Here is a 68,488-nt window from a genome sequence, read left to right as displayed (position 1 = left end):
GGTGAGCAGCTTCATCACAGACTTTTTTTTTTTTTTTTTTTTTTTTTGAGGTGGAACCTCACTCTGTTGCCAGGCTGGAGTGCTGTGGCACGATCTTGGCTCACTGCAGCCTCCACCTCCCGGGTTCAAGCAATTCTGCCTCAGCCACCCATGTAGTTGGGACCACAGGTGCATGCCACCACACCCAGCTAATTTTTGTATTTTTAGTAGAGATGGGGTTTCACCATGTTGGCCAGGATGGTCTCGATCTCCTGACCTCATGATCCGCCCACCTCGGCCTCCCAAAGTACTGGGATTACAGGTGTCAGCCACTGCGCCCGGCCCATCACAGCCTCTTTATGCAACTTTAAGAGAATGAAGGGCCTTGTTCCAGGCAGGGAGTTAGGGAAGTCCTGCCCCCGATGAGGAAAGGACCCAGGGTATGGAGTCTGACTCCCATCGCCAGACTAGGGGCTTAGGGGAGGAAGCGTTTTGGGAGAGTGAGCTCTTGTGGCCAAGAGGCCATAGTCCTGGGCTCTGGGAGTGTCTCTTGGAGGATCGGTGCCACCTCCTTCCCCAGAGTGCCCAAGACAGGAGCTGGACATTGTGTTCCTGATTGATGGCTCGGGCAGCATATCCTCCGACAACTTTGCCACGATGATGAACTTCGTGAGAGCTGTGATAAACCAGTTCCAGAGACCCAGCACCCAGGTGTGCCTTTGGGGCAGGGAGGCTGCTGGGGGCAGGTGCTTGGATCCTGGTGAAATGGCCTCAGCCCCGGCCCTGTGTGCTTCTTCCAGTTTTCCCTGATGCAGTTCTCCAGTAAATTCTCCATACACTTCACTTTCGAGAAATTCAGGCGCACCTCAAACCCCCTCGACCTGTTGGCTTCTGTTCACCAGCTGACAGGGTTCACACACACGGCCACTGCCATCCAAAAAGTCGTGTGAGTCCTGACTTCTTCCAGGCACAGTCCCAAAGCACCCAGGTCTTCCCTTGGGCCTCATCTGTCTCCACGAGAAGGGGACAGGCAGGGACTGAAATCCAGCCCATGATACCCTTGCCAAGCTTGGGCCTCTGGGTGGGACTAGGACCTCCCAAAGGAAAAGGCATCTTCTCATTTTCACAAGGGCACCAGGGGCTAGTGTGGTTTTGTTCACAGGCCTCTAAGATCTCTTCTTTCCTGATAGGCGCGAATTGTTCCAGGCCTCACGTGGGGCCCGTGGGGATGCCACCAAAATTCTCATTGTCATCACTGATGGGAGGAAAGAAGGCGACAGCCTGGATTATAAGGATGTCATCCCCATGGCTGATGCAGCAGGCATCATCCGCTATGCAATTGGGGTAGGGCATGGGATGGCTTCCCCCTTCTCCCAACGGCTTCCTCTCAGGGCAACTTCCCTTTCTATTTATTTTCTTTTCTCTTTGAGACAGGGTCTTGCTCTGTCACTCAGGCAGTGGTGCAATCCTAGCTCACTGCAGCCTCAAATTCCTGGGTTTCAGTGATCCTTCCACCCCAGCCTCCCCAGTAGCTGGGACCACTGGCGTGTGCCATCAAACCTGGCTATTTTTTTATTTTTTTGGTTGAGATGGGGTCTTGCTATGTTGCCCAGGCTGGTCTCAAATTCCTGGCCTCAAGCAATTCTACCACCTTGGCTTCCCAAAGCTCAGGGATTACAGGCATGAACCACTGCCAACAACATGCCTTTCAAGGATAGAAACATCAGCTCTCTCGGCTCTTACTGCCTTCAGGATGAAAACTCTGCCCCAGACTGGAGACCATGATCCTTTCTCCTAAACTCCCTGATGTTGTCCGGGCCTCATGTTTCTCCTGTGTCCACGGGTGTGATCGTGTTGATCTTGTGGGGTTATTGGAGGATGTTGCACCCAGTGCACACAGGAACATTCGATTTATTATTTTTACTGAGTTGATCTTTTTTGGAGACAGGTTGGATCAGCTTTTCAAAACAGAAACTCTTGGAAAGAATTAAATGACATTGCATCGAAGCCCTCCCAGGAACACATATTTAAAGTGGAGGACTTTGATGCTCTGAAAGATATTCAAAACCAGCTGAAGGAGAAGATCTTTGCCATTGAAGGTGAGTCTGAAGGGAGCTCTTAGCTTGGGGACTCCTCAGTCGTAACACCTTTCCACTTAGAACCCAAGGCTCCGCGAAACAGGTAGACAGCAGCCCAGTTCTCCTGCTTTCCCGGGACCCCGATAGCCACATTCGTCAGCTTGTCCCCATTGATGTCCCCCAGCACTGTCAGAGCCACCCCAAAGTGGCCCCAGGGATGGCCCTGCCCCCCACAGAAAATGATCTCACACCACCACCGGCTCCACTGCAGGCCCAGCCCAGGAGACCCTTCACCCACACTGGGACCTACCCAACCCATGTCCCACCAGCCACTCACTCCCCTGGGCAAGGGGCACGCGGACTCCTGGCCCCCTCGGGTCTGCTCGTAGACCCGTGGGGGGCCCTGATGAGGACCAGATCGGTGCTGCCATCGCTGTCCACATCCATGGAGCAGAGGGGGGGCCCTGAAGTTGGAGCTGATCTGGAGGGCAGAGCCTGTTCCCTGTCATAGGCATCAGCCCTCCCTGGGCCTCCAGTCTTAGTTTCTCCTAAAGCTGAAGTGTTCTTGGACCTGGCAAAGCCCGTCTCCCTCCCTGGCACTCGAGTGTCACACCTTCCCCCAGGTACGGAGACCACAAGCAGCAGCTCCTTCGAATTGGAGATGGCACAGGAGGGCTTCAGCGCTGTGTTCACGCCTGTGAGTGGAGCCCCTTAGGCCGATGATGTGCAGTGAGGGGAGGCGGGAGCAGGGAAGGCCAGGGTGGGTGTCAGGTGGGTAAGGGGCGCGGGCGGCAGGTGTGTCTCTTGTACACGCTGTCTTCCTGCTCCGGCCTCTGCCCAGCCCTGGAATCCTTTCCTCCCAGGATGGCCCCATTCTGGGGGCTGTGGGGAGCTTCACCTGGTCTGGAGGTGCCTTCCTGTACCCCCCAAATATGAACCCTACCTTCATCAACATGTCTCAGGAGAATGTGGACATGAGGGACTCTTACCTGGGTGAGAAACAATCAGGGGTTGGGGACAGGTGGGAGATGCGCTGCCTGGGGTGGGTCCAGGGTTCTGGGGAGGGGAGATGGGGGCTGTGCTGCCTGCGGTGGGAGGCCTGAGGAGGGGAGAAGGGGGCTGCGCTGCCTGAGGTGGGGGTCCAGGGTTCTGGGTGGGGGGAATGGGGTCCTTTGTGCTGAGACCTGGGCCCCTCAGGTTACTCCACCGAGCTGGCTCTCTGGAAAGGGGTGCAGAACCTGGTCCTGGGGGCCCCCCGCTACCAGCACACCGGGAAGGCTGCCATCTTCACCCAGGTGTCCGGGCAATGGAGGCTGAAGGCTGAAGTCACGGGGACGCAGGTTGGGCGTGACAGGAGCCAGAGGGGAAGATGAGGGTGGGGGCAGTGGCCGGGGCCGGGGAGAGGATAGAGGGGCTTTGGGGGGCTTGGGGGAGGTCCTGGTACCTGAGGAGAGGTGGGACCTGCCCACAGGGCTGCCTCTGGCGGGGACAGGCAGCATGACCCAGGCTCTGCCCTCCAGATTGGTTCCTACTTCGGGGCCTCCCTCTGCTCCGTGGATGTGGATGGCGATGGCAGCACTGACCTGATCCTCATTGGGGCCCCCCATTACTACGAGCAGACCCGAGGGGGCCAGGTGTCCGTGTGTCCCTTGCCCAGGGGGGTGAGTGGCTGATGGGACCTGGGCTGGGTGGGGTCCGGTGTGGGTGGAGGGGTTGCCCGGGTTGGGCCTGGCACTGCTTTCATTCTGCAGTGGAGAAGGTGGTGGTGTGATGCTGTTCTCCACGGGGAGCAGGGCCACCCCTGGGGTCGCTTTGGGGCGGCTCTGACAGTGCTGGGGGATGTGAATGGGGACAAGCTGACGGACGTGGTCATCGGGGCCCCAGGAGAGGAAGAGAACCAGGGTGCTGTCTACCTGTTTCACGGAGCCTTGGGACCTAGCATCGGCCCCTCCCACAGCCAGGTGAGGCCGTGTCCCGCTTCTGTCATTACAGCAGCCTCCTCCTTGCCTCTCCCACTCTGTCATACAGGAAAACTGTCCCTTTTTACCTTTTCCTACCTCCCTTGCCCAGCTCTGAGCACCTTGTAGCAGTGGTACAGTCTCAGCTCACTGCAACCTCCGCCTCCCAGGTTCAAGTGATTCTCTGCCTCAGCCTCCGGAGTAGCTGGAATTATAGGCATGCACCACCATGTCCGGTGAATTTTTTGTATTTTAGTAGAGATAGGCTTTTGTCATGTTGGCTAGGCTGGTCTTGAACTCCTGACCTCAGGTGATCCACCTGTCTCAGCCTCCCAAAGTGCTGGGATTATAGGCGTGAGCCACCACGCCCAGCCCCTTGCCAGTTTTACAAGGTACACAGGTCAGGCACAGAAAACCCATTTTACAGATGGAATGTGGGACACTGGGAAGACAAGAGCCTTGGTTTGCCAGAGGTTCAGAGTGGGTCCGGGATGGTGAAGGGTGCTCCGGCCTCTTGACCTCTAACCCGGCGTGCAGTCTCCGGGCTCCTTGCTGCTCACCACTTAGGTCCAGTCATTTCAACCTACCCTTCCACTCGCTCCTCGCCTCCCTGGATGCTACATGATTTTATTCCCTTCCTGCCATCAAGGTCCCACCATATACCCATCCCTGCAGCCGCTCTCCACCCAAGGGAGCAGGGTTCCCTGAGAACAAGGGCTGCTTTCCTTGGCAAAAGTCAAGAAAGCCCTGTTAAAAAATAGGCAAAGGGGCCGCTCCAGGTGGCTCACATCTGTAATTCCAACACTTTGGGAGGCTGAGGCAGGAGGATCACTTGAGGCCAGGAGTTTCAGGCCAGCCTGGGCAACATAGGGAGATCTCATCTCCAGAAAAAATTTTAAAAATTAGGCAGGCATCGTGGTGCTGTAGTAACTGTAGTCCCAATTACTCGGGAGGCTGAGGTGGGATGATCACCTGAGCCCAGGAGGTTGAGGCTGCAGTGAGCTATGATTGTGTCACTTCACTTCAGCCCAGGTGAAAGAGCAAAACCCTGTGTCAAAAACAAAACAAAACAAAACAAAACAAAAAAAGATTTGAATAGGAATAGATATTTCTCCAAAGAAGAGGTACAAGGGGCCAATGAGTGCACAAAATGATTCTCAACGTCATTGGTCATCAGAAATCAAAACTATAATGAAATGCCACTTCTCACCTACTAGAATGACTAGAAACAAAGACAGATAATGACAGGTGTTGGTGAGGATTGGGAGAACCGGGCATCCTCCGGCACTGCTAGGGATGATGTAAATCCACGCAGCTGCTTTGGAAATCAGTCTGGCAGATCCTCAAAACATTAAACATAGGCTGGGCACAGTGGCTCACACCTGTAATCCCAGCACTTTGGGAGGCCGAGGCAGGTGGATCGCCTGAGGCCAGGAGTTCAAGACCAGCCTGGCCAACACAGTGAAACCCCATCTCTATTAAAAATACAAAAAAAAAAAAAAAATTACCTGGGCATGGTGGTGGGTGCCTGTAATCCCAGCTACTCGGGAGGCTGAGGCAGGAGACTTGATTGAAGCTGGGAGGTGGAGGTTGTGGTGAGCCGAGATTGCGGCACTGCACTCCAGCCTAGGCAACAAGAACAAAACTCCGTCTCAAACAAACAAACAAAAAGTTAAACACAGAATTGCCATGTGATCTGGCAATTCCACCTATAAAACATGCTAAGTGAGGGAAGCCAGACACAGAAGGCCACATGTATTCAGGCCAAATGTCCAGAACAGGCAAATCTGTAGAAACAGAAAGTAGATGAGCAGTTTCACAGGGCTGGGTGTGGGGGGAAGTCAGGGGCATGAGGGTGACTGCGAATGGGTATGGAGTCTCTTTTTGGGGTAGTGGAAATGTTCTAAAATTGATTGTGGTAGTGGTTTCACAACTCTGTAAACATACCAAAAACCACTAAGTCATGTACTTTAAAGGGGTGAGTTTTGTGCTATGTGGTCTATAGCTCAAAAAAGTTACCAAAAAGAAAAAAGTGGCAGGGAAGGTCCCTGCAGTTCTGTCACACACCAGCTGTGTGATCTTTGACAGGAGATCACACACTGTCTCTGTGCTCAGTTTTCTCGTTGGTAAAATGGTGATACTAATAGAACTAACCTTACTGAGCTGCTGCTGTGAGGATTAAATGAGTTAGTATGCATGAAGTGCTTATCACAGTGCCTGGCACACAGTAGGTGTCATGTTGTTATAATCTGTTTTAATTATCATTAAGATAGTTTAACAACTGGCCAGGCGCAGTGGCTCCCGCCTGTAATCCCAGCACTTTGGGAGGTCGAGGCAGGCAGATCACTTAAGGTCAGGAGTTCCAGACCAGCCTGGCCAATGTGAGGAAACCCCGTCCCTACCAAAAATACAAAAATTAGCTGTGTGTGGTGGCGCATGCCTGTAATCCCAGCTACTCGGGAGGCTGAGGCAAGAAAATGGCTCGAACCCAGGAGTTGGAGGTTGCAGTAAGCTGAGATTACACCACTGCACTTCAGCCTGGGTGCCAGAGCGAGACTCCATCTCAAAATAAATAAACAAAAAACACATAGTTTAACAACTGAAGGGGAATCTAAAGAAGAGGGTGAAAGGCGGTTGAGAATCACAAGGGCCCACATGTTGTCATGAAACCACGAACAGTTCGTACCAACTCCCATGACCCATCACACACAGGCATACCTTGTTTTATGCGCTTTGCAGATACTGCATTCTTTACACGTTGAAGGTGTGCAGCGACCCTGCACTGAGCAAGTCTATCAGTGCTGTTTTCCAAGCTGCACGCACTCACTTTGTGTCTCTGTGTTATGTTTGGTAATTCTCACGATGTTTCAAACTTTTTGAAATTATCATGTCGGTGATGGTGAGCTGTGATCAGTGATCTTCGATGTTACTATTGTCCTTGTTTTGGGGCACCATGAACCATGTCCATATACGAAGGCAAACTTCATAAATGTGTGTGTTCTGACTGCTCCACCACCGATAGCTCCCCTGTCTCTCTCTCCCTCTCTCTGGCCTCCCTATTCCCATTCCCTGCAATGCAACAATATTGAAATTAAGCCAAATAATAACTCGACAATGGTCTTTAAGTGTTCAAGTGAAAGGAAGAGTCACATGTCTCTCACTATTTATTTACTGAGGCAGGGTCTCGCTCTGTCACCCAGGCTGGAGTACACTGGTGTGATCTCGGCTCACTGAAACTTCCCCCTCTGGGGTTCAAGTGATTCTCCTGCCTCAGCCTCTTGAGTAGCTGGCATTACAGGTGCGTGCCACCCTGCCTGGCTAATTTTTGTATTTTTAGTAGAGATGGGGTTTCGCCATGTTGGCCTGGCTAGTCTCAAACTCCTGACTTTAAGTGATCTGCCTGCCTTGCCCTCCCAAAGCACTGGGATTACAGACGTGAGCCACCATGTCTGGCCACATATTTCACACGTTAGATCAAAACCTAGAAATGATTAAGCTTGGTGAAGAAGCCATGTCAAAAGCCAGGACGGACCGAAGGCCTTTTGCACCAAACAGCCAAATTCTGAATGCAAAACAAAAGTTATTGAAGGAAATTAAGAGTGCTACTCCAGTGAACATAGGAATGATAAGAAAGTGAAACAGCCTAACTGCTATTACGAAGGAAGTTTTGAGTGCTCTGGATAGAAGATCAAACCAGCCACAACATTCCCTTAAGCCAAAGCCAAATCCAGAGCAAGGTCCGAATGCTCTTCGGTTCTATGAAGGCTGAGAGAGGTGAGGAAGCTACAGAAGAAAAGCTGGAAGTCAGCAGAGGTGGAAGTCAGCAGGGTTCATGAGGTTTAAGGAAAGAAGCAATCTCCACCACATAAAAGTACGAGGTGAAGCAGCAAGTACAGATGGAGAAGGCGCAACAAGTTCTCCAGAAGATCTCTGATGAAGGTGGCTACACTCAACAACAGGTTTTCAATGTAGATGAGACGGCCTTCGATGGAAGAAGATGCCATCTAGAACTTTCAGAGAAGTCAATGCCTGGCTTCAAAGCTTCAAAGGACAGGCTGACTCTCTTGTTAGAGGCTAATGCCGCTGGTAGGACTTCAAGTTGTAGTCAGTGCTCATTTACCATTTGGAAAATTCCAGGGCCCCAAAGAATGATGCTAAATCCACCCTTCTGTGCTCTAGAAATGGAGCAAAGCCAGGGAGACAGCACATCTGTTTACAGCATGGTTGAGTAAGTGTTTTAAACCCATTCTGGAGACCTGCTGCTCAGAAAAACAGATTTCTTTCCAAAGTTTGCTACTTATTGACAATACACCTGGTCACCCAAGAGCTCTGATGATGTTCACGGAGATTAGTGTTGCTTCCATGCCTGCAAACCCAACATCCATTCTGCAGTCCGTGGACCAAGGAGTAATTTCGACTTTCAAGTCTCATTATTTCAGAAATACATTTCATAAGGCTATAGCTGCCATACATAGTGATTCTTCTGACGGATCTGGGCAAAGTCAATTGAAAACCTTCTGGAAAAAATTCACCACTTTAGATGCCATTAAGAACATTCATGATTCACAAGAGGGGGTCAAAATATCAACATTAACAAGAGTTTGGGAGAAGCTGATTCCGATTCTCATGGATGACTTTGAGTGGTTCTAGACTTCAGGGGAGGAAGTGACTGCAGATGTGGTGGAAATAGAGAACCAGAATTAGAAGGTGGAACCTAAATTGCTGCAGTTTCATGATGAAACTTGCACAGATGAGGACCTGCTTCTTACGGATGAGGAAATAAAGTGTTGTTTTTTTTTTTTTTCACATGGAATCTATTCCTGGTGAAGATGCTATGAAAATTGTTGAAATGACAACACAAGATTAAGAATATTACATAAACAGGCCGGGTACAGTGGCTCACCTCTGTAATCCGAGCACTTTGGGAGGCAGAGGTGGGCAGATCACCTGAGGTCGGGTATTTGAGACCAGCCTGGCCAACATAGGGAAACCTCATCTCTACTAAAAAAAAATTAGCCGGGTGTGGTGGCGGTTGTCTGTAATCCCAGCTACTCAGGAGGCTGAGGCAGGAGAATCACTTGAACCTGGGAGGCGAAGGTTGCAGTGAGCCGAGATCACGCCACTGCACTCCAGCAACAGAGTGAAAGTGTGTCTCAAAAAAAAAAAAAAAAAAAAAAAAAAATATTATATAAACGTAGTCGATAAATGAGCACAGAATTTGAGAGGATTGACTCCAACTTTCAAAGAAGCTCTACTGTGGGTAAAATGTTATCAACCAGCAACCCATGCTCCAGAGAAATTTCATGAAAGGAAGAGTCCATCCGGGCAGCAAACTTCCTCACTCTCTTATTTTAGGAAATTGCCATAACCTCCCCAACCTCCAGGAGTTGCCACTGTGATCAGTCAACCGTGTCACCGTGTCACCATCAGCAAGACCCTCCATAGGCAAAAAGATTATGCCTTGCTAAAGGCTTAAATGATCGTTAGCATTTTTTACCAATCTAATTTTTTTATTTTTATTTTTGAACTTTTATTTTAGATTTAGACGGGGTACACCTACCCTTTCTAGACTCCCTCAGTAACTGGTAAATTTCTCTTTTTATTTTGTTATTATTCTTTTTTCTTTTCTTTTTCAAGTTTTTATTTTTTAGAGACAGAGTCTCATCGTGTCCCTCAGGCTGGAGTGCAGTGGCGCAATCATAGCTGACTGCAGCCTCGAACTCCTGGGCTCAAGAGATCCTCCTGCCAAAGCCTCCTGAGTAGCTGGGACCACAGGCACAAGCCAGTGTGCCGGGCTCATTATTATTACTTTTTTTTTTTTCGAGACAGAGTCTTGCTCTGTCACCAAGGCTGGAGTGCAGTGGCGCCATCTCCACTCACTGCAACCTCCTTCTCCCGGGTTCAAGTGATTCTCCTGCCTCAGCCTCCTGAGCAGCTTGGATTGCAGGTGTGTGCCATCATGTCCGGCTAATTTTTGTATATTTAGTAGAAACGGGGTATCATCATGCTGGCCAGGCTGGTCTGGAACTCCTGACCTCAGGTGATCCACCCGCCTCGGCCTCCCAGTGTTGGGATTACAGGCGTGAGCCACCGCGTCCACCCATTATTATTACTTTTAATGCCTGCCAGTTCCATTGGTGCACAGAGATTTAAAAGGCAGATTCTTCCAGGAAGCGGGTATAACATGAGCACTGGGAATGAAGGTGATAGGTTCTACAGGGGAGGCAGTGCCCGGGAGGGTGGATCTGCGTGTGGGTGCGACCACTCCCTACTCCACCCCAGCTTTTTCTGTCCTTTGAAGAGACAGAGTGACAGCAAGAAACAAAAAGGGGACTTGGGCCTGGGGTCAGAGCGTCTGGTGTTAGGTCTGGAGTCGGCCTCTTAAAGGCTACATGGAGTTGGCACGGTCCCCAACCTCTCTCCTGCATCTTTGCAACCAGGGAGGTGAGGCTGGATGAGCTCCAAGGTCCCTTTCAGCCTTAATACTCATTGTGATACATTATTGACTGCTGGCCGTATTCTGGGTGCTGTTCTAAGAACAGAATTCCTCTCCTGCGCACGGCTAAACTCTAAGCTAAGAGTATCATTATGTGAAAGCTGAGGAAACAGAGGCACATAAAGATTGAGTCCTTGCCCACGGCCTCATGGCTCATACGTGGAAGAGTCAGAATTGGAACTAGAGACTGATTGAATGAATGACACTTGGGTCACCAGGACACCCTTCCGATCTCCACTCCTACATCTGTTTCTTAGCAATCATCTCCCAACTCCTACCTCCTCTTTTCAGGTTCTTCTTGGTGACATCTGTTCACAACTCACCCCTTCTCTCCCTTTCCCACAGTCCTACCTCCATATTCCCCTTGTTACTTATTTCCAACTTCTTCCCCCACCTTCCAGCTTGATTCACCCTTTTCTCTTCCGGCCAGCGGATCGCGGGCTCCCAGCTCTCCCCCAGGCTGCAGTATTTTGGGCAGGCACTGAGCGGGGGTCAAGACCTCACCCAGGATGGACTGGTGGACCTAGCTGTGGGGGCCCGAGGCCAGGCGCTCCTGCTCAGGTGAGAGCAGCCTTTCTCGGACGCTCCCCAGGTGGTCCTAGGTCCAGATGGGGGTGCCCACCCCCACCCCACCCCACATGGTGCTCCCAGGAGCCAAGGGCCTGTCCTCAGCTCGGTGCTCTGCCCGCAGGACAAGACCTGTGCTCGGGGTGCGGGTGAGCATGCAGTTCAAACCTGCGGAGATCCCCAGGTCTGCATTTGAGTGTCAGGAGCAGATGGTCTCTGACCAGATCCTGGGACAGTCCAACATCTGCCTTTACATTGACAAACGTTCCAAGAACCTGCTTGGCAGCCGTGAGTCCCCTCCCCTCCAACCCAGGACACCCTGACCTCTGGGGTCCCCCAGCCCCAGACGCCTTTCTCCCACCCTGCCCGTTGTCCACCCAAGGAGTTCCTGTCTCTCTCAACGCCGTTTCTGTGACCGCCTACAGGTGACCTCCAAAGCTCTCTGACCGTGGACCTGGCTCTCGACCCTGGCCGCCTGAGTCCCCGTGCCACCTTCCAGGAAACAAAGAACCGGAGTCTGAGCCGAGTCCAAGTCCTCGGGCTGGAGACATACTGTGAAACCTTCACCCTGCTGCTCCCGGTGCGTCTGGGCACGAACATGGGTGGCGGCCGCGCTGGGGCTGGCAGAAGGCAGGGCAGGGAGAGAACAGGCTGCGTTCCAGCCTCCCTGTGGCTCAGCCCAGCGCAGGACCAGGCACGAAGGAGGTGCTTACTTACTGCATAGCCAGTGAGTGAGTGAGCGAGCGAACAAGTGATGAGATCGGCTGCAACTGCCAGGGGCCACACGGTTGGATTTCAGGAAAGAGAATCGGGCAGCCTGAGAGAGCTCTGCGGCTTCCGGCTGGGCTTTTTTTCCGGCACTCACTGGACACGCATTTATCGAGCTGCTCCTGGGAGATAGGCCCTGCCCTGGGGGCCAGGGGCATAGCGGTGGCCAAAACAGTCACTGCTGATCAGGAGGTCTGTGGGGAGGAGAAAAAAAAAACAAAGACAAAGCAAGGGAGAGAACAGAGAGGGTGTCAGGGAGGCCTCCTGAAGGCGGTGATGCTGAGCAGGCCCTGAAGGAAGTGGAAGCCGCGTGGGAGCTGGGCAGGGGCAGGGGCAGGATGAGAACTGCGGGTGGGGCCGAGCGCAGCTCTGCACAGCGCTCCCCTCACCCTCCGCTCTTCCCCACGCCCATCCCCCAGACCTGCGTGGAGGACTCTGTGACCCCCATCACCTTGCGTCTGAACTTCACGCTGGTGGGTGAGCCCCTCCCTGCCTTCAAAAACCTGCGGCCTATGCTGGCCGCCGATGCTCAGAGATACTTCATGGCCTCCGTGAGTCCTGGCGCTGGGGTCTCCCAGAGAGGGCGCACAGCGTGGGGCCTGGATCTCGGAGAAAACCGCCCCCCGTTGCCTTCCCACGCAGCTCCCCTTTGAGAAGAACTGTGGAGCCGACCATATCTGCCAGGACAATCTCGGCATCTCCTTCAGCTTCCCAGGGTGAGCGCCCCCACCTTAGACCTGCCCTACTGCCCCAGCCTCCTTCCTAGAATCTGGGACTCCTGTCTCTGGCTATCCCTAACATTGTCTCATCCTATACTCAAAACCCAGGTGTCCTGGCTGGGCACAGTGGTTCACGCCTATAATGCCAGCACTTTGGGAGGCCAAGGCGGGAAGATCTTTTGAGGCCAGGAGTTAGGGATCAGCCTGGGCAACAGAGTGAGATCCCATTTCTACAAAAACAAAACAAAACAACAGCAACAACAAAAGATCAGCTGAGTAGAGCATGTCTATAGTCCCAGTTACTTAGGAGGCTGAAGCTTAAGGATTGTTTGAGCTCTGGAGTTGGAGGTTACAGTGAGCCATGATCACACCACTGCACTCTAGCCTGGGTGAAAGATCAGGACTGTGTCTCTTAAAAAAAAAAAGAGAAGAAGAAGAACCCAGGTGTCCTGTCCCCTGTCTATCTCCCACATCCCCACCCACCCCATTTTATCCCCAGACCATTTCTAGCCTCAGTCACAGAATTATCTTCTCCTTCCCCACCCCTGATACCCAGCCTGAAGACGCTGCTGGTGGGGAGTAACCTGGAGCTGAACGCAGAAGTGATGGTGTGGAATGACGGGGAAGACTCCTACGGAACCACCATCACCTTCTCCCACCCGGCAGGACTGTCCTACCGCCACGTGGCAAAGGGCCAGGTGCTCCCTCTGGGGAAGGAGGAGGAGGTTGGGCTGGGCACTAGTGTAGATTCCTGTGCGGTTCAGAGCCTGGGCTGGGCTTGGAGGTGGTAGTGCCATCTGGGGCACGCCTCCACTCGTGCGGTGTTCAACTTTGGGCATCGCAGTTTAAGGACACTGACTATCAGGAATGATTTCCTGAGAGGCCACTAATGTGGAGACAGAGGGGACCCTGCCCAAATGTCTTTCTATTCCTTGTTATATCAATACTCCTCTTTTGAAGGAAAACATATCTCAGCCTTCAAATATTTTAAAACACTGTTCTGTAGAAGCAAGGGGTTGAATTTATTGGTCGCTGTACATTAAGGCTTGGCAACCTTTTTCTATAAAGGGTTAGATAGTAAATATTTCAACTTTGTGGTCCACGTGGTCTGTGTCACAGCTGCTAACCTCTGCTGTTGTGGAATGAAAGCAGCCATTGACATGAATGAGTTTATGAATGAAAATACCTGCGATGCAGTAAAACTTTATGTATAAAAATAAGTAGTGGCTGTTGTTTGCCAATCTCTGTTTTAGAATGGAGAACTAGGACCACAGGGAGTCAAAGAGAACCAGATTTTTTAAACAAAAATATTATGGCCAGGAGTGGTGGCTCATGCCTGTAATCCCAGGACTTTGGGAGGCTGAGGCAGGCAGATCACCTGAGGTCAGGAGTTTGACCAGCCTGGCCAACATGGTGAAACTCCATCTCCACGAAAAATACAAAACTTAGCAGGGCATGGTGGTGGGCGCCTGTAATCCCGGCTACTGGGGAGGCCGAGGCGGGAGAATTGCTTGAACCCGGGAGGTGGAGGTTGCAGTGAGCCAAGATTCTGCCACTGCACTCCAGCCTGGGCGACAAAGCAAGACTCTGTCTCAAAAAAAAAAAAAAAAAGAAAAATGTTATTATGAATAATTTAAAACATTTACAAAAGTAGAAAGTAGTTCAACAAACCTCCCCAAAACTTGTCACCTAGATTCAACAATTAGCAACATTTTGCCACATTTGTTTCATCAATTGTTCCCCTTTGCTAAGGTATTTTCTTTCTTTCCTTCCTTCCTTCCTTCCTTCCTTCCTTCCTTCCTTCCTTCCTTCCTTCCTTCCTTCCTTCCTTCCTTCCTTCCTTCTTTCTTTTTGAGACAGGGTCTTGCTCTGTCACACAGGCTGGAGTGCAGTGGCACAATTTCAGCTCACTGTAGCCTCGACGTCCTGGACTCAAGCAATCCTCCCATCTCAGCCTCCTGAGTAGCTACAACCACATGCACACACACCATACCTGGCTAATTTTTAAATTTTTTGTAGAGTTGGGATCTTACCATGCTGTCCAAGCTGGTGTGTTTAACTCCTGGGTTCAAGCAATCCTCCCATCTCAGCCTCCCAAAGTGTTGGAGTTACAGACATGAGCCACTGTGCCTGACAGGCTAAAGTATTTTAAAACAAATCTCAGACATGGGGGTCATTGTACTCCTCCTTATTCACTCTGCTATGGTTTGAATGCATCACCCAAAGTTCACGTGTTAGACACTTAATTCCCAATGCAACAGTGTTGAAAGGTGAAACCTTTAAAAGGTGATTAGGTTATGAGGGCTTTGCCCTCATGAATGGATGAGTACTATTATCTCCAGAGTAGATTAGTCATTTCAGGAGTGGGTTTCTTTCTTTCTTGTTTTCTTTCTTTCTTTCTTTCTTTCTTTCTTTCTTTCTTTCTTTCTTTCTTTCTTTCTTTCTTTCTTTCTTTCTCTTTCTTTCTTTCTTTTTCTTTCTTTCTTCTTTCTTTTTTTGATGGGGTCTTGCTCTGTTGTCCAGGCTGGGGTGCAATGGCACGATCTTGGCTCACTGCAGCCTCTGCCTCCCGAGTTCAAGCAATTCTTGTGTCTCAGCCTCCCGAGTAGCTGGGATTACAGGTGCCCACCCCCACACCCAGCTAAGTTTTGCATTTTTACTAGGGATGGGGTTTCACCATGTTGGGCAGTCTGGTCTTGAACTCCTGACCTCAAGTGATCCACCTGCCTTGGCCTCCCAAAGTACTAGGATTACAGGCGTGAGCCATGGAGCCTGGCTCAGGAGTGGGTTTCTAATTAAAGGATAAGTTTGGCCCCCTTTCCCTCTCACTCTCACATGTACTCTCTTGCTCTTCTGCCTTCTGCTGTGAGACGATGCAACACAAAGACCCTCACCAGATACTGGTGCCATGTTCTTGGACTTCCCAGCCTCCAGAACCACAAAGCTTCTATTGATACACTAACTAGTTTGTGGTAATCTGTTACAGCAGCAGGGAACAGACAAAGACACACTCTATAGTTCTGAACAATGAGGGCATCTTATATGACCTCAACACCATTATCACACCCAGTGAAATAAGTGATTCCTTGGTATTAAGATCATAGTCAAAATTCTATAATTGTCTCAAAAATATCTTTTTACTTCTGGTCTATTTGAACCAAAATTCAACCTAGGTCCACATATGATGTTTGGTTGTTATTTCTGCTGTCTCTCTTAGTCTAATATTCCTAATGGAAGTGCATTTTGATTAATGTATAAAAGAACGCACCAGGAAGGGCCATCTCTTGCAGGTGAGGGGTGATCCCTGTCAATGAAAGTGCTCCTAGACATATCAACCAAATGTAATGTGTGGACCTTTGTTGAATATTGCTTTTAACAAATGAGCTGTAAAATAACATTTTTGGAGACAATCTAAGAAAATAGAACATAACCAATATTGGTATATTAAGGAGTAATTGTTAATTTTGTTGGCATTTTGTGATTTGTTGGATCTTGTGGTTATGTTTAAAATACCCTTATCTGTTGGTGGTATACACTGAAGTATTTCCAGATGAAACAATATGATGTTCGGAATGTGCTTTAAAGTGTTCAGAAAGAGAACATACTAGAAACAAGAGTAGAAAAATGTTGGTTACTTAAAATCAGTGATGCCTGTATGGGAATTGATTTTCCAGTCTCTCTATTTTTGAATGTGTTTCAAAATTTCCATAATAAGAGGCCTTTAAAATAACAATAAAAAGGTGAACATTTTAATACAGTTGAGATTTCTACTTTGGAAGAAAGTTTGACCAGATAGCTATGGGGGAGCTTTTAAAAACATAACCTTGGCTGGACATGGTGGCTCATACCTGTAATCCTAGTGTTTTGGGGGCCAAGGTGGGAGAATGGCTTGAGGCCAGGAGTTCAAGACCAGCCTGGGCAACATAGTGAGATCCCATCTATAAAAAAAATGTTAAAAAAATTACCCAGGCATGGTGGTGTGTGCCTGTACTCAGCTACTCAGGAGGCTGAGGCGAGAGGATGGCTTGAGTTCAGGAGTTTGAGGCTGCAGTGAGCTGTGATTGCATCACTGCTCTCTAGCCTAGGTGACACAGTGAGACCTGGTCTCAAAAAACAAACAAACAAACAAAAACATAAGCTTAAGGCGGGCTCCAGGAAGCTTCATCACTACTTCATGGCGTGTCTTTGGAATGTTGTTATATTAGGTTGGTGCAAAAGTAATTGTGGTTTTTGCCATTGCTTTCAGTTTCAACTAATATTCGCCTACTTTTTCTCATGCCTAGAAACAGGGGCAGCTGCGTTCCCTGCGCCTGACATGTGACAGTGCCCCAGCTGGGAGCCAGGGCACCTGGACTACCAGCTGCAGAATCAACCACCTCATCTTCCGTGGTGGCGCCCAGGTCAGCCTGGCTTCTGTCCCCTTGCCGCTCCCCTGCCCCACCCTGTCTTTACTGCTCTGTGACCTCTCAGTTCCTTTTCCTCAGATCACCTTCTTGGCTACCTTTGACGTCTCCCCCAAGGCTGTCCTGGGAGACCGGCTGCTTCTGACAGCCAATGTGAGCAGGTGAGCCTGGCCAGGCCAGGGGCAGTGCCCCTCATCTCCAGCCTCACACCCCATTCTCCTCCTCTGGGGCCTTTGGCAACTGGGTCTCTCCTCTTTCTCCAGTGAGAATAACACCCCCAGGACGAACAAGACCACCTTCCAGCTGGCGCTCCCGCTGAAGTATGCCGTCTACACTGTGGCTAGCAGGTCAGCAGGTACCCCACTGCAGGAAAAAGGGTTCTTCTCTCTGACCCGGATGGGGGTGATTCTTGCCCCCTGCAGCAGCTGAACATGAGATGTGGTAGGTTTTGTGTGGTGGATAATACTGCCAGCAGCACTTACCAGTCAACACATTTGTTTTGTTTTGTTTTTTGTTTCCTTTTATCTTTGATTCAATTTTTATTATTATTGTTGTTTTTTGAGACAGAGTTTTCTCTTGTTGCCCAGGCTGGAGTGCAATGGCATGATCTTGGCTCACTGCAAACTCTGCCTCCCGGGTTCAAGTGATTCTTCTGCCTCAGCCTCCTGAGTAGCTGGGATTACAGGTGCGCGCCACCACACCCAGTTAATTTTTGAAGTTTTAGTAGAGACGGGGTTTCACCATGTTGGCCAGGATGGTCTCCAACACCTGACCTCAGGTGATCCACCTGCCTCGGTCTCCCAAAGTGATGGGATTACAGGCATGAGCCACCATACCCAGCCTATTTTCTAAATTTTTATTTCAACTTTGATGTTAGATTGGGGGGCACCTGTACAGATTTGTTACATGGGAATATTGCATGATGCTGAGGTTTGGGGTACAAATCCCACCACTCTGGTAGTGAACATGGAACCCGATAGGTAGTTTTTCAGCCCATGCCCCTCCCTGCACCCTCCAGTCCACAGTGTCTATTGTTTCCATCTTTGTGTCCATGTTTGCTCAGTGCTTACCTCCCACATGTAAGTGAGAACATGCGGTATTTACGTTTCTGTTCCTGCGCTAATTTGCTTAGGATTATGGACTCCAGCTCCATCCATGTTACTGCAGGGGACATGATTTCATTCTCTTCGTGGCTGCATAGTATTCCATGGGTGTATATGCCCCATGTATATGTACATTTTCCTTATCCCACAGATGGGCATCTAGGCTGATTCCATGTCTTCGCTATTGTGAATAGCACAGCAGTGAACATATGAGTGCATGTCTCTTTTTGGTAGAATGATTTATTTTGGGAAAGGGGGATATATCCACTAATGAGATTGCTCGGTCAAATGGTAGCTCTGTGTTTAAGTTTGTTGAGAAATGTCCAAACTACTTTCCACAGTAGCTGAACTAATTTACTTTCCCACCAACAGTGTGTAAGGGTTCCTTTTTCTCTGCAGCCTCATCAGCATCTGCTGTTTTTGACTTTTTAATAATATTCACTCTGGTGTGAGATGGTTTCTCATTTTGGCTGATTTGCATTTCTCTGATGATTAGTGATGCTGAGCATCTTTTCATACATTTTTTGGCCATGTATAATGTTCTGTTTTTTTACTTTTTTGTTAATGTTTTATTACTGAAACACCATATATATTCTTTTGAGAAGTGTCTATTGGTATCCTTTGCCCATTTTTTTTTTTTTTTTTTTTTTGAGATGGAGTCTTGCTCTGTTACCCAGGCTGGAGTGCAGTGGCGTGATCTTGGGTCACTGCAACCTCTGCCTCCCAAGTTTAAGTTCAAGTGATTCTTCTGCCTCAGCCTCTGGAGTAGCTGGGATTACAGGCACGCACCACCACGCTCAGCTAATTTTTGTATTTTTAGTGGAGACAGGGTTTCATCATGTTGGCCAGGTTGGTTTCAAACTCCTGACCTCAAGTGATCCATCCACTCTGGCCTCCCAAGGTGCTGGGATTATGGGCATGAGCTATCATGTCTGGCTGTCAACAAGAGTTTATTGTGGGCTAGTTATGATAATAATTGTAATGTTATTATCATTATATCCCAGTTTTAATAGAGGTTACTGAAGCCTTTCTCAAAAGCACCAAGATTCTCTTGGCTTCCTCAGGAGATACGAGACATGTCCCTACCTTTGATATTCTTCTAAGCCTCACTGGGGAGCAAAGTTATCCTGGTCCAAGCCCGAATTCCATCTAGGGCTACTGTGGTTCTGTATTGCAGGGGCGCAGGGGATGTGCGTTTCCAAGATGGGGCTAGGACCCCTTGTAAGGAGAGGCCTCAGTTAACACGGAAGCATCCACAGCATCGAGGGGCCCTTGGCATCTGGACAGGACATTTCTTCTTGTCCTGGGAATATACTTGTATCCTGCAGGGCTTTTAGAAGCCCCTCTTCCTCTTCCCAGTACCCTTGGGGAAGGATAGGGACAGATGACCTGCCTGCCACAGAGGTTGTATGTCAGGGAGAAGCTGGATAAAAATATAGGGCTGGCTGGGTGTGATGGCTCACACCTGTAATCCCAGCACTTTGGGAGGCTGAGGCGGGTGGATCATCTGAGGTCAGGAGTTTGAGACCAGCCTGGCTATGGCCAACATGGAGAAACCCCATCTCTGCTAAAATACAAAATTGGCCGGGAGTGGTGGCAGGCACTTGTAATCCCAGCTACTTGGGAGGCTGAGGCATGAGAATCGCTTGAACCCGGGAGGTGGAAGTTGCAGTGAGCCGAGATTGCACCATTGCACTCCAGCCCGGGCGACAAGAGTGAAACTCCATCTCAAAAAAAAAAAAAAAAAAAAAGGCCTTGAAGTGCTGCCAGAGAGGATGAGATAAGGTGTTTGAAACTAAAAGGTCAAGTGTTTCAGCAGACACCTTCCTTCAGCCAATGCCTTCCTCGAATTTGCTGTGTGCCAGGCATGGTGCTGCAGTTATTTTCCACACATTCATTCGACATTCATCGATGATTTACTGAGCCCCCATTACCTGTGATCAAAACCAGACATGAACCCTCGCCCTTGTGGGGTGTGCCTTGCTGGATGTTCTCCTGTGCCTGGTGTTTCCCACTCTCACCTGCACCTGCACACGTGGAGGCTCCCAGTCAGGTGCATGCTCTGAGCTGGTGTGCTGGGGTGTGCCCCAGGCTCTCATACCCCTTAGCGGGGGACCCACAGGCAGGCCCCACCTCCTCTAGGCATGTGTGGTCCACAGCTCGGCCACACACAGCAGATGTGACTCTGTGGGTTGGGGCACAGGGAGTGCCAGGTTGGGGCATTTTGCGGGGAGGCCGAGGTGAGAGGATCGCTTGAGGCTGGGAGTTCAGGATCAGCCTGAGCAACATAGTGAGACCCCATCTCTACAAAAAATTGGCAGAGGAGGAATGAGGCTTCAGAGTAGGCGTAGTGGGCTGGCGTTTGGACTATACAGGTGCCGGAAGAGTGAGGCAGTAAGGCAGTGGTGAGACCGGCCACCCGTTGGGGGTCCCAGCTGCCCACTGGGTCTCCAGGCTTGTGCCCAAAACAGGCTCAGGAGGTGTTAAACTGAGACTTCATAAAGAGTCTGCTGTGGGCCCTCCCTCACCTCCAAGCCCCAGGCCTGGAAAAACCAAGGAAATGGGAGAAAAGGGCCCCCAGGAAGGCATGTGGGGGGCTGGGAAGGGGCAATGCTCAGTAGCATTTTGTCAACAGTGTCAGCCTGGGTCACCCCAACCCTGTGCTGTGTCCCACAGAGCCCTGGGATCCTACATCCCCACAAAGGGCTGGAAGGAAAGCAGAGGGGCAGGCCCTGGCCCCTGCTCTCCTGCGGTCAGTGGCAGAGCTCTCTGCTCCGTTCATTGCACCGACTACCCAGCCCCACTGGCAGCCTCTTCTGCAGGCAGCTATGAGCTCTTTGCACTCATTTTTTTTTTAAGAGCCAGGGTCTTGCTCTGTTGCCCAGTCTGGAGTGCAGTGATGTGATCACAGCTCACAGCAGCCTTGAACTGCTCTTGGGCTCAAGCGAGCCTCCCACCTCAGCCTCCCAAGTAGCTGAAACTAAAGATGTGTGCCACCATGCCTGGCTAATTTTAAAAATTGTTTTGTAGAGACAGGGTCTCACTATGTTGCCCAGGTTGATCCTGAACCCTGGCCTCAAGTGATCCTCCCACCTCGACTTCCCAAAGTACTGGGATTGCAGGTGTGAGCCACTGCACTCAGCCAATTAGCACTTGTGTGAAGTGCAATGGCACCATCTCTGCTCACTGCAACCTCTGCCTCCTGGCTGCAAGCAATTCTTGTGCCTCAGTCTCCCAAGTAGCTGGGATTACAGGCACCCGCCACCGCACCTGGCTAATTTTCGTATTTTTAGTAGAGATGGGGTTTCTCCATGTTGGCCAGGCTGATCTTGAACTTCTGACCTCAGGTGATCCGCCTGTCTCAGCCTGTCAAAGTGCTGGGATTATAGGCGTGAGCCACCGTGCCTGGCCTCTAAACTCTCTCCCTCAGTCTCTCTTTTTTTTTTTTTTTTGAGAAAGAGTCTTGCTGTGTCATGCAGTGGCATGATCTCAGCTCACTGCAACCTCTGTCTCCCGGGCTCAAACAATTCTCTTGCCTCAGCCTCCCGAGTAGCTGGGAATATAGGCGCACACCACCACGCTCGGCTAATTTTTGTATTTTTAATAGAGACAGGGTTTCGCCATGTTGGCCAGGGTGATCTTGAACTCCTGATCTCAGGTGATCCCCCCATTTCAGCATCTCAAAGTGCTGGGATTACAGGCATGAGCCACCGCGCTTGGCCTCTAAACTCTCTTTTAACCGAACTCAGCCACAGCCCTCATTCCAGGACACGCCAAGGCCCCACCGACCACCTGTCCTCTCATGGTCTAGCCAACGCCTTCTGCAGATGCCCTGTGGTAGTTCACATCCACCTATGCCTCTTCTCTCTCCAGCCACGAACAATCCACCAAGTACCTCAACTTCTCAGACTCTGAGGAGAAGGAGAGCCGTGTGGCCATGCACAGATACCAGGCAGGTGGTGGAGACGCAGGAGCCTGGGCTGGGGTGGGAGGCTGGGAGCCGGAGACTGGGGAGGGATGTGGGCTTTGGCGTGGGCTCTGCCCTCAGCGCCCTCTGTGCAGGTTAATAACCTGGGACAGAGGGACCTGCCTGTCAGCATCAACTTCTGGGTGCCTGTGGAGCTGAACCAGGAGGCTGTGTGGATGGAGGTGGAGGTCTCCCACCCCCAGGTACCCAAGGACTGCATGTGGCTCCTCCACGAATGCCCTTTCTACCTGGATTCCTTGTGCCCCATGTAAGACTCTGATGTCCAAGCTGAGACACTTGTTCTCTGCATTTTCCCCAGAACCCATCCCTTCGGTGCTCCTCAGAGAAAATTGCACCCCCAGCGTCTGACTTCCTGGCACACATTCAGAAGAATCCCGTGCTGGTGAGGAGGGCTCTGGGCCGGCCCTCACTGTAGGCCACACATCAGAGGAATTTGACCCAGGCGTTCATATTCCACATCCATCCTGCTGAAGTACCCTCTTGCATTCGGATGTGGCCACTGCCCTCAAATCACACTGTGTAATGCTGCCTCCCACCTTCACACTCATCTTTCTCAGCCCCATGCTATATATCTGCCCCCAGGACTGCTCCATTGCTGGCTGCCTGCGGTTCCGCTGTGACATCCCCTCCTTCAGCGTCCAGGAGGAGCTGGATTTCACCCTGAAGGGCAACCTCAGTTTTGGCTGGGTCCGCCAGGTGTGTGGGCGCAACGACAGAGCCCATGCCCCAGACTCAGGCGGGACCTGGCATGTCTGTGCCCATCTGCAAGCCAGGGCATCCCTGGAGCTCTGAGCCTCCCCCAGAGCCAGTTCCACAGGTTTCCCCCAACCCCTTTGCAGACATCGCAGAAGAAGGTGTCGGTTGTGAGTGTGGCTGAAATTACGTTCGACACATCCGTGTACTCCCAGCTTCCAGGACAGGAGGCATTTATGAGAGCTCAGGTAGAGACCGTGTCGGGGGCAGTGACCAGGCTGGACAGAGGGCCCCTAGGGCTACATCCGCGGTGCTCGGTGGAGGTTTGCAAGCCTTGGGGGAGGAGGGTGAAGGTCTCTGGGCAAGACAGCTGTCCCTCAGGGCACGGGTGCTGCTGCATCTCACCTCTTGGAGCAGGGCCTGGGGAAGGAGGAGAGGGAGTTAAAAGTTGGGGAGCCTGGGAGGAGTCTGGGATAGCAGGAGGACGGGAGTGCTCTGACGGGGTCACCTCCACTTCAGACGACAACGGTGCTGGAGAAGTACGAGATCCACAACCCCACCCCCCTCATCGTAGGCAGCTCCATTGGGGGTCTGCTGCTGCTGGCGCTCATCACAGCAGCACTGTACAAAGTGAGTGTTTTATGCCACTCCTGACACCACCAGCATCTGGTCCCGCTCTTTTTGCAGAGTGAGAAGGAGCCCAGTGAAGGCACTTTCTTACTGGGTCACTTCATATGAGAAACTGCCTCCCACCTGCAATGTCACCTGTCCCCAATGGCCCCCCACTTTGTGATTCCCAGGTTTCCTCTAATCTTTCTCCCTTTCTTTCCCGCTCTTCTCCATCATTCTACGTGTTTCCCTTGACAGCAGACTATCATATAAAAGCACAGACCTGGGTTTGAATGTCGACATCACCACAGGTTCTTTTTGTCTTTGACCATAGGCCAGTGTCTGCTCCACTCTGGGCCTTGATTTCTCAATGTGAAAGTGATTCTACCCAGCTCATAGAATTTGGGCTAAATCTAGGCGGGGTGTGGTGGTTCATGGCTGTAATCACAGCAGTTTGGGAGACTGAGGCAGGTGGATCACTTGAGGTCAGGCGTTAGAGACCAGCCTGGCCTATCCGGTGAAACCCCGTCTCTACTAAAAATACAAAATTTAGTTGGGCATGGTGGCAGGTGGCTGTAATCCCAGGTACTGAGGAGGCTGAGGCAGGAGAATTGCTTGAACCCAGGAGGTGGAGGTTGCAGTGAACCGAGATCACGCCACCGCACTCCAGCCTGGGCAACGGAGTGAGACTCCACCTCAAAAAGAAAAGAATTTTGGCTAAATCTAGATGACACGATGCATGTAAAGTTCCTAGTGCAGTGCTTTGAACCTAGCAAGGATTCCAGAAATAGTGACCCCTCTCCCTCAGTCATCTCTCTTCCTGTCTTCCACTGAATGGACTTCCTGAGTTTCTTCTCCGTCCTCCCCCCAGGTTGGCTTCTTCAAGCGTCAGTACAAGCAAATGATGGAGGAGGCAAATGGACAAATTGCTCCAGAAAACGGGACATAGACCCCCAGCCCGCCCAGTGAGAAATCATCTCCTCTTTGCCTTGGACTTCCTCTCCCCTGCGAGGTTTCCCCACTTGCTTACTCTCACCTGTCAGGCCTGAGGGGGAAGAACCATCCCACCTCAGAGAGAGGCTGGGATCAGCCTGCTTCCTGTGTTTGGGAGAAAGCATCTTGCTTGGGAATGGGCCTTTGTCTTGTCAAGGTTCCAACTGGAAACCCTTTGGACAGGGTCCCTGCTGTGTTCCCCAAAGGGTTTGACTTGCAATTTCTACCTAGAAATACATGGACAATACCCCAGGCCTGGCACGAATGATCTTTCTTTTCTTTTCTTTTCTTTTCTTTCTTTCTTTTTTTTTTTTTTTTTTGAGACAGAGTCTCTTTCTGTCGCCCAGGCTGGAGTGCAATGGCGTGATCTCAGCTCACTGCAACCTCCGCCTCCCGGGTTCAAGTAATTCTGTTGTCTCAGCCTCCTGAGTAGCTGGGACTACAGGCGCCCGCCACCTCGCCCGGCCTCATCTTTCTAAAATACAGTTCGGAACCCACTGCTCATCCCCACCTGTCTTCAGCGGCTCCCCATTACCCTCAGGACAGTGTCTGAACTCTCCAGCTTCATGGGAGAAGTCCCCTTCCATCCCAGAGGGTGGGCTTCAGGGCACACAGCATGAGAGGCTCTGCGTCCCCTATCACCCTCGTTTCCAGTGAATTAGTGTCATGTCAGCATCAGCTCATGGCTTCATTGTGGAGCTCTCAGTTCCGATTTCCCAGGCTGAATTGGGAGTGAGATGCCTGCACGCTGGGTTCTGCAGAGCTGGCCTCCCACGTGGGGCAGCATGGCTGGCTGGGAGTGAGGAGCGCCCTCTAGGGAGGGGCATGGCCCCGGTGCAGCTGCAGCTCACCCAGCCCCAGGGGCAGAAGAGACCCAACCACTTCTATTTTTTGAGGTTACGAATATAGTAACTGAAGATATGCCACGACATGATTTTTTTTTAAGTGTACTTTAAATGTTTGTGTTAATAAATTAAAACATACACAAAAAGACGCATCTACCACTCTTGGGATATATGTCAAAGGTCTAAAAAAAAGCCTTCTGTGGATGTGAGTCCTGAAGGATGACCTATGGGGTCTCTTTATTACCATGGTGGACCCTGACCAGCGGGCCAGGACAAGAAGTTAACCAGAGTAGGGTTGTGAATATCCCTCTTGGGAGTAACCTGACCTCTTAATCTGCTCATTCCACTCTCAGGGCTGGTGCTGGTGGAGCTGTCGGGTGGAGGGGCATAGAATAGAGAAGGGACAACCCCCCAGTGGCTACTCTTCCACCTGGAAAGGTCTCTGGAGTGACCAATACTCACAAGCGTTTCCTACAAGTCCTAGGATATGTTGAAGGGCACGCTGTGAGTGGTTGAAGAGCACTTTGGGGTCCCACGTTGAGAGCTGCTGCCCACAGTAAGGTCATTCTGGCTATTATGTCACCATCCTGGCATAAAGTTCATCATGGTTCTTGGCACTGAGCTGGGGGCACACAGGACAAGCTATTCCTGTCCTCGGAGTGATGCCACTTGCAGCTGTCACCAGCAAGGGACCCGGGCTGTGTGGATATTTCAATTAGAAAAACAGAAGGGAGGCGGTTGAGTGATTTGAAGGGAAGGTGGAAAGTGGCCCTTTACCTCCAGCCAAAAATCTCTCTCCTGTACATCAGCAGAGGGTCCAAAATCCCTGTGGATTTTGTAGCTTTTGAGTCCCCAGGACGACTATTATGCAGTTTCCCCAGATAGGGAGTCAGATGATGAGACTTTGTAAGAATTCAGCCCTAGTGGCTGGGCATAGTGGTTCATACCTGTAATCCCAGCACTTTGGGAGGCCGAGGCAGGAGGATTGTGCTCAGTAATTTGAGACCACCCTGGGCAACATATTGAAATCTTGTCTCTACAAAAAAATTTAAAAATTACCCAGGCATGGTGGCATGTGCCTGTAGTCCCAGCTACTTTGTAGGTTGAAGCAGGAGGATCACTTGAGCCTGGGAGGTTGAGGATACAGTGAGCTGTGATTGGACCACCGCACTCCAGCCCGGGCAACAGAGCAAGATCGTGTCTCAAAAAAAAAAAAAAAAAAAAAAATGACCCTAGAGTGGTGTTTCTCAAAATGTGTTCCACGAACCACTGGTGGTCAGTGACGGTCTTCTAAGTGATAGGTTTTAGATAAAAAGAGCAAGAAACTCATACATTTCAAACATTTGAAACTGGTGATTTGCACAGAAATAGTGTTGCAACCTTAATAATTGTGTGGCACATGGACTCCAGGGACTCCAGTGGGCTCTTGTCTAAGTTCAGGCAACAAGTTGTTGTTTTCTATTTTATTTTATTATTATTATTTTTTGAGACAGTCTCACTCTGTTGCCCAGGCTGGAGTGCAGTGGTACGATCTCGGCTCACTGCAACTTCTGTCTCCCGGGTTCAAGTGATCCCCCTGCCTCAGCCTCCCAAGTAGCTGGGAGTACAGGGGTGCACCACCATGCCCATTTTTATTTATTTATTTATTCTTGAGACAAAGTCTCGCTCTGTCACCCAGGCTGGAGTATAGTGGCATGATCTTGGCTCACTGCAACCTCTGCCTCCCAGGTTCAAGTTCAAGCGATTCTCCTGCCTCAGCCTCTGGAATAGCTGGGATTACAGGCATGCACCACCACGCCCAGCTGATTTTTGTATTTTCAATAGAGATGAGTTTCACCATGTTGGCCAGGCTGGTCTCGAACTCCTGATCTCATGATCCGCCTGCCTCGGCCTCTGAAAGTTCTGGGATTAGAGGTGGGAGCCACTGCACTTGGCCGACGAGATGTTATTTTCTGATATTCTTCCTTTGTATGTTATTGTGTACATTTATTACGTTTGCATTTTCAGGGTTGGCTATTGTGTTGCATTAGCATAAAGACACTCCCAGTGGTGCCATGACAGTTTACAAATGCCATTGTAACACACCATAGCAACGGTCAGCAAGTTACCTCGTATGGTTCTGGAAACTCCCCACTCTTTTTCCAGAAAGTTCTGAATAGCCCACCCCTTAATTTGCATGTAATTAAAAGTCAGTATAAGTACAGTTAGCCAGCAGCCCACTGGCTGCTACTGTGGGCTCACTGCCTGTGGGTCATCCTGCTCTGCAAGGAACAGCCACCTTGCTGCCACTGCTGCTTCAATAAACATGCTTTCTTCCACCACAGGCTCACTCTTCAGTCCTTTCCTGAGTAAAGCTAGGAACCCTCTCTGGCTAAGCCCCAATTTTGGAGCTTGCCTGCACTGCATCAGTAGGATGGGCTAACTACTTATGGTGCACTCAGGCTAAAGAGGCTGATGCTTGCAGGGCGGTATTCACAGAGCACACGGCAGTTCACAGGATGCTTCTCACCCTTGACTCACTGCTTAAGAAAGGAGAGAAAATGGTGAACAGGATCAAATCATGGCCATTGCCTATTCATCTTTTCAGTGTTGTATGGAGAAATAGGCAAGTAGGAGATTGCTTTTCACATTAGTGTCAAAGAGAAAGATCGTTAACTTGGAACTTAAAATTTAATTGTGATAAAATATACATAACATAAAATTTACCATCTTAACCATTTTTAAGTGTAGCCAATCTCAAGAGCTCTTTCTGTCTTGTAAAACTGAAACCCTATACCCATTAAACAACTCCCAATTCTGCTCTCTCCCTAACTCCTGGCAACCACAATTCTTTCTATCTCTGTGAATCTGACTGCTTTGGCATGTCATAGAAATAGACTCATACGTGTTTGTCTTTTTGCGATGGGCATATATAGCTTAGCATAATGTCCTTAAGGTTCACCCACGTGGTAGCATGTGTCAGAATTCCCCTTCTTTTGAAGGCTGAATAATATTCCATTGTGTGTATACCACATTTTGTTTATCCATTTGCCCATCAATGGGCATTTGGGTTGCTTTTTTTGGCTCTTGTGAATGATGCACTGTGAACATGGGTGCACAAATATCTCTTCAAGACCATGCTTTCAATTCTCTTGGGTATACAGCCAGAAGTGGAATTGATAAATCACATGGTAATTTTTTTTTGAGACAGAATCTTGCTCTGTTGCCAGGCTGGAGTGCAGTGGCACCATCAGAGCTCACTGCAGCCTTGATTTTCTGGGCTCAAGTGATCCTCTTGCTTCAGCCTTCCGAGCTTCTGGGACTAAAGGTGTGTGCCACCATGCCTGGCTAATTTTTAAAAGATTTTGCCAAGCATGGTGGCTCATGCTTGTAATCCTAGCACTTTGGGAGGTTGAGGCAGGTGGATCACCTGAGGTCAGGAGTTTGAGACCAGCCTTGCCAACATGGTGAAATCCCGTCTGTACTAAAAATACAAAAATTAACTGGGCATGGTGGCATGTGCCTGTAGTTCCAGCTACAGGCAGAAGAATTGCTGGAACCCGGGTGGCAGAGGCTGCAGTGAGCCAAGATTGCACCACTGCACTCCAGCCTGAGTGACAGAGTGAGACTCTGTCTCAAAAAAAAAAAAAAAAAATTGTAGGCCGGGCGCAGTGGCTCAAGCCTGTAATCCCAGCACTTTGGGAGGCCGAGACGGGCGGATCACGAGGTCAGGAGATCGAGACCATCCTGGCTAACCCGATGAAACCCCGTCTCTACTAAAAAATATGAAAAATTAGCCGGGCGAGGTGGCGGGCACCTGTAGTCCCAGCTACTGGGGAGGCTGAGGCAGGAGAATGGCGTGAATCCGGGAGGCGGAGCTTGCAGTGAGCTGAGATCCGGCCACTGCACTCCAGCCGGGGCGTCAGAGCGAGACTCCGTCTCAAAAAAAAAAAAAAAAAAAAATTGTAGAGATAGTGTCTCGCTGTGTTGCCCAGGCTGGTCTTGAACTCCTGCCCTAAAGTGATCCTCCTGCTTCTGCCTCCCCAAGTGCTGGGATTACAGGCATGAGCCACCATGCCCGGCCTAGCTAAATTGTCTTTAATGTTGCATGTCTGCAAAACGCACATCTATAAAGCCAGAAAAAAGTTGAGCATCCAACTTTTTATGACTTAACTCATGACCTGGCAATTTTTGCAGCAAGGAACATGGGCTGGTGGTTTTAGGACAACTGAGTGAAAAGAAAGAAATACATGAACTAGATTGGATGCCTAGTGCCTGCTGGTCGTGAGTGTTTTCTGCTGGCCCCTGTTCATCTGTGCCTGTTAGCCCACCCATGGGTGAGTGGGGCAAAGTGGCCAAACTGATTCTCAAGAGAGGCATACATACAGAATCCAAGTTAGTCATGATTTCGTTTCTAGCCTGAGTGAATGTGTACATTTTATAAACTTGATCAGCCCAGAGGGAAAAAGCTGTCTCCGCACAACATGGTTTATACAAACCTGTCAGGAATTCAGCATGATGAAGAAATGCACAAAACAAGTGTGAACAGATAAGTAAAAGGATCTACTGAAAATCTGCAGGATAGTATATAGTGTGACATGACCAAGAATTTGAAGTCAACGTCTGTATTTGTGCCCTCTGGACAAGGGTTTTATACCTGATGATATAAAAATTAATTCTGGGTCGGGCGTGGTGGCTCATGCCTGTAATCCCAGCACTTTGGGAGGCTGAGGAGGGTGAATCACCTGACATCAGGAGTTGCAGACCAACCTATATCAACTAATAATACAAAAAAAATTAGCCGGACGTGGGTGGCATGCACCTGTAATCCCAGCTACTCAGGAGGCTGAGGCAAGAGAACTGCTTGAACCTGGAGGTTGCAGTGAGCTGAGATTGCACCACTGCACTCCAGCCTGGGTGACAGAGTGAGACGCCATCTCAAAAAAAAAATAATAATAATAATAATTTCGAGGCTAGATGTAGTGGCTGCAGGTGTGGTGGTTCATACCTGTAATTCCAGTACTTTGGGAGGCCGGAGGATTGCTTGAACCCAGGAATTCGAGATCAGCCTGAGCAACATAGTGAGACTCCATCTGTAGAAAACAAACAAACAAACAAACAACAACAAAAAAAAACAGAGGTGGGAGGATCACTTGAGGCCAGGAGTTCGAGGCCGCAGTGAGCTATGGTCATGTCACTGCCCTCTAGCTTGGGCAACAGTGCGAGACTCTGAGACAACAAAAATTAATTCTACTTTAACTGTCAGTTTCATGATATCTTTCCATCAAGAAAAACCTTTTCTATCTGATGAACTATTGGCTAGGTTTTCTTTTTCTCTGCTTTAGACTAATTCATTTAATTACTTTCATTTGTAAACTCTACCCTTCTTATCAACTTTGTATTTTAGATGTGTCTATTGGCAGCCTGGCTTCCCTCAGCGATCATTGTGATGATGAAAGTAGATGAAGAGGTAAAATTCAATGCAAATATTCCAGGGTATCTAATCCATACCCCAAACGGAAAAGGGGAGAATTGGAAGCAGGCAACTTGAATACATTACTATGGATGTATTTTTCTCATGCAGGGGGGAAAAAGTGATTTGGAGAGAGAGAAATATGAATGCATGTGAAGAATAAAGCCAAATTTCCCGGGAGGAGGGGAAGACCAGGAGAAACACAACCAAAATCCTGGCTGTGGCCTCTAAGGCATGGGGACATGGAGTTGTGCTCTCCAGCAGACACAGTTCATTCTGGAGAAAGGCTGCAAAAATATTCTCCTTCACACTGATTTGAAAACAATTACATACATTTGTTGTTTTCTTATTTATCTAAGTGTAACTTTTAAAAACGTACTGAGAGAAGACGGGCACGGTGTCTCACTCCTGTAATCCAGTACTTTGGGAGGTCAAGGCAGGTGGATCACGTATGGTCAGGAGTTCGAGACCAGCCTGGCCAATATGGCAAAACCCCGTCTCTATTAAAAATACAAAAATTAGCTGGGCGTGGTGGTGTGTGCCTGTAATCCCAGCTACTCCACAGGCTGAGACAGGAGAATCGCTTGAACCCGGGAGGCGGAGGTTGCAGTGAAACGAGATTGCGCTACTGCTCTCCAGCCTGGGTGATAGAGCAGGATTCCATCTCAAAATAAAAATTAATTAATTAATTAAAAATTTACTGAGAGCTGGTGGTCCTTTTAAGGGTGGAGCTGCCATCAAGTCCCCGGAGGATGCACTGAATTTGGGGGCATCACCTTTAGCTGCTGTGGACCCCGAGCCTTGGCAGCTCCCGCTCCAGGCCTGGGAGGAAGATGATTTCCTGGCAGCGTGCGGTGATTGTGAGCATTTGACTATCTTACTGCAGTTTTCCCTTATCACTGCTCTCCAAAAATGAGTGGAAAACAAAAAATTTTGCTGAGACAAGCGATAATATGAGTTAGGCAAAGTTGGAGAATTTTACAGTTGCTGATATCAGCAAATTGTGAGTTTCAAACACTGCTTACAGAAGGAAGCCCAAAATTAAAGGGGATATAGAAACGTGTAAAAGATGAGATGCAGTGAAGATAGAGAAAATGAATAGATCTTTAAATTTTTGAATTATGAAGAATCATCAACAAATTATTTTGTGGTTCCAAATACAGGGAGAAGTTCACAGATCCACAGAACTGATGACGGGGTACTGCTGGCTACAAACCCCTCAGCACAAGAGGGAGAAAGTTGCTGCTCCACTTTGCCTTGGCAGTCTTTGTAAGGCAGTAGATAAGTCAGTCTCGAAGTTAGCAATCGCATCCCTCGGCCTGGTTTCCCGCAAGGGCATCATTAATGCATCACAATTAATTTATTCTGTCCATTAAATGTCAGCTCTCAAGTAAATTGATGTAAAATTTTTTTACAGAAAACTATTTTGTATTATTTGCACTTGATGTTTAGTTACATTTTAAATATTTTGTTTGTCTCAATTTTTTTTTTTTTTTTTTTTTTTGAGACGGAGTCTCGCTCTGTCGCCCAGACTGGAGTGCAGTGGCCGGATCTCAGCTCACTGCAAGCTTCGCCTCCCGGGTTTACGCTATTCTCCTGCCTCAGCCTCCCGAGTAGCTGGGACTACAGGCGCCAGCCACCTCGCCCGGCTAGTTTTTTGTATTTTTTAGTAGAGACGGGGTTTCACCGTGTTAGCCAGGATGGTCTCGATCTCCTGACCTCGTGATCCGCCCGTCTTGGCCTCCCAAAGTGCTAGGATTACAGGCTTGAGCCACCGCGCCCGGCTTGTTTTGTTTTCGAGACAGAGTCTTGCTCTGTCACCCAGGCTGGAGTGCAATGGTGCAATCTCGTCTCACTGCAACCTCCACCTCCTGGGTTCAAGCGATTCTCCTGCCTCAGCCTCCCGAGTAGCTGGGATTACAGGTGCGCACCACCGCGCCCAGCTAATTTTTGTATTTTTAGTAGAGACAGGATTTCACCATATTGGCCAGAGCTGGTCTCAAACTCCTGACCTCAGATGATCCATCCACTTCGGCCTCCCAAAGTGCTGGGATTACAGGTGTGAGCCACCGTGCCTGGCCTATTCCTAGCCTTTTATATATAGAACTTTTTTTCACATTTTAAAGGAACATTTATGTTTAATCATGGAATATTTCAAACATACAGAAAATCACAGAAAATAAATAACAACCACTCATTTATCTTCTCCCCAACCCCATGTATAAATGTTAAAATACTATGTCAAATGCTAAATTTAACACATGCTAAAGGCTCCTGGCTGGATGTGGTGGCTCACACCTGTAATCCCAGTACTTTGGGAGGAGGAGTGAGGAGGACCGCTTGAGTCCAAGAGCTCAAGATCAGCATGGGCAACATAGTGAGATCTCATCTCTACAAAAAACAAAAAAAGCTAGCTGGGCATGGTGGTGTGCATCTGTAATCCCATGACTGGGAGGCTGAGGTGGGAGAATTGCTTGAGTCTGGGAATTTGAGGCTGCAGTGAGCCCTGATCATGCCACCGCATTCCAGCGTGGGCGACACAGCAAAACTTGTCACAAAAAAAAAAAAGTTTCCTCTCTGCCCCACCGTAGGCGACTACTCTTCTGGTCTCCATCTTCGTAGATGAATTTTGCCCATTCTCTAACTCGTATATGAAAGGAACCAGACATTAGGCATTCTGTTGTCTGGTTTCTTTCACTTAAGATAAAATTGAGTTAACCTGTGTTGTTGTACAGAACTGTAGTTTGTTTTTGTTATTTATTTATTTGTTGTAAAGACAGGGTCTGGCTGTGTTGCCCAGGCTGGTCTCGAACTGTTGGACTCAAGCAATCCACCTGCCTTGGCCTCACCAAAGCTCCGGGACCGCAGGCATGAGCGGCGGCATCTGGTCTGTAGTTTGATCTTGTTTTTTGCTGAGTAGTAGCCCATGGCATGACCTTGTTATTTTGGGTGTCCATTCTCTGGATGGGTTCTGCTTTGTGAAACCACACCCTGGCCTAGCTCCCCTTCTCCCTGCCTCTCTCCAGGCTCACATCCACACGCCGAGGCCTCCACCGCCGTTCTGCTTCCTGCCCTTCCACTCCTGTGGGACGTCAGAGAGCTATGGGGCTCCCTGGATACCAACTGGCTCCTGAGGCCTGGAGGCGGGTGGTCTTCTGGGAGAAGGAAGTCCCTTGCAGGTGGTGGAGGGGGACAGGATGAGGGTTTTTCCCCAGGGTGTCGTTGGCCCCTGCCCCCACTTCTGTTCCTTAACTAACCAGGGCCCTCCTACCCACTGTGCCCCTCCTCCTGCCACGTGGAGGCCCTGAATCATTATTTCAACTAACCCCTGGGAGGGTGAGCACCTTCTGTGCTGTGTCCCCAACCTTTCACTTCCCCTCGACGTGCTGCTCAGGGATGACCTTCGGCACCGTGCTTCTTCTGAGTGGTGAGTGGGGCCAGGGGGCTGGGGAGAAGCTTGGAGGGATTCTGAGGGGACTCCATCTGGGAGGGCAGGCTGGGGGCTGGTGGAAGGCGCCCACCACTCTCATGAGGAGCTGAGGCAGGGGAGTGCTTCGTGTGCGAGTGGCCCAGAGTCCGGAGAGTGTGACCTGAACGAAGAGGGGCTCAGGGGCTGTGCTCACGTGGCGACTAAGCTACCTCTTCAGCCGACTATGTTGTCCCAGGCTTCCCCGCTCCCGCTGATGGGGTCCCTGGTGTGGGCGAGAGAGGTCTCCCCAGCCTTCCCCGGGAATGGAAGGCCACAGAAGCCACCAGGGAGAGGGAAAGGTTGGACATCCTCTCCCTGGGCCTGTTTCCCCCAAGTCCTGACTGCATGTAGGGAAGAGTCCCCCTGCTGAAAACTGCATCAGAGCCATATTCACGTGCCATCAAAAATCAGGCTTGGCCAGGTGCGCTGGCTCATGCCTATAATCCCAGCACTTTGGGAGGCACTTTGGGAGGGAGATGGGCAGATCCCCTGAGGTCAGGAGTTTGTGACCAGCCTGGCCAACATGGTGAAACCCCGTCTTTACCAAAAATACGAAAATTAGCGGGGCATGGCGGCATGCACTTGTAATCCCAGCTACTTGGGAAGCTGAGGCAGGAGAATAGCTTGAACCCAGGATGGAGGTTGCAGTGAGCCGAGATTGTGCCACTGCACTCCAGCCTGGGCAACAGAGCGAGACTCCATCTCAAAAAAAAAAAAAAAAAAAAGAGGCTGGGAGGTCCGAGGGATTGGGGCTTCTTTAACTCTCACTCCCTCCCACCCCCACCAAATATTCCTCAGTCCTGGCTTCTTTTCATGGATTCAACCTGGATGTGGAGGAGCCCACCATCTTCCAGGAGGATGCAGGCGGCTTTGGGCAGAGCGTGGTGCAGTTTGGTGGATCTCGGTAGGCCGCACTCACCCTCCTTCCCCAACCTCCACTGCATCATGTCCTGTGGATGGGTACACACGGGTTACCCCAGGGAGGCGTCCTGGAGGAAGGGCAGCAGGGGTAAGACATCTTTCCTTGGCTCCTTGGAGGCCCTGATACCAGCATGTATTATTCTCAATCCCAAGAAGGGCCACAAAACTCTAGACAAGACCCCACCTTATCTCAGGAGGGAGGCCTTGAACCTGCCTTCCAGGCAGGGCCCACTTCTTGGGGGCCAGTGCAGTCACACAGGGCCCACACTCATTAAGTTTGGAGTTTAATGTTCTGCCCTTAACCTCTTGAAATTCCTGATGATTTTTATTTTTATTTTTACTCCAGTTCTGTTGCCCAAGCTGGAGTGCAGTGGTGCAATCACAGCTTACTGCAGCCTCAAACTCCCGGGCAAAGGGATCCTCTCACCTCAGCCTCCTGAATAGCTGTGACCACAGGTGCATGCCATCATGCCTGTTTTTTGTTTTGTTTTGTTTTGTTTTGCTTTTTATAGAGACAGAGTCTTGCTATGTTGTCCAGACAGGCTGAACTCCTGGGCTCAAGCAGTCCTCCTGCCTTGGCCTCCCAAAGTGCTGGGATTACAGGTGTGAGCCACTCTGCCTTGCCAATTCTTGATTTTATCTGTGCATTTGTGTTTTGTAAGTAAAGAATGATGGCAGGGCTGGGCACCATGACTCACGCCTATAATCCCAACATTTTGGGAGGCCGAGGCAGGCACATCATCTGAGGTCAGGAGTTTGAGACCAATTTGGCCAACACAGCAAAACCCCGTCTCCACTAAAAATGCAAAAAAAAAAAAAAAAAAAAAAAAAAAATTAGCTGGGCATGGTGGCAGGCACCTGTAATCCCAGATACTTAGGAGGCTGAGACAGGAGAATCGCTTGAACCTGGGAGGTGGAGGTTGCAGTGAGCCGAGATCGCGCCACTTTACTCCAGTCTGGGTGACAGAGTGAGACTCCGTCAAAATAAAAAAAAGAATTATGGGAGAAGGGAGACGCACTGGGGGTTTGGAGCCTTAGCTCAGCAGCAGCCCCACCTCCCACCACCTCCTAGGGAAGGGGTATCAGCTGCTGGCTCCCCCACCCACATGGGAGCAATGACCACTGTCACCTTCCACCCCTGGCATGAGCTGAGTAAAGTCAGTTAGGTGCGCTCACCTGGGAGTACCCTGAGGGAGTGGGACACTGCCTAGCAAATCAAAAAACCCCAGGAGAGGTTGAGGGAGAGAGCAGAAGAAAGGTAAGAGCCCCTCAAGCCCAAGAGACCCCACATGTTTCTTTCGAATTGGGACCCACAAATGATGAGCCAACCCCCGCTTCGAGGAGCTCACATTCTCCTGCCCCAGAGAGTTCCAGTCACAGTGTGACACAGGCGTCACCAAGGTCTGGGGGGCGCAGACAGGGAGACAGCAGACCCAGGGGGGCTCCATGGAGGAAGTGGTGCTGGCAGTGAGCCCCAGTGGACAGGAAGGCTCAGTTGGTCACAAGGAGCTGTGAGAGGTCACCGGGCTCTAGCCGCACATCCCTCTCCCTTCCTCATGTGACCGGCAGTCTGGGGGGATGGAAGCAAGTGCCAGGCACCAGGGTTTTGTTTTTATTTATTGCGAAATGTGGCCAACTGAAGTGCACGAATCCGAAAGACCCAATTTGATGAGGGATACACATGTTTGTGCCTGGGTGAGCCCCACCTAGGTCAGCTGCTCCTGTGTAAAATCCCACAGGCACAGGGCTGCCATGGACCCCTTCTCATTACCCAACAAACCCAGAGAACCAGTGGTCAGACTTCTGTCACCATCAGTTTTTAGGCCACATTTTAAAAAAAGAATACATTGGCTGAGTGTGGTGGCTCATGCCTATAATCCTAGCACTTTGGGAGGCTGAAGTGGGTGGATCACCTAAGGTCAAGAGTTCAACACCAGCCTGACCAATATGGTGAAACCCCGTCTCTACTGAAAAATACAAAAATTAGCCTGGTGTGATGCCTGTAATCCCAGTTAGCTGGGTGACTGAAACAGGAGATTCGCTTGAACCTGGAAGGTGGAGGTTGCAATGAGCCGAGATCACGCCATTGTACTCCAGCCTGGGCGACAGAGTGAAACTCCGTCTCAAAAAACATGTGGGTTGATGGGCTACACTAAAGGTTTGCTCATCGTTTGTATCAGCAGGTTCCAAACTGCTGCCTCTCTAGCCAATGCTCAGATTTTCATCACAAAGCCTTAGGCATCCCCTGAATCATGACGCACAGGGATTGTAGCTTTCTGTAAAGGAGCGGCACCTAGAAGGAGCCCTCACATGGCCATTTAATGAAACTTTGCTTGGCGCATTAACATACACCAGTATTTGTCTGTTTTTCTCACCGGGGTGAGGAGATTGTGGGTAGTGAGAAAACATTTCCGAAATTAAAAAACTTTCCCACTCAAGGATTTTTGCAAATAAACCATGGACTCTACATAACTCTAGATATAGTTATGGATCCTAGTACACTGCTTTACCAATTGAAATTGCTTATATAATATTTAAATTGGTCCAGTGAATTACAGAATCAACTATTTGTTTTGAAAGCACATGTCTTCAGGAAATCGTTCCAATTAACTTGAGATGATCTTATTTCTTGGGTGATTCAAAATAATGGCAACTCAGAAACGCAATGTACTTACCCATGATTGGGAAATGCCATTTTGGTCTTTAAATAGTTTTCTTTTTGGTGAATGTTAAAAAAAATTTCTAAACATAAATACACACATACGTACGTATGCACACTCAAAACCAAATAAACCCCAGCGTGACCCCTGGGCATCTGTGGGTTATACTCGGGCCCTGATTTCTGAATATTCTGCCAAATGGCAAATGCCAGGAGATTTCCCTCACGAAGTCTCACTTCCCCATGGAGGGACACTTCCTCGCCCCCAGTGCCTGCTGCTCCCACCACTCCTGTGGCTACAGTGACATGGCCACGGTTGTGTCTCCAGACTCGTGGTGGCAGCACCCCTGGAGGTGGTGGCGGCCAACCAGACGGGACGGCTGTATGACTGCACAGCTGCCACCGGCGTGTGCCAGCCCATCCCGCTGCACAGTGAGTGACCACCTGGGAATCGGGCCCCTCAACCCTCCTGGGGTGCCCCCGCTTAGCTTCCAGTCCAGACCCTCCCCGCAAATAAGTGTGTGCTGTGAGTGAGACCCCACGTGTCTGCCCTCGCAGTCCACCCCGAGGCTGTGAACATGTCCTTGGGCCTGACCCTAGCAGCCTCCACCAATCGCTCCTGGCTTCTGGTGAGTGAGTGCTTTGGGCCACGGTGGCGGGGAGGGGGGTTGTAGGGGAGGAGGCTGGGGCTGGGGGTGAAGGAGGAGGGGGTGCTAGGGGCTCCTGGCTCACAGGTTCCTGCCTCCAGGCCTGTGGCCCGACCCTGCACAGAGTCTGTGGGGAGAACTCGTACTCAAAGGGTTCCTGCCTCCTGCTGGGCTCGCACTGGGAGATCATCCAGACAGTCCCCAACGCCCTGCCAGGTAGGTTCCCGGCAGGTCACGGTTCCCTGTGGAGCACATGCTGGCACTGAGGGTGAGCAGGCATGAGGCCTGTGTTTGGGCTCATGTGCCCTCCCTGGAGGGCCAAATGTGGCTAGGACAGAAGCCAGGAGGGGAGGGCGGCTCAGGCAGGAGCCCTGCTGCTCCAGGGTAGAAGTTCTTTGTAGGGTTTTTCTTTACAATTTTTTTCTTTATAAGACAGGGTCCCCGCCGGGCACGGTGGCTTAGGCCTGTAATCCCAGCACTTTATGAGGCTGAGGTGGGAGGATCACCTGAGGTCAGCAGTTCGAGACCAACCTGGCCAATGTGGTGAAACCCCTCTACTAAAAATACAAAAAAAAAAAAAAAAAGTCGGATGTGGTGTGCACCTGTAATCCCAGCCATTCGGGAGACTGAGGCAGGAGAATCACTTGAACCCAGGAGGCAGAGGTTGCAGTGAGCCGAGATTGTGCCATTGCACTCCAGCCTGGGTGACAAGAGCAAAACTCCATCTCAAAAAAACAAAAAACAGAGTCTCTGTCAGGCTGCATGCACCACCACACCCTGTTAATTTTTTTGAGACAGAGTCTTGCTGTGTCACCCAGGCTGGAGTGCAGTGGTGCAATCATAGCTCACTGCAGCCTCGAACTCCTGGGCTCAAGTGATCCTCCTCCCTTAGCCTACCGAGTAGTTGGGACTGCAGGTACATATGCATCACACCTGGCTAATTTTAAAACATTGTGTTTTTGTAGAGATGGGAGTCTTGCTATGTTGCCCAGGCTGATCTTGAACTCCTGGGCTCAAATAATCCTCTGCCACAGACTCTCAAAGTGTTGGGATGACAGGCATGAGTCCTCATGCCCGGTTTGAGGAGTGAAAGTTCTAATGGGGGCAGAGAGAAAGTTCTGATTCAGACCAGAGAGGCCATGACCACAGGCATGCTGGGCCTTTAGACAAAGGTAGAGCAGCAGCAGAAACATTCCCAGAGCACATGGTGAGGGTGGAGTGTATGGAGGGGACTGAGGGAAGGCGGAAGGGACATCCAGGGCTTTTGGGGGGGATCGTGCCCAGCCTGAGATGTCTGTGAAGCCAGGTTAGGGAGGTGGCACTTAAAAACAAGGGGTAAATGTCTTCTCACAGCCGTCTCTGGAACTCATGAGGTGGGGTGCCTGATGCAAATGGGACTGGAGCATAAACCTGGTGCAGGCAAGGAGGGTGTGGGTCCAAGTGGAAGGGACCAGGGTCCACTGAACATCACCTGTGTGCCAGGCAGTGCTGAGTACCTGGTAGGAATCACCTTATTGCATCTTCACAACATGCTGGGTGGTGGGCAGGCCCGTTCCCATTTTACAGATGAGAAAACCAAGGTTCAGATAGCTAAGTTCCCATCAATAGAAAGAGGCAGAGCCCAGAGCTTGAGCCATCCTTGCCTGATTGGTGGGGTCATTTTTCAAAAGGATATGTCCAGGCTTCTGCTAGTGGAAGCCCAGGGGATACAATAAAAAGACCAAGAAAACAGAAGAGACATTGTGAGAGGATTTGCCACAGACCTGGCTTGAGAGAGGATGAGAGGGTGGTTTCTTGATGCAGCTGAAAAAACAAGCACCAGTGTAAGACATTGGCTGCCCAGATGTGGGCAAAAAAGGGGAGCTCCTGGGGAATCCGCAACCTGCCCCATGGATATCAAGATTTGCTGGTGATTGAAGAAGCAGGAAGGGAGGTGACCTTCTGTTTCTCCCCAGCACCCTTGAAGCACCAAGTGGTTGAGCAGGTGGGGTGGGGGAGAGGAAAGAGGAAAAGGCATTTTTTTCTGCAGTGGTGGGCGCGGGGCAGAAACCACAGCCCTGCGGTGTGGGCCTCACACCTTAGTGCTCTGATGGCCTGATCTCCCACCGCCCTGTGGGCAGCACAGGATGTGGCTGCTGGTGGAGATACCAACTGGGCCCTGAACACAGGCCACACCCCCCATGAGCCTGGGGACAGCATGAAAATTCTTGTTTGTTTATGTGCATATGATGTGTCCTCACGATTGCAGAGCGAACTCTACAGACTCTGAGGTCACTTGGGAATGTTCCTTTTTTTTTTTTTTTTTTTTTTTTGCAACAAAGTCTTACTCTGTCCCCTAGGCTGGAGTGCAATGGCACAATCTCGGCTCACTGCAGCCTCTGCCTCCCGGGTTCAAGTGATTCTCCTGCCTCAGCCTCCCAAATAGGTAGGATTACAGGCACCCGCCACCATGCCTGGCTAATTTTTTTGTATTTTTAGTAGAGATGGGGTTTCACCATGTTGGCCAGGCTGGTTTCGAACTCCTGGCCTCAAGTAATCCACCCACCTCAGCGTCCCAAAGTGCTAGGATTACAGGGTGAGCCACCACGCCCAACTGGGAATGTTCTTGGGTGCCACTTCCATGGGAGCGTGAAGGGTGGATGCAATGCAATCATAACAGAGGCCCAAGGCCAGCACAGGAGTGCTTGTCTGTCATCCCAGCGCTTTGGGAGGCCGAGGTGGGTGGATCATTAGAGCCCAGGAGTTTGAGATCAGCCTGGGCAACATGATGAAACTCCGTCTCTACAAAAATATACAAAAATTAGCCAGGCAAGGCGGTGCACGCCTGTAGTACCAGCTACTCAGGAGGCTGAGGTGGGAGAATTGCCTGAGCCTGGGGAGGTCGAGGCTGCACTGACCTGTGATCACACCACTATACTCCAGCCTGGGTGACAGTGAGACTCTGCCTCAAAAAAACAAAAAATGAGAAAACCAGAGGCCTCAGCCAATGCCTGGGGGGCTCAGAGTGCAGCTGGCCCTTCAGACAGTGAACCAGTCATTGGTAAAGGCTACCTCCAGGTGCAGGAGGTGTCCCCGTGGGCAAGAGCTCCCCTCTGCCTAGCATGATTCCTGGGAAGGGACTCAGCTCAGAGCCAACTCCACATAGCTGGAAATGAGGACCTCTGATGTGACCGGGGATTAGGGCTGGGTCTGGGGTGGATCCCTGCCCCACCCCCACAGCAGCCCTACAGGCATATCCTACAGGCCTCGAAGGTGCCTGGCACATGGTGAGAATTGTGCCAGTGGTTGACCCTGGCGGAGGGCCAGGACTTGTCTCCAGCATCCATGTGTGTGTTGCTTTATCCTTGCAGTAATCCCACATGGCAGCCACTGCTATTACCTTCATTTTACAGAAAGGGACACTGAAGTCCAGAGAAGTTAAGTAATGTGCCTGAATTCACCAATTAGCACATGGCTGAGCTAGGGTTTAGCCCAGGCACACTGGCTCCAGAACACGCACCCTGAACCACTTTGCTAGACATTCACCCGTGATGCTTGTGGCACCCCTAGCATCTGTATTTGATGAATATTTGTTGATTAAATGAATGAGGAGCCCACCTGGGCCCTGGGTTCTCATCTCCCTCTTTCCAGGCCATGTGGGAGGGAGGGAGCAGGGGGCTGGGGTGGCAGATTGGGGTCTCCTCCAAGGAGGGGTTGGAAACCAGGTGGGGATGCCAAGAACAGCTCCCAGGTTCTGTTGAGCAGGAGCTGCAGGACAGGGCTGGGCCCCCACAGTGCGTCTCCAATTCCTCCCCATTCCCCCACAGAGTGTCCACATCAAGAGATGGACATCGTCTTCCTGATCGATGGCTCTGGAAGCATTAACCAAAATGACTTTAACCAGATGAAGGGCTTTGTCCAAGCTGTCATGGACCAGTTTGCGGGCACTGACACCCTGGTGAAGACTGGGCACCTGGGGCTGGGGGTTGGGGGACGGGGGAGGCTGGCCTGGGAGAGGCATCCTGGGAGGGGGTGGGGCCAGGCCAGTGGAGCCGTATGCCATGGGGCTGGAGTGGAGGATGAAGCTATGGTCCCAGCGCAGGCCCAACTTGAGCCCTGACCTAGGAGGCGACACCCCTTGGCATTTAATATATATCCAAAAGCTACAGGAAATACAATGTTTCTGCTGTTTAAAAACATTGAAAGTGTTTAAAAAATAATTTTGCTATGAAATTTGACTGACTATAACTCAGTCAACTGATTGATGATTTATTGTATTTTCTATGTAACTAATGATATATTTTTATTATTTTATTTTCCAATAACTAGTGTCTGTGTATGTGCAAAACCCCCCAATTTGTTGTTTTTTAAACAGGGTCTTGCTCTGTCATCCAGGCTGCAGTGTGGGGGCGCAATCATCGCTCACTGCAAGCTTGATCTCCTAGGCTCAAGTGATCCTCTTGCCTCAGCCTCCCGAGTAGTTGGGACTACAGGTCCATGCCACCATGCCTGGCTAATTTGTTAAAATTTTTATTAGTAGAGATGGGGTCTTGCTATATTGCCCAACCTGGTCTCCAACTCCTGGCTCAAATAGTCCTCCCACCTTGGTCTCTCAAAGTGCTGGGATTACAGGCATGAGTCACTACGCCCAGCCACAAATACTTGAGAATCAAGGAAATACACAAATTGATTTAATGTGTGATAAATTTTTTTATAAGCTAAGGGTAGCAAATATTGTGGTTGGCAAGGTTATTTTTAGTAAACTGTGAAGGGAACATCATTTGGTTTAGATTTTCCAGTTTATATTTTGTATTTTTGGGCCAATGAATTTTCTTCTCTGGGTTTCAGTATATTATTTGTAGGGCCTCAAAACACATGGGAAATGGTTTGTAAATCCAAAATAATTCAAAAATAAAGTTTATTAAAACTAAAAACAATATGGCTTGGTGTGGTGGCTCACACCTGTAATCCCAGCACTTTGGGAGGCTGAGGTGGGAGGATTGCTTGAGGCCAGGAGTTCGAGACCGGCCTGGGCAATATAGTGAGACCTTGTCTCTACCAAAACCAAACCAAACCAAAACAAAACAAAAAACAAAGCCAGGCATAGTGGCGTGTGCCTGTAGTTCCAGCTACTTGGGAGGCTGAGGCAGGAGGATCACTTGAGGCCAGGAGCTTGAGAGACCTGTCTCTACAAAAAATTAAAATAAACAATAGAAACAGGCACTGAACCCTGGGCCCTCCCCGCTGGCCTTTGCAGTTCGCACTGATGCAGTACTCAAACTTCCCGAAGATCCACTTCACCTTCACCCAATTCCGGACCAGCTGGAGCCAGCAGAGCCTGGTGGATCCCATCGTCCAACTGAAAGGCCTGACATTCACAGCCACGGGCATCCTGAAAGTGGTGTAAGCACTCCCAACCCCGGCCTGCCACCCCCGCTTCCTAACCCTGGGTCAGCACAGCTCTTCTCAGAGGCTGAGGGAGGCTCCGGGGAAAGGGGCTACCAAGGGGCATGTCAAGGCTGCAGGGAAAACCTCCCCCCGGGGTGCTCCTGGCTGCCTCACTGCCGGTCTCCCTAATATAGGACGAGGCTCCTCTGCAGCTGTGCCTCCCCTTTGCCTGGTTCTGCAGAGCCTGGATCCCAGAACCCCTCCCCACCCCACAGCAGCCAGAGGCCCGGGCTTTGGCTCAGACACATCAGGCTTCCATCCTGGCTCCCCACGAGCTACTCTGGGTGTAACCCTGGGAGTGATGGGCTCTAAGTCTCAGTGACTCTCAGATGAGGATAAGCTCACAGCTTAGGATTGAGATCATGCGTATGGGGTGCTCAGCTCGGGGCACACAGGAGGTGTCAGATAAATGCCTGAGGTTTTATCAGAGAATGGAGCAGTCAGGGACTCAGGAATTGTCACCCAAGGTCGTCCTGGTGCCTTTCTCCCTACTCACCTCCTCCCCTGCATCCCTCACCCCTGCGCAACCCCTGTGCTACTCAGGCACTCACCATGGGCCTGCCTCATGCACATGCGGTCTATGCCTAAAATGACGTAGGAGATGGGGCCCCCGAGAAGGGCATGTGGTTCTTGTGGGAAGGAGCTGGGCTGAAGGTCGGGGATCCTTGGCTTCCTGCACACACCCCTGGGAGCGGCCATGGGGTGCTGCTAGAATTTGGCTTAAGCAAGAGGTGCTCCTGCCAAACGCACCATCTTTACTTCTGGGAGGATCTTCTGCCTTGAACGGTGGCCCCCTGTGACTCAGCAACCCAGAGGAAGGCCTCCGTCTGTCCTGTAAGATTAAAGTAACACAGGAGTGTCCCCCTCCTGGAGTCTCCACCTCACCCCTCAAAGTTCTTCCAGTGGTGGGGCCTGGGAGAAAAAATGAATGAGGCAGAGGTGACCAAGTGGTTCTCACCAACTCCAGTGATGCTCTCAAGCCCAGAGTGCAGGGAGTTTCCCAGCAGCCTCTGCTCCCCAGAGCCAAGCCCATCTCAGGGCTGGACTCAGCCAAGGATTGGACCTCCCTGCCGCCGGCCCTTCCCTTCCCTTCCCTTCTTCCCTTCCCTTCTTCCCTTCCCTTCCCTTCCTCCCTTTCTCCTTCCCTCCTTTCTTTCTTCCCTCCTTTCTTTCTTCCCTTCCTCCCTTCTTCCCTTCCTCCTTTCCCTCCCTTCCCTCCTTCCTTCTCTCTCTCTCTCTCTCTTGTTTTTTTAGACAGAGTCTCACTCTGTCGCCCAGACTGGAGTGCAATGGCACAATCTTGGATCACTGCAACCTCCATCTCCTGGGTTCAAGCGATTCTCCTGCCTCAGCTTCCCAAGTAGCTGGGATTACAAGTGCACACCACCATGCCCGGCTAATTTTTGTATTCCCAGTTCAAGCAATTCTCCTGCCTCAGCCTCTGAGCAGCTGGGACTATAGGCCTGCACCACCACGCCTGGCTAATGTTTGTATTTTTAGTAGAGATGGAGTTTCACCATATTGGCCAGGCTGGTCTCGAACTCCTGACCTCAAGTGATCTGCCCACCTTGGCCTCCCAAATGCTGGGATTACAGGTGTGAGCCACCACGCTAAGCCTCTTCCTTCTCTTCCTTCTTTTCTTCCCTTTCTTTCTTTTCTTCTTTTTTTAAAAAGAAGTTTTATTACAAAAAAAAAAAAAAAAAAAAGCAAAACCCAAATGGCAATAACAGTAAGGAAACTTTTTAAAAAAGAAGTATTATATTACCCACAGTCCCTCTAGTCAACCACCCTACAGTATTTTAGTAACATCAAGGGATACTTGCAAGTGAATCAATAAATCTCAGCCGCATAGCACAATGCCACTTCCATCCCCATCTTTTTTTTTTTTTTTTTTTTTTAGAGACGGAGTCTCGCTCTGTCACCCAGGCTGGAGTGCAGTGGCCGGATCTCAGCTCACTGCAAGCTCCGCCTCCCGGGTTTACGCCATTCTCCTGCCTCAGCCTCCCGAGTAGCTGGGACTACAGGCGCCTGCCACCTCGCCCGGCTAAGTTTTTGTATTTTTAGTAGAGACGGGGTTTCACTGTGTTAGCCAGGATGGTCTCGATCTCCTGACCTCGTGATCCGCCCGTCTCGGCCTCCCAAAGTGCTGGGATTACAGGCTTGAGCCACCGCGCCCGGCCCCATCCCCATCTTTATTCAGGCTTATTTTGTATGGTCACATTCAGGGCAGAAACTATTTTCATCCTGTTTGGGTTTTTTCCCCACCTCATCTAGGTCCACAATTTTTTGTTTTCCTTTTTTTTTTTTTTTTTTTTTTTGAGATAGGTCTCACTCTGTTACCCAGGCTGGGGTGCAGTGGCACGATCATGGCTCACTGCAGCCTCCTCCTGACTCAACCTCCCGAGTTGGGATCACAAGTGCATGCCACCATATCTGGCTAATTTTAAAAAATATTTTTTGTAGAGATGGGGTCTTGCTATGTTGCCCAGGCTGGTCTTGAAGTCTGGCCCTCGAGAGATCCTCCTGCTTCGGCCTCCCATACTGCTTTCCTTTGAAATGGCTGTGTCTACTAACAGGCTAGGTCATGACTGGCTAAACCCTTTCCCCAGTGTTGGATATTTGGGTTATTTCCAATATCATATTTGGCACCTGTGTGTATTTGCTCTGAGTTTATAGAGTTACATGAGCAGGCAGTTACTTTTTTTTTTTTTTTTTTTTGAGACAGAGTCTCACTGTCGCCCAGGCTGGAGTGCAATGGCGTGATCTCAGCTCACTGCAACCTCCGCCTCCCAGGTTCAAGCGATTCTCCTGCCTCAGACTCCTGAGTAGCTGGGACCACAGGCACGTGCCACAACACCCGGCTAAGTTTCGTATTTTTAGTAGAGATGGGGTTTCACCATGTTGGTCAGTCTGATCTCAAACTCCTGACCTCGTGATCCTCCCACCTTGGCCTCCCAAGGTGCTGGGATTACAGGTGTGGGCCACTGTGCCCGGCCGATAGGTACATGTTTAATTGTTTGTTACAGCTGTCATCTAATTAGTAGTCACCCACAGGCCATTCACTGTAAAAGCTTGACCTTGTTTAATCTTCGGGATAACCTGACACTACTTGTTTCAGTTATCTACTGTTGCCTAACAAACCATCCCCAAATTAAGTGGGTTAAACAACCCAGCACTAAGCTAGTGTCTGGTGCCTGGGGGGCATATGCTGGAAGGCAGGCTTGGTGGGGATGGCTGAGCCTCTTACTTCCGGTGGCCTTCTTCCATGTGACCACTCCATGGGTGCCTCCAATAGGGCAGCCAGACTTCTCTCATTGTGGCTCAGGGCTCCCAAAAGTGCAAAAGCAAAAGAAACCAAGGCTTCTGAGACCTATGATTGGCATGGTGTCACTTCCACCTGGGACTCAGCGAGGCCAGGTCCACTGTGGGAGGGAACCAGGTGTGGTTCACTGGGGGCCATCTTTAGAGACAGCTATAGCACAGTCATCCTCATCATACATGGAGAGAGGCAGAGGCCTGGAGAGGTTAAGTCCCATCCCCAAAGTGTGTCTGACTCCAAAGCCCCTGCTTTGAACCACACTTCCTCTGGGGAAGAGAGCTCAGCCTTGGATAGAATTTAGAAACAAAGAATGTGACTTCCTTTATTATTGATCTAATTATGGTTTGTGTGGCTTTCAAAAATGGCCAAATTAGCTGGGCACGGTGGCTCACGCCTGTAATCCCAGCACTTTGGGAGGCTGAGGCTGGTGGATCACTTGAGGTCAGGAGTTTGAGATCAGCCTGACCAACATGGTAAAACCTCATCTCTACTAAAAGTACAAAAATTAGCCGGTTATGGTGGTGGGCACCTGTAATCCCAGCTACTCAGGAGGCTGACGCAGGAGGATCGCTTGAACCTGGGAGGTGGAAGTTGCAGTGAACCGAGATCACGCCACTGCACTCCAGAGCCTGGGCATCAGAGTGAGACTCTGTCTCAAAAGAAAACCAAAGATGGCCAAATCAGTTCCTTAACATGCCTGATAGAATGTGAAGGTGCCAGGACTCCGCAGCCTCTCCAGATGAGAGCACGGCAAATGATGTCTTTCCAGTTGAGTCACGTCTCAGTAGAGTCACATCTCAGTAGAGTCATCTTCCTTTCCTCCCTGACAGGACACAGCTATTTCATCATAAGAACGGGGCCCGCAAAAGTGCCAAGAAGATCCTCATTGTCATCACAGATGGGCAGAAATACAAAGACCCCCTGGAATACAGAGATGTCATCCCCCAGGCAGAGAAGGCTGGCATCATTCGCTACGCTATCGGGGTGCGCCTCTTCTTCACCCCTGCCCCAGGCTCAGCCTGCACCTCCTGCAGGTGCAGTGCTGCTGGGCTCCTCCGCCTCAGCTGCCTCTCTGCTGCAGGTGGGACGCGCTTTCCAGAAACCCACCGCCAGGCAGGAGCTGAACACCATCGGCTCAGCGCCTCCACAGGACCACGTGTTCAAGGTGGACAACTTTGCAGCCCTTAGCAGCATCCAGAAGCAGCTGCAGGAGAAGATCTATGCAGTTGAGGGTAAACGGGAGCAAGAGGGCTCCTGGGAGCCAAGGGGTCCCCACCCAATTGTCCCGCGCAGTCTTTTTTTTTTTTTTTTTTTTTCTTTTGAGATGGAGTCTCACTTTGTCCCCAGGCTGGAGTGCAGTGGCACGATCTTGGCTCACTGCAACCTCTACCTTCTGGGTTCAAGTGATTCTCCTGCCTCAGCCTCCCGAGTAGCTGGGATTACAGGCATGTGCCACCATGCCCAACTAATTTTTGTATTTTTAGTAGAGGTGGGGTTTTGCCGTGTTGGCCAGGCTGGTCTCGAACTCCTGACCTCAGGTCATTTGACAACCTTAGCATCTCAAAGTGCTGGGATTACAGGCATGAGCCACCACTCCTGGCCTGTCCCGCGCAGTCTTGATGGGCCATTCCTGTTCACAAATCACTCAAAATTGCTCTCCAGAACCCAAGCCTCAGATCATGTTCTCCTCCCTGTGTTCTGAGTCCTCATGTGTCTCACAGCTTCTAGGAACTTCACTGACTTGTTTCCCTACAGGAACCCAGTCCAGGGCAAGCAGCTCCTTCCAGCATGAGATGTCCCAAGAAGGCTTCAGCGCAGCCCTCACAATGGTGGGTAGAGTCTGCCCTCAATCCACAGCTCTTGGATATCAATTCTGTGCCCACCCTGGGCTGGAAGCCAGACATAAACAAGATCAGACCCCGTCCTCAATTTCACCCTCTCGCTGGGGAGAGGCCCCCACGCTGTATGTTAGGGGCCAGGAGCACAGCAGGGAAGAGGGTGGCCTGGGTTCCTGCTCTCAAGGATCACGTATTCTAGTGGAGGAGACAGTAAGCAAGAGCCTCTCAGACAGCACTGAGCATCAGGGTAGAGAGAGAGATGGCCAGAGGAGTCTCAGTAATGGAAAAGGCCAGCCCTGGACAAATCAGGGGAGACTGCTCTGGGCACAGGACAAAGCGAGTGCCAGGCGGACCTGGGTCCAGGTTCTCGGAGGGAGAGAGAGGGGCTTGCCAGAGCCCAGGGAGCCCAGGCAGCCTGGAAGGAGAGGGCTGGAGGCTGAGAAGGACCAGGTGGGATCAAAGATGTGGTTTCAAAGTGCATGTGTGTTCAAAGGATCCAGATTGGGCCGGGCACTGTGGCTCACGTCTGTAATCCCAGCACTTTGGGAGGCTGAGACGGGCGGATCACTTGAGGTCAGGAGTTTGAGAACAGCCTGGGCAACATAGTGAGACCCTGTCTCTACAAAAAATTAAAAAATTAGCCAGGCATGGTGGCACGTGCCTGTGGTCTCAACTACTCAGGAGGGATTGCATGAGTTCAGGAGTTCAAGACCGCAGCGAGCTATGATTGTGCCACTGCATCACAGCCTGTGTGACAGAGCAACAGCCTGTTTCAAAAAAAAAAAAAGGTGAAGTTGAAGTTGACTCTTCCAGGGAGGGGAAATGAGCTGAGTCCCAGAAAACGAGAAGGGGAGGGAGGTGTCCCGGCCAAAGGCTTGATGTGCTTTGAAACAGAGGGAGGCTCCATGGCTTTGATGGGGAAGGGTCCTAGGTGCCACCGGAAGGGCCTTGGCGATGGTTTTCCAGCAGGGGTGGCTGCACATTTGGGTTTGGGGAAGCCTGGCACTGGGGCAGTAGACAGAGGGGCAGCGGTGAGCACAGCGGGCGCAGACAGGGCGGTGAGTGAGAGGAGAGTGAGTTGGCAGAGCAGTGGCTGTGGGGACAGAGGCTGCTGGTGAGGGCTGGGAAGACAGAGAAGAAAGGCCTGGATGGCAAGTGATGCGGGCGGCAGGCGTGTCTCTGGGACATACTGTCTTCCTGCTCCAGTCTCTGCTCAGCCCTGGAATTCTTTCCTCCCAGGATGGCCTCGTCCTGGGGGCTGTGGGGAGCTTTAGCTGGTCTGGAGGTGCCTTCCTGTATTCCCCAAATATGAGCCCCACCTTCATCAATATGTCTCAGGAGAATGTGGACATGAGGGACTCTTACCTCGGTGAGAAACGGCCAGGGGTTGGGGACAGGTTGGAGATGCGCTGCCCAGGGTGGGGTCCAGGGTTCTGGGCAGGGGAGATGGGGGCTGTGCTGCCCAGGGTGGGGGTCCAGGGTTCTGGGGAGGGGAGAAGGGGGCTGCGCTGCCTGAGGTGGGGTCCAGGGTTCTGGGGAGGGGAGAAGGGGGCTGCGCTGCCTGGGGTGGGAGGCCTGAGGAGGGGAGAAGGGGGCTGTGTTGCCGGGGGGGGGGCCCGGGGTTCGGGGGGGGGGGAATGGGGGCCTTTGTGCTGAGACCTGGGCCCCTCAGGTTACTCCACTGAGCTAGCCCTATGGAAGGGGGTGCAGAGCCTGGTCCTGGGGGCCCCCCGCTACCAGCACACCGGGAAGGCTGCCATCTTCACCCAGGTGTCTGGGCAATGGAGGCTGAAGGCCGAAGTCATGGGGACGCAGGTTGGGTGTGACAGGAGCCAGAGGGGAAGATGAGGGTGGGGACCGTGGCTGGGGCTGGGGAGAGGATGGAGGGGCTTTGGGGGCCTTGGGGGAGGTCCTGGTACCTGAGGAGAGGTGGGACCTGCCCACAGGGCTGCCTCTGGCGGGGACAGGCAGCATGACCCAGGCTCTGCCCTCCAGATCGGCTCCTACTTCGGGGCCTCCCTCTGCTCCGTGGATGTGGACGGCGATGGCAGCACTGACCTGATCCTCATCGGGGCCCCCCATTACTACGAGCAGACCCGAGGGGGCCAGGTGTCCGTGTGTCCCTTGCCCAGGGGGGTGAGTGGCTGATGGGACCTGGGCTGAGTGGGGTCTGGTGTGGGTGGAGGGGTCGCCTGGGTCGGGGTCTGACACTGCTTGTGTTCAGCAGAGGGTGCAGTGGCAGTGTGAAGCTGTTCTCTGTGGGGAGCAGGGCCACCCCTGGGGCCGCTTTGGGGCAGCCCTGACAGTGTTGGGGGACGTGAATGGGGACAAGCTGTCGGACGTGGCCATTGGGGCCCCGGGAGAGCAGGAGAACCGGGGTGCTGTCTACCTGTTTCACGGAGCCTCAGAATCCAGCATCAGCCCCTCCCACAGCCAGGTGAGGCCCCTGTCTTCAGCCTCTTCCAGTCCCAGCTCTTTCCCATGTCCTGAGTTCACTGAACGCAGCCTCCTGTCTCTGTCACCATTCCCTTCCTTGTTTCAGTGGTTCATCAGCTAAGCACACGTCATCTCTCTTCTCTCTGTTCTGGAAAGCCTTCCATCTGTGTGGGCAGCTTAATGGTTAGGAGAGCAGGCTTTGAGGTCAGAGGTCAGTTCAAATCCCTGGCCTGGCCAGCCATCCTGAGCTGTGTGGCCTTAGGCAGGTGACTGACAGCCTTGGTCAGCCTTAGTTTCTTTCTATAAAATGCAGAAATGATAAAACCAACTCCTTAGTCTTCTTGTAGAAATAACAGTGAGAATGCTAAGGCAATCACCACTGCACTCACTGAAGGTTCATGAGTGACCTGACCAGTGATGAATACACAAATATATTCTACGCCTATTATTATGCTCTTACTTCCTCACCAACCTTTACTCTCATGACGGGTTGGACCCAAAGAGCCCCCTTCTCTGTTTGGGGATCCCAAGGTCCTCACCCTGTTTGCTTTCTGTCTTTTTTTTTTTTTTTTTTTTTGAGACAGTCTCACTCTGTCGCCCAGGCTGGAGTGCAATGGCGTAATGCCCAGGCTGGAGTGCAATGGCGTAATCTTGGCTCACTGCAACCTCTGCCTCCTGGGTTCAAGCAATTCTCCTGCCTCAGCCTCCCGAGTAGCTGAGATTACAGGTGTGTGCCACCATACCTGGCTAATTTTTGTATTTTTAGTAGAGATGGGGTTTCACCACGTTGGTCAGGCTGATCTGCTCGCCTCAGCCTCCCGAAGTGCTGGGATTACAAGCGTGAGCCACCCGGCCTATTTGCTTTCAATTTCTATCCCCACATCTCTCCTTTCCAATTTCTCTCTTCAGATCCTCTTTCACCACAATCTCTTTTCCAAATCTCTCTTCTCAAACTTTTCACATCGCCTCCCTTTGACTTCCGCCTCTCCCATTTCTCTGGCCAGCGGGTCACTGGAAAGATGAGCAAATGGAAGCACAGAAAGATTGAGTCCTTGCCCACGGCCTCGTGGTTCATACGTGGAGGAGTCAGAACTGGAACTAGAGACTGATTGAATGAATGACACTTGGGTCACCAGGACACCCTTCCGATCTCCACTCCTATATCTGTTTCTTAGCAATCATCTCCCGACTCCTACCTCCTCTTTTCAGGCTCTTATTGGTGACATCTGTTAACAACTCACTCCTTCTCTCCCTTTCCCACGGTCCTACCTCCATATTCCCCTTGTTACTTATTTCCAACTTCTTCCCCCACCTTCCAGCCTGATTCACATTTTCTCTTCTGGCCAGCGGATCGCCGGCTCCCAACTCTCCCCCAGGCTGCAGTATTTTGGGCAGGCGCTGAGCGGGGGTCAGGACCTCACCCAGGACGGACTGATGGACCTGGCCGTGGGGGCCCGGGGCCAGGTGCTCCTGCTCAGGTAGCAACTCCCCAACATCCTGCCCTCCCGTGCTGTGTCTGATTCACTGGTGCTGGCACCCCCTGCCTTGTTATCTTCCCAGAGGCCAGTGTTCTGTCCTCCCCACTACCCTGCCCCTCAGGAGTCTGCCAGTGCTGAAAGTGGGGGTGACCATGAGATTCAGCCCCAGAGAGGTGGCCAAGTCTGTGTACTGGTGCTGGGAAGAGGGGCCCAGTGCCCTGGAAGCTGGGGACGCCACCATCTGTCTCACCATCCAGAAAAGCTCACTGGACCAACTAGGTGTGTTTCCCCCATAAAGGTGCCCCGACCCCTCATCCCATTAGGGGCCCCAATGCCATCCTGAGGATGGGATGGGCCCAGGAACCAATCTCACCTCCACATCCACTCAACACCTGTGCCAGAAACCTGGCTCATTCTCTCCCCTCTTCCTCACACCTGGGCCTGTGGGTTCTGTCTCCAGGGTTAACCTGAAGTCCACCCAGTTTTCTCCTGGGCGCCAGCCGCTGCCTTCCCCCAGCCCCTGATTCCCTTCCACCTACACCAAAGTCATGACATGAAGCAGTTCCCATATCTCTTCTTGTACCCTGCCACCCATTTTCCACCAAGGAACTAGAGTCGACTGGTCCTAAAATGTAAATCTGGGCTCCTCACTCCCCTGAGTAACCCCCGCTTGCATTTACAAAGACCCCAGTCCTTCCCTCCAATGCCCTCTCTGGCTTGGCCTCCTGGCCTCTCTGGCCTCACGGCATCCCACTCTTCCTTACTAGGCACGCTTTTTGCAAATGCGCCAGCTTCGCTCTCCCTTCCAGTCTTAGGCCCTGTCTCCACGGTCCCAGACGTTCTCCCCACTCCTCACCTGGTTCCTGCTCATTCTCTGGGTGGCTGCTTAGCCATGGTCCATCTGGGATGGCAGCATGGCCAGGTCCAGCGAGCGTGCTATCCTTAGAACCGCAGGAGAGCCTCCCCTTGCACTGATCACGCTGTGATATCATGGCCCATGTGCTTGGTTTCTCTCTTAGATTGTGAGCTTCATGAGAGTGGGGCCATATCCATCTAGCTAGCTAATCTATCATCTATCTACCAAATCTATCATCTATCTATTATCTATTAATCTAATCTATCACCTATCTAATGTATCATCTACCAATCTATCACCTATCTAATGTATCGTCTATCTACCCATCTATCACCTATTATCTATCATCTATCTATCTGATCTATCACCTATCTAATCTCTCATCTACCAAATCTATCATCTGTTATCTATCATCTATCACCTATTTAATCTATCATCTATTTATCTATTATCTAGCCATCCATCCATCCATCCATCCATCCATCCATCCATCCATCATCCATCTGTCCATTTATCTTCTCCACATGTATCCCCAGCACATGGTACAGTTCATGGCCTGTAAAAGTGTCCGGCAAACACATATTGTATGAACAAATAAATGAAAACAGAGCATTCTAGGTTATTTCTGCCTTTTCATTTTCCACTCTGCCCTGCACTTCAGGTGACGTCCAAAGCTCTGTCAGGTTTGATCTGGCACTGGACCCAGGCCGTCTGACTTCTCGTGCCATTTTCGATGAAACCAAGAACCCGACTTTGACTCGAAGAAAAACCCTGGGACTGGGGGTTCACTGTGAAATCCTGAAGCTGCTTTTGAAAGTGAGGACTTCGGGTTCTGAGAAGGGGGAGGGAGGAGGAGCCCAAGGGTGGCCTGGAGCACCCCCGCTCTCTGCAGAGCGAGGTGGGAAGGGTTAGGATGTTGGGGCTGGAGAGAGGAAAGCTGGGGCAGGAGAACCTGGCTCCACTGCTTGGAGGGGCACTGTCAGGGCAGTGGGGAGTGGATGCAGTGCAGGAGGACTTGTGGTGGAGCGTAGAGGACTGCAGGTTCTTGAAAGCCTGTTCTCCCTCAGGATTGTGTGGAGGACGTGGTGAGCCCCATCATTCTGCACCTCAACTTCTCGCTGGTGAGAGAGCCCATCTCCTCCCCACAGAACCTGCGCCCTGTGCTGGCCATGGGCTCACAAGACCTCTTCACTGCTTCTGTGAGTTTTCCAATGAAGTCCCAGGGATGTCCTGACTTCATTTTGTCTCCATGCACTTAAGAATCCACTGTAGCTCCCAATCACCCAATCACATCCAGCCCAGAAACCTGACTCCAGTCTCTCCCCTACTCCTCACACCCAGGCCTGTGGGTTCTGTCTCCAGGACAGACCTGAAGTCCACCCCATTCTCCTCCTGGTCCCAGCTGCTGCTTCCCCCAGCCCCTCGATTCTCTCCTACCTACACCAGAGTCAGCACAAAGTGGTTCCCATATCTATTCCTGTACCCTCCCACCCATTTTCCATAGAGGAGCTAGAGTCAACTGGCCCTAAAATGCAAATCTAGGCTTTTCAGTCCCCTGCGTAATCCCCCTTGCATTTACAAAGACCCCGGTCCTTCCCTCTGATGTCCTCTCTGACTTGGCCTCCTGGCCTCTCTGGCTTCACAGCATCCCACTCCCCCTTACTAGGCATGCTTTTAGTAAATGCACCAGCCTTGCTCTCCCTTCTGGTCTTAGGCCCTGCTTCCACCTCACATCCCAGGTGGTTCCCACTTTTCCCTAGCACAGTCTCTCTTGTTCATTCCCATATCCCTCCCAAGTTTCCTCATTCCTACCTCTGTACCTTTGTTCCTTTCTCGCCCCTCATTTGGAAAACACTGCCTTCTGCCTTCTCTTCCCCTCTCCCCCCGAAGTTCCAGCCTCACCTCCCTCTCTTCTGAAGGCCACACTCAGCAGCTGCCGCTCCTTCTCTGGTCCCTGTTACAGCAAGGTGGTGCCACAGCAGGTATCACACAGCTGTTATAACCATCTGCATCTACATTTGAGGCTGTCTTGGGACTGTAGTTTCCTTGAGCATAGGAACGTTGTTGAATTTGCCTGTTGTTTCCACCTTCCCTCAGCCCTCACCCAACCCAGAACCTGCACAATTATTGGCACTTAATAATGTTTGTGGAATAATTGTTCCAGGATAAGCTGGATGTGACTCAACTGAACTTTCTGTCCCTTGAAGCCAAGGATCTTGTCCTATCTTTCTTTTATATGCCAACCTCCAAACCGCACCTGCGCCCCTTGTTGGTGTCCAGCAAAGTGCTGGGGGCAGTGGCTTAGTAATGCTCAATGTTGGTGGGTGCTTCTAAGGAGGGTCTTGGAGAAAGACTAAGACGTCAGATGGGAATAGAATGTACTGTTTTGCTGCAGCTCCCCTTTGAGAAGAACTGTGGGCAAGATGGCCTCTGTGAAGGGGACCTGGGTGTCACCCTCAGCTTCTCAGGGTGAGCTGTAACTCCTTTCATATCCAGACACTCGGGCTTCCGAGTCCCCCATCCTCCTGGGATGCTTGTGCTGCTCTCTGGCTCTCTTTCTAACAAAAGTGATGTTGACTGGGATGTTATTGGCCCAGAGTTTCCAGGGCTGCCCTGCCTTTCCCAGTTCCCGTCTATTTCCAGTGGAGTCCCACTCCCAGCCTTTCCGTTCAGTGGAGTTCCACTCCCAGTCCTTTCCCTTCAGCCTGAAGATCCTGACCGTGGGGAGCTCCCTGGAGCTCAATGTGATTGTGACTGTGTGGAATGCGGGCGAGGATTCCTACGGAACTGTGGTCAGCCTCTACTACCCAGCAGGGCTGTCCCACCGACGGGTGTTGGGAGCCCAGGTAACAACTGCTGTAGGCTCTAGTGGGAGGGGGCCTCTCCCCTGCCCTGTAGCCCTGGGAGTTACAGAATGTTCTTCAAAATTCTTCTGTGATGATATGTACTCTCTCTCTCTCTGTCTGTCTCTCTCTCTCTCACACACACACACAGAGAGAGAGAATGAGAAAGTGCATAAAGCATATATACAGTTTAATGAATAATATTAAACAAACCATAGAGTTAACATCCAGGTCAAGAAATAAATCGCTGCTAGTATCCCCAGAACCCCCTCCCCGTGTACCTTTCCCCATCACAGCTCCAGCCTCTCCCCAAAGGTCATCACTATTCTGACTTTGTGGTCATCACTTCCTTGTATTTCTCCCTCTCTCCCTCTGTCCCTCCCTTCCTCCCTCTCTTGTTTTTTGTTTGTTTGTTTGTTTGTTTGTTTGTTTTGAGAAGGAGTCTTACTCTGTCACCCAGGCTGGAGTGCAGTGGCACAATCACCAATCACTGCTGCAGCCTAGACCTGCTGGGCTCAAGCAATTCTCCCACCTCAGCCTTCTGAGTAGCTGGGACTACAGGTGCATACCACTACGCCCAGCTAATTTTTAATTTATTTATTTTTTATTTTTATTTCTTTCAGAGACAGGGTCTCACCATGCTGCCCAGGCTGGTCTCAAACTGCTGGGCTCAAGCAATCCTCCCGCCTCAGCCTCCCAAAGTTCTGAGATTACAGGCGTGAGCCACCGCACCTGACCATGTTTTTTCTGTGTGTGGGCTTGTTTAAGAAACACTTCCAGGTTATGAAAATAGCCCCATATTATCTTCCAAAAACTTCATGGTTTTGCTTTTTCACATTTAAGTCTTTAATTCAGTTGGAATTTATTTTAATTTATGGAGTGGGGTAGGGATCCAATTTATTTTTCTTCTTTCTTCTTTCTCCTCTTCTTCCTCTTGTTCTTTCTTTACTTTTCTTTTTTTTTTTTGTTTGGGTCAATTTTCCTGGCATTGATGGAAATTGATTGAAAAGTCTGTCCTTGGCTGGGCGAGGTGGCTCACACCTGTAATCCCAGCACTTTGGGAGGCCAAGGCTGGTGGATCACCTGAGGTCAGGAGTTTGAGACTAGCCTGGCCAACATGGTGAAACCCCATCTCTACTAAAAATACAAAAATATTAGCCAGGCATGGCAGCAGGCACCTGTAATCCCAGCTACTTGAGAGGCTGAGGCAGGAGAATTGCTTGAACCTGGGAGGTGGAGGTTGCAGTGGACCATGCACTCCATTGCACTCCAGCCTGGGTGACAAGAGTGAGAATCCGTCTCAAAAAAAAGAAAAAAAGAAAAGTCTGTCCTTTTCCCTACTGCTCTGCAGTGTCACCATTGCTGTGTATCAAGCCCACACATGCATGCGGGTAACTTTTTAAAATTCATTCTCCTCTCCTAGAAGCAGCCCCATCAGCGTGCCCTGCGCCTGGCATGTGAGACAGTGCCCACTGAGGACGAGGGCCTGAGGAGCAGCCGCTGTAGCGTCAACCACCCCATCTTCCATGAGGGCTCTAACGTCAGTGCTTCCCCCGAAATCCCCATCACTGTCCTCCCTTGTCCCAATCCGTCCCTCACTCCACCATGCCCTTCCTTTTATCCCCATTCTTTCCTTCTCCTTCCCTCAGGGCACCTTCATAGTCACATTCGATGTCTCCTACAAGGCCACGCTGGGAGACAGGATGCTTATGAGGGCCAGTGCAAGCAGGTGGGTACAGGCCAGGGTGCCCCCACCCTCCATCTCATGCCCCGGCTGGAGACCCCTCTCCTGGATTCCTTCCCATTGGTCCCCCCTTTCTTTCTCTAGCGAGAACAATAAGGCTTCAGGCAGCAAGGCCACCTTCCAGCTGGAGCTCCCGGTGAAGTACGCAGTCCACACTGTGATCAGCAGGTGCCCAGTCCCTGGCCCTCCCCGTGGACCTCTGGCCTTCCTCTACGCCTGGTACTCCCTCTGAGTCCCAGCTTGCTCTTCCAATGATGCACATCTAAGCTCTCCTGTTTTGGGATGCCTTTGTGGGTGAACAGCCATATATAATAATGTTTATGCTACATAAAGATGTTTCTGGGCTGGACGTGGTAGCTCACGCCTGTAATCCCAGCACTTTGGGAGGCTGAGGCAGGTGGTTCAACTGAGGTCAGGAGTTCGAGACCAGTTTGGCCATCACGGTGAAACTCCATCTCTACTAAAAATACATAATTAATTAGTTGGGCGTGGTGGCGCGTGCCTGTAATCCCAGCTACTCGGGAGGCTGAGGCAGGAGAATCACTTGAATCCGGGTGGCGGAGGTTGCAGTGAGCAGAGATCATGCCACTGCACTCCAGCCTGGGTGACAGAGTGAGCCTTGGTCTAAAAAAAAAAAAAAAAAAAAAAAAATTAGCTGGACATAGTGGCGCATGCCTGTAATCCCAGCTACTCAGGAGGCTGAGGCCAGAGAATCTCTTGAACCCGGGAGGTGGAGGTTGCAGTGAGCTGAGATCACGCCACTGCACTCCAGCCTGGACAACAGAGCAAGATTCTGTCTCAAAAAAAAAAAAAGGTGTTTTTGTCAACAATGGACCCACATTTACTATGGTCTCCTAAAATTATAATGGAGTTGAAAAATCTCCTAGGTATGCCATAACAGTTGTAACATTGTAGTGCAACTCGTTGCCTTTTTATGTCTAGATACACAAATACTTTCCATTGTGTTACAACTGCCTACAATATCCAGTACAGTAACATGCTGCACAGGTTTGTAGCCCAGGAGCAATAGGCTACACCATATCACCTAGCTGTGCAGTAGGCTCTACCATCTAGGTTTCCATAAGTGTAACCTATGATGTTTGCACAAGGATGAAATTGCCTAAGGCTAGGCGCAGTGGCTCAAACCTGTAATCCCAGCACTTTGGGAAGCTGAGGCAGGCGGATCACCTGAGGTCAGGAGTTCAAGACCAACCTAGCCAACATGGTGAAACCTTGTCTCTACTAAAAATGCAAACATTAGCCCAGTGCAGTGGCACATGCCTGTAATCCCAGCTACTGGGGAGGCTGAGGCAAAAGAATCGCTTGAACTTGGGAGGCAGAGATTGCAGTAAGCTGACATCGTGCCGCTGCACTCCAGCTCGGGGGTAACACAGGAAGACTGTGTTTCAAAAAAAAAAAAAAAAAAAGAAAAGAAAAGAAAAGAAAAGAAAAAGAAAAAGAAATTGCCTTACGATTAATTTCTCGGAATGTATCCTTGGTGTATTTGTACCCTAATAATATATACCATAGCTCTTGCTGCTTCTCTCAAACCGACTTGCTGGTGGGACACACACACTTTGCCACGGCTGTGCCTTTCTTTTCCCCCTCTGCCTCCAAAAGGAAGGCTTCCTTTTTTAACATGAAACACATCCTGTCCTTTGTATTAAATGTGAATGTGCTGAAGCAAAGCTGCTAGATGGAGATCAAGACTTTTCTGAGCACCCTGAATTGGGGAGCTTGTGCCCAACAGGATATGGTCTGTCACCACACAGCAGAAAGGAAAGGTCGGGTTTCTATAAAACTCAGAGTGGGGCAGAGGTGTGAGAAACTGTTGGGAAGGTCTCTAAGAGCCCGGCTGAGGCAGCGCAGGAAGGGCAAGTGTAGGGCTGAAGGCAAGAGGGCACTTCAGGTGGGTGCAGGCGCAGGGGCAGGCCAGACTGGACGCAGAGCAAGGCATCCCACACACTGGGCTGAAAGCCTGTAACATTGCTGTGGGACAGAGTTTGCTGCTATTGCTTTTTTTTTTTTTTTTTTTTTTGAGACAGTCTCGCTCTGTCACCCAGGCTGGAGTTCACTGGTGCAATCTGGGCTCACCACAACCTCCACCTCCCAGGTTCAAGCGATTCTCCTGCCTCAGCCTCCCAAGTAGCTGGATTACAGGCATGCACAACCACATCTAGCTAATTTGTTGTTGTTGTTTGTTTGTTTTGAGATAGAGTTTCACTCTTGTTGCCCAGGCTGGAGTGCAATATTGAGATCTCTGCCTCCCAAGTTCAAGCAATTCTCCTGTCTCAGCTTCCCGAGTAGCTGGGATTACAGGCATGCACCACCACGCCTGGCTAATTTTGTATTTTTAGTAGAGACAGGGTTTCTCCACATTGGTCAGGCTGGTCTCGAACTCCCGACCTCAGGTGATCTGCCCGCCATGGCCTCCCAAAGTGCTGGGATTACAGGTGTGAGCCACCACACCTGGCTGCTGTTGCTTCTGATGTATTAAGTTGTTAGGGGAAGGAATGAGGGAGATCAAGCAGTGTCATTGTCTTTTCAAGTCACACGTACGTTTCCTTTTCTATCCACAGGGAAATACTTACAATAAGAGCTTACAGTTATATGTACCCATGTCAGGCATCGTTGTATGTTGCTGTTGTTTTAAGGTGGTTTTCTTGCATCATCTTAAGTACTTTATATGTATTTACATTTATTTAATCCTCACAATAATTATATTGTTACCCCGATTTTCATCAACAAAGACATCAATAAGTGAAATACTTTGTTCCTGTCAATCTCCAAGTGAGCAGCAGAACCAGGAATCAGACCCAGACAGTTTGGCTGCAGAGCCCATGCCTATACCGTATATGGCATGCCTCTCCAAGCACTGGGGAAAGCTGAGTGGTTTACTTCGATCTGAAAACAGGCTTAGGCTGCACATGGTGGCTCATGCCTGTAATTCCAGCACTTTAGGAGGCTGAGTGCTGGGATTACGGGCATGGATGGGAGGATGGCTTGAATCCAGGAGTTCAAGACCAGCCTGGGCAACATAGTGAGACTCCATCTCTACCCAAAAAAAATTTTAAATGAAAATAAAATAAAATTTTAAAAATGAAAAGAGGCTTAGAACTAGATTTTAAGGTGAGAAAACAGAAGCACAGAGAGAAGGGTTTCGGGTGGGAGGCACAGAGGAAAACCGGCATACTTAGGGAAAAATAAACCCCTAAGATTTATGGAGGACTCCCTGTGTGCTGGGCACTACCAAGCCCTGGTCACAACTCTACTACAGGGAGGTGCTATGGTTCGCATCCCCATTTTAAAGAGTGAAAAGCTACAGGTTCCAGAGACGTGAAGCGGCTTGCCTCAGTGACTCAGGTAGGAAGTGGTCGACCTGAAATGTGAACCCAGGCAGTTTGACACTGGAGTCCCTGTTTTTAGTCATCAGGCTGATGGGGGGTGGACTGCTGGGGCCGTTTCTGTGTGGCTGGTCTGGCTGCTGCATGCGAGGTGCAGGCCCCTCTGCTGCTCTGCTTACTTTTGCTTTTTGTTTGTTTGTTTTGAGACAGGGTCTCACTCTGTTGCCCAGGCTGGAGGGGAGCGGGGTGAACGTAGCTCACTGCAGCCTCGACCTCCCAGGCTCAAGCAATCCTCCTGCTTCAGCCTCCTGAGTAGCTGGGACCACAGGCGTGTGCCACCACGTGCAGCTAATGTTTGTATTTTTTTTTTGCAGAAATGAGGTCTCTCTATGTTGCCCAGGCCAGTCTTGAACTCCTGAGCTCAAGCGATCCTCCTGCCTTAGCCTCTCTAAGTGTCGGGATTACAGGCGTGAGCCACCTCACCTGGCCAGCTTGCTCCTTATTACTAAAACCAGGGAGTATGGCTTACCTTGAACCCCCAGTGCCAACCACACAGCCTGTGTTTGCTGAAGGAAGTCTGGGTGGAAAGACCCCACCTGCCTCCTGGAACACTGATGTCCCTTCCATAGGCTTGTGCACAGGCACCATCTTCCTTCACGTTTACTCACCTGCCCCAGGACAGCCGAATCTGTTTTCTTCATTCCCACCATGAAGGGGCTCTCACTCCATGTTTTCCTGAGTGATCCAGCTCTCCTTCCTAGAGTCCCCTTAGGCTAACTTGTTCTGCTGTAATCTCTGTAAGCATTACCAGAGGCCAACCACTAACTATTAGAGAAAGCAATGCAAATGCCTTTGCCCCATGTAGGAGAGGTGAGGTTTCAGTTGGGGTTTTAAGTGTAAATTTCCAAAATGGGAGATAGTAAGAACATTCCAAGGAGAAGAGCTTGAGCAAACTCATGAGACTATGAAAGAGCCAGAGGTGTGCAGGGCAGAGCTAGTGGATCTGGGTGATGGGGGCAAGGGACATCGGAGGGAGGGGAGCTGAAGCCGAGGCAGCAAAGGTTATGTGGGACCATCTTTTATTTGTTTATTTTGAATAGGGACGGGGTCTCACTATGTTGCCCCAGCTGGTCTGGAACTCCTGGGCTCAAGCGATCCTCCTGCCCCAGACTCCCAAAGTTCTGGGATAACAGGCATGAGCCACTGCACCCAGCCAAATAATGTCCATTATTATTTCCCTGAGAAATGTGCCTGGCCAAACAGAGCTCTCTGCAGTAGGACAGGGCACAACTGGGGACAGTTTCAGGGCTGTTTTTCACCCACAGGCTCTCTCTCCAGACAGGAAGGATCCACCAAGTACTTCAACTTTACAACCTCTGATGAGAAGAAAATGAAAGAGGCTGAGCATCGATACCGCGTGAGAGTCTAGGGAGTATCCCTGTCTGCCTTCCACAGTGTGGATAAAGTTGGAAGGTGGTGGAGAAGACGGAGAGGAGCTTGGGGTAGGGCCAGGAGGGAAGTGGCATTTGGGAGGCTCCAGAGACCACAATAACACTCTGCCTTGATTTCCTGCAGGTGAATAACCTCAGCCAGCGAGATCTGTCCATCAGCATTACCTTCTGGGTTCCTGTCCTGCTGAACGGGGTGGCCGTGTGGGATGTGGTCGCGGAGGCCCCATCCCAGGTACCTGCCTGCCTCTCCTCTTTCTTCAGACTGGCATCCCACAGCACGGCACTGCCTCTTACCAGGGACATGTTGCTCATTCTGTGGCTAACTGCTTCTCTCTCTCCCCAGAGTCTCCCCTGTGTATCAGAGAGAAAACCTCCCCAGCATTCTGACTTCCTGACCCAGATTTCAAGAAGTCCCGTGCTGGTAAGAAAGTCCCTGAACCCCCACCGCAAGATCAGCCCCCACCAGGGATACCGAGAAATGTACCGCTAGGCCGCAGAGTTCCGTGCATGTCCTGTAACTGTTCCTCTGTTCCCCACCCCAAACCTGACCATATTTTTACCTATGGCTCCCTCCTCAGTGAAGAACCCCTCAGCTTCACCCCTCTTCTGCCCCCAGGACTGCTCCATTGCTGGCTGCCTGCGGTTCCGCTGTGACATCCCCTCCTTCAGCGTCCAGGAGGAGCTGGATTTCACCCTGAAGGGCAACCTCAGTTTCGGCTGGGTCCGCCAGGTGTGTGAGGGCAGTGGCAGAGCACCTGCCCCGGACTCAGGCAGGACCTGGCATGTCTGTGCCCATCTGCAAGCCAGGGCATCCCTGGAGCTCTAAGCCTCCACCAGAGCCAGTTCCACAGGCTTCCCCCAACCCCTTTGCAGACATCGCAGAAGAAGGTGTCGGTTGTGAGTGTGGCTGAAATTACGTTCGACACATCCGTGTACTCCCAGCTTCCAGGACAGGAGGCATTTATGAGAGCTCAGGTAGAGACCGTGTCGGGGGCAGCGACCAGGCTGGAAAGAGGGCCCCTAGGGCTACATCCGCGGTGCTGGGTGGGGGTTTGCAAGCCTTGGGGGAGGAGGGTGAAGGTCTCTGGGCAAGACAGCTGTCCCTCAGGGCACGGGTGCTGCTGCGTCTCAACCCTTAGAGCAGAGCCTCAGGGAGGAGGGGAGGGAGTTAAAGGTTGGGGAACCTGGGAGGCATCCGGGATGGCAGGAGGCCAGACGCTCTCTGATCTCCGAATCAGATGGAGATGGTGCTAGAAGAATACGAGGTCTACAACGCCATTCCCATCATCATGGGCAGCTCTGTGGGGGCTCTGCTACTGCTGGCGCTCATCACAGCCGCACTGTACAAGGCAAGTGTTTTATCCCACTCTTTTTTTTTTTGAGACAGAGTTTTCACTCTTGTTGCTCAGGCTGGAGTGCAATGGTGTGATCTTGGCTCACTGCAATCTCCACCTCCCGGGTTCAAGTGACTCTCCTGCCTCAGCCTCCCGAGTAGCTGGGATTACAGGTGGCCTGCACCATGCCTGGCTAGTTTTTTGTATTTTTAGTAGAGATGCAGTTTCACCATGTTGGCCAGGCTGGTCTCAAACTCCTGACCTCAGGTGATCCGCCTGCCTCGGCCTCCCAAAGTTCTGGGATTACAGGCGTGAGTCACCACATCCGGCCTTATCCCACTCTTGACACCACCAGCATCCAACCCAAGCCCTTCTACAGACTGGGTGGTATAGTGAGAACTCAGACTGTGGAGGTAGGCAGGCCTGGACACACATTTTGGTTCTATCATGTACTCACTGTTTAATGTTAGGCAAGTTGCTCCACCTCTCTGAGCGTGTCTCTCTCTCTCTCTCTTTTTTTTTTTCTTTTTTCTTTTGAGGTGGAGTCTCACTCAGTTGCTCAGACTGGAGTGCAGTGGCACAGTCTCAGCTCACTGCAACCTCCACCTCCCAGGTTCAAAAGATTCTCATGCCTCAGCTTCCCAAGTAGCTAGGACTATAGGCACACGCCACCACACCTGGCTAATTTTTGTATTTTTAGTAGAGACAGGGTTTCACCATGTTGGCCAGATTGGTCTGGAACTCCTGACCTCATGTGATCTGCCCACCTCGGCCTCCCCAAGTGCCGGGTTTACAGGCGTGAGCCACTGTGCCCCGCTGTTTCTCATTTTTGAAATGATAATAATGCTTATATCACAGAGTGGCTGAAGTGAGAGAGAAATGAGGCCAGGGCATGTGCACAGATCTGCCTGGATCTATGCTGTCCTGCCACGGGTCGTGTGTGTACCTACTGTGCTTGGGGCCAGCAGTTGCTCAATATATGATAGCTGTTGTTCACATAAAGGTTCTCACACACAAATGTAAGTTAGCTTAGTTGTTGCCTCCTCTCCTCTCTCAGCTTCTTCTTATTCCCAATTTTCTTCCCTGCCCTCTTACCCAGATTTTCTTTCTTTCTTTTTTTTCTTTTTCTTTTCTTTTTTTCTCTTCTCCTTTCTTCTTCTTTTATATGGAGCCTTGCTCTGTCGCCCAGGCTGGAGTGCAGTGACATGATCCTGGCTCACTGCAACCTCCATTTCCCGGGTTCAAGCGATTCTCCTGCCTCAGCCTCCTGAGTACCTGGGATTATAGGCGCACCACCATGCCCAGCTAATTTTTGTATTTTTAGTAGACACAGGGTTTCACCAGGTTGGTTAGGCTGGTCTCCAGCTCCTGACCTCAAGTGACCCACCTTCCTCAGCTTCCCAAAGTGCTGGGATTAGAGGTGTGAGCCACCGCACCCGGCCTTACCCAGCTTTTCTCACTTATTTCCCCTGATAGCTTGGCTTCTTCAAACGCCACTACAAGGAAATGCTGGAGGACAAGCTTGAAGAAACTGCCACATTCAGCGGGGAAGGTTTCAGCTGTGGGGCCCCAAATGTGCCTTTGTCCTAATAATCCACTTTCCTGTTTATCTCTGCCCCTGTGGGCTGGTCTTGCTTGCAACCATAAATCAACTTACATGGAAACAACTTCTGCATAGATCTGCACTGGCCTGAGCAACCTACCAGATGCTAAGCACCTTCCGAGAGAGGTAGGGATTGTAATATTTTTGCATATCCGTCCACCTTTTTTAGTGATGACCCACTTTTTACAGAAACAGGCATGGTGCCAGCATAAATTTTCATGTGCATAAGAATTGTCACACGAAACGAGGATGTTTATAGCACACTTTCCTTGCATGGAAGAGCTATAACCCAGGGACCTGAGTGCCTCTCTGGCAATAGTGGGGGGAACCTGTTTGTGGGCATTGAAAAAGTTTTCTCACTTTCTATGGTGATGGGAGCCTGAGGTCATCTTTTCTTGATGGGGCTGAGAGGTGTCTCAGGGGAGAGAGTCAAAGAGTGTGTGTGTGTGCGCGTGCGCATGCACGTGCACGCAGGATGCATTGGTCATGGGTTTCTGCACACACTTCAGGTTCCTCCGTAATGGTAAGTGGGCAGGCTGTCCTAGGAGGTGAAGAAATGTCCAGAGCTCATCTGAACTCCTGTCCCCCTTGAATGGGGTATTCAGAAGCCAGGAAAGCCAGGCTTGGAGCATGTGATTTCCCAAATAGAAGACCCATTAAGAAAGATTATAGAGAATGACCAAAAGATTCCAAATCCAGCATTAGGTCCCGAGGCCTCACACGCAGGACTGTGGAGTCTCCGTCTGAAATCCAGATAGCTGGGGTTCACAGACACCAGCGGCTCAGGTGTCAGGCAAGAAGTGGGACTTCAGGATCTGCAGCCCTGGGCTCCCAGGGGGGCTCTGCAAGCTGCCTGAACTTCGACAAGTCATTTAATTCCCAAGAATCTCAGCTCCTCCTCTGGAGAAGGGGAACTAAAATTATACCCTATTCCCAGCGTTACTGTGAGGATTCAGTGTATGAGGAAGCCCATTACAGCCTACAGCCCTAATTTTTAATAGGTGTGCGTGAGACAGAGGCCTCATTATTACGAGGTGAGAGAGAGTGAGCTGGGATCGCCTACCTGTGCGTGGAGGAGGCTCCCTCAAGCACCCCAGTATCAGCCACGTGGGAAAAGCACGTGGAGCGCCCACCGCGCAAGGCGCATGCGCGGAACGGGCGCTTACCAAGCTGGGCGCAGGCACGGAGCGGGCGCCTCCCGGTGCATTCCCAGTGGCCCTGCCCTCCCCATAGAGCCTCAGACACGAAGCTTCACACCTTTATTGCGCCCGGGGGCGTCCGGGGCCTCAGGGGTGTTCGTAGCCAGTGGGCAGAGGGTTGACGTGGCTGTTGTGGAACAGAGTGTGGTTACCGTCCCCCCAGGGGAAGGGCTGTGGAGAGAGCAGAAGAGGGAGCGCGCGTGAGCGCCGTGAGTCCGGAGTCCGCGCCTCCCCCGCCACGCGCCCCATGCACCCCGCAGCACCCCCGGGCCGCCCGCGCGCCCGTCCCGCGTACCTTGGTGCGGATGCGGAGGTGCTGGTAGGGACGGAACTCGGGGCGCGGGCGGTGGCCTGAGTGGAGATAGGAGTTGAAGGTGCAGAGGGCCACGCTGGGCAGCGCCAGCACGAAGGAGAGCAGGCGCCAGGTGCGAGCTGCGGACGGAGAGGGGTGAGCGCGGAGGGCCTGGGGCGGCGGGCCCGGGAACAAGTGGGCAGGGTAGGGGAGCCCCGGGATCCGCCCGCTCCCCATTCACCTGCTGACCCTTCGTGGCCTCCTTTGGCAGCGCTGGCCAAGCCCCGGGTCAGGGGCCTCAGAGGCAGAGCCATGGCGGTGCGGGGAGCGGGGAACCAGCGCTGTCCTCGCTCCCTTTACCGTGGCCTGGGGTCCCCTCCCCTCTCTGGGCCAATCACCTGTTGAGTCTGGAGCACAAGTGGCTATTTTTAGAGGTTTCTATATTTAAAATGGGTCCTGACTAGCTTGAGATCGTCTCCAGACAGCTGTTGTCCTGTGCCTCTTATTTTGGCAAAGGGGCATTTAAAGTACAATATGCCATTCTTTTTATATAGTTGCAGGGAAACTATTTTGTTCCCTATTCTATGCCTGGTGGCTGGCACACGGCTGGGCTTTAATAAATATTTGTAGAATGAATTAAGTGTCTTTTTGAGTCTCAGTTTTTTCAGCTGTAAAATGTATAATTCGTACCTGAAAAGATTTTTTAAATAATGGAGGCGGGGGGATCTCACTATATTGTCCAAGCTGGTATCTTAGCTGTTGTGTCCAGACGTATCTCAGCTGTTGGTGGTGAAGGAGGTGAAGGCATGACTCAGGGTCAGTTTCTTCCTGGAATGCTGCATACTGTGACCACATTTTCTAAAGCAAAGATTGATTACAACATGTGATCTACTAAGTATAAATGTTTATGGGGGGCCTAGGGACAGCGTATTTGAAATTGGAATTGTCCTGGAAAAACTGTCCTGGTGTGGAACTCT

At 50.9% G+C, this 68,488-nt stretch overlaps 3 protein-coding genes across 5 annotated transcripts in view; 2 read left to right on the top strand and 1 right to left on the bottom strand.

The window, feature by feature from the left end:
* The window catches only part of ITGAX (integrin subunit alpha X), a 29,315-nt gene extending 3,968 nt beyond the window's left edge, over positions 1–25,347 (top strand). The window contains exons 6-30 of the mRNA XM_025370333.1: positions 560–690; positions 780–925; positions 1,170–1,323; positions 1,928–2,078; positions 2,681–2,754; positions 2,921–3,050; positions 3,255–3,397; positions 3,578–3,718; positions 3,809–4,018; positions 10,942–11,072; positions 11,203–11,366; positions 11,504–11,658; positions 12,266–12,397; positions 12,489–12,562; positions 13,122–13,263; positions 16,849–16,965; positions 17,050–17,129; positions 17,232–17,315; positions 21,945–22,023; positions 22,134–22,241; positions 22,358–22,441; positions 22,642–22,755; positions 22,899–23,000; positions 23,272–23,382; positions 24,233–25,347. Coding sequence (XP_025226118.1) covers positions 560–690; positions 780–925; positions 1,170–1,323; positions 1,928–2,078; positions 2,681–2,754; positions 2,921–3,050; positions 3,255–3,397; positions 3,578–3,718; positions 3,809–4,018; positions 10,942–11,072; positions 11,203–11,366; positions 11,504–11,658; positions 12,266–12,397; positions 12,489–12,562; positions 13,122–13,263; positions 16,849–16,965; positions 17,050–17,129; positions 17,232–17,315; positions 21,945–22,023; positions 22,134–22,241; positions 22,358–22,441; positions 22,642–22,755; positions 22,899–23,000; positions 23,272–23,382; positions 24,233–24,310 — 3,035 coding nt within the window. The 3' untranslated portion in view covers positions 24,311–25,347. The remainder of the gene's footprint in view (positions 1–559; positions 691–779; positions 926–1,169; positions 1,324–1,927; positions 2,079–2,680; positions 2,755–2,920; positions 3,051–3,254; positions 3,398–3,577; positions 3,719–3,808; positions 4,019–10,941; positions 11,073–11,202; positions 11,367–11,503; positions 11,659–12,265; positions 12,398–12,488; positions 12,563–13,121; positions 13,264–16,848; positions 16,966–17,049; positions 17,130–17,231; positions 17,316–21,944; positions 22,024–22,133; positions 22,242–22,357; positions 22,442–22,641; positions 22,756–22,898; positions 23,001–23,271; positions 23,383–24,232) is intronic.
* Positions 25,348–34,004: 8,657 nt separating this feature from the next.
* Positions 34,005–66,384, top strand: ITGAD (integrin subunit alpha D). Of its 2 annotated transcripts, none has more exons than XM_025370332.1 (30): positions 34,005–34,078; positions 34,919–35,024; positions 38,029–38,132; positions 38,259–38,329; positions 38,449–38,563; positions 42,154–42,284; positions 43,584–43,729; positions 47,924–48,077; positions 48,175–48,325; positions 48,849–48,922; positions 50,171–50,300; positions 50,604–50,746; positions 50,927–51,067; positions 51,159–51,368; positions 52,715–52,845; positions 52,967–53,124; positions 54,363–54,517; positions 54,769–54,900; positions 56,097–56,170; positions 56,406–56,547; positions 57,968–58,084; positions 58,194–58,273; positions 58,373–58,456; positions 62,971–63,049; positions 63,208–63,315; positions 63,427–63,504; positions 63,700–63,813; positions 63,957–64,058; positions 64,322–64,432; positions 65,894–66,384. In XM_025370332.1, the coding sequence occupies exons 1-30, from the start codon at positions 34,048–34,050 to the stop codon at positions 66,005–66,007; spliced, it is 3,486 nt and encodes a 1,161-aa protein (XP_025226117.1). In that variant the 5' UTR covers positions 34,005–34,047; the 3' UTR covers positions 66,008–66,384. The 2 variants fall into 2 exon arrangements, with proteins under 2 accessions (XP_025226117.1, XP_025226116.1); XM_025370331.1 differs by having other exon boundaries at positions 51,156–51,368.
* Positions 66,385–67,264: 880 nt separating this feature from the next.
* On the bottom strand, positions 67,265–68,141 carry LOC112614382 (cytochrome c oxidase subunit 6A2, mitochondrial). Of its 2 annotated transcripts, XM_025370875.1 has the most exons (3): positions 67,753–67,927; positions 67,515–67,651; positions 67,267–67,390 (listed from the first exon to the last, which is right to left on the bottom strand). In XM_025370875.1, the coding sequence occupies exons 1-3, from the start codon at positions 67,823–67,825 to the stop codon at positions 67,307–67,309; spliced, it is 294 nt and encodes a 97-aa protein (XP_025226660.1). In that variant the 5' UTR covers positions 67,826–67,927; the 3' UTR covers positions 67,267–67,306. The 2 variants fall into 2 exon arrangements, with proteins under 2 accessions (XP_025226659.1, XP_025226660.1); XM_025370874.1 differs by having other exon boundaries at positions 67,265–67,390; positions 67,515–68,141.
* Positions 68,142–68,488: the final 347 nt, after the last annotated feature.

This window comes from Theropithecus gelada, chromosome 20 (genome assembly GCF_003255815.1).
Source record: "Theropithecus gelada isolate Dixy chromosome 20, Tgel_1.0, whole genome shotgun sequence".
In the NCBI taxonomy this organism is placed as follows: domain Eukaryota; kingdom Metazoa; phylum Chordata; class Mammalia; order Primates; family Cercopithecidae; genus Theropithecus; species Theropithecus gelada.
The sequence above is the reverse complement of the archived record's forward strand: the minus strand, read 5'-3'. Positions and strand labels throughout refer to the sequence as shown.

Bases quoted from the DNA above. Each gene is read 5' to 3' on its own strand.
- ITGAD (XM_025370331.1), top strand. From the start codon at position 34,048: ATGACCTTCGGCACCGTGCTTCTTCTGAGTG. The intron at 51,369-52,714 runs GTGAGGCCCCTG...TCTTCTGGCCAG, and splicing joins TCAGCCCCTCCCACAGCCAG to CGGATCGCCGGCTCCCAACT. The intron at 64,433-65,893 runs GCAAGTGTTTTA...TTCCCCTGATAG, and splicing joins TCACAGCCGCACTGTACAAG to CTTGGCTTCTTCAAACGCCA.
- LOC112614382 (XM_025370874.1), bottom strand. From the start codon at position 67,748: ATGGGGAGCGGGCGGATCCCGGGGCTCCCCTACCCTGCCCACTTGTTC. The intron at 67,391-67,514 runs GTACGCGGGACG...CTCTCTCCACAG, and splicing joins ACCTCCGCATCCGCACCAAG to CCCTTCCCCTGGGGGGACGG.